The following is a 70,192-nucleotide window of genomic DNA, read 5'->3' on the forward strand; positions in this document are numbered from 1 at the left end:
AAGCAAAATCGGAAATCGGAATGGCATTGTAACATCTTACTCAATTCAAAATGCTAAATTCATAGTGATTGTACCAAACAGAATAGCGAGCAAAGAGGAACATATGCTATTTTAACTCTATGAATACGAATTTGGACAACTTCTTTATTTTGTTACAGAGATAGTACACATAACTAGTAAAATAAAATAAAATAAGTAATCGACTCTAATGCTGATTAGAAGCAGCTCCACTAACATTAGAGGGACGTATGCCCCTGACATGTGGGATCCACCCTCGTGGATTTACATGTCATATGTACACGTCCGTCTAATATTTGAGGAGCGTCGTCGTTAGTTATTAGTACTCTCTCCGTCCCATAATATAAGGGATTTTGAGTTTTTGTTTGCACTATTTGACCACTCATCTTATTCAAAAAAATTTAAAATTATTATTTATATTTTGTGACTTACTTTATTATCCAAAGTACTTTAAGCACAACTTTTTATTTTTTATATTTGCACAAATTTTTTGAATAAGACGAGTGGTCAAATAGTGCAAGCAAAAATTCAAAATATCTTATATTATAAGATATTATGGGACAGAAGGAGTAGTAATCTGCAAGGTGAATAGAAGCACTATGCACTACTACAGAATATAACGTCAATGCCGGTTAGAAAGTCTAATCAGTATTCCGACCAACGGTACGATTGGGGCACTGATGAGGGGTGGTCATCAGCAGGGTTTACGATTCTGACGAAATCCGACTGGATTTCGTGAAATTTCGACGAGGCTTAAAAGTAGAAACTGTCTGAGATTTCGAGAAGTTTCATCCAAATTCAAATTTGAATTGATAAAAAAGAAAAAAAATAAAGTCTTATAAATACTATGATATTCAAAGAACCTATTGGGATATAAATTTTCGAAAAATATGATGTATTGTGAGTATTTACTGAAACTTACGTTAGAAAAGAAAAGAATAAAGAATTTAAAAAACAAAAACACTTACATGGGCCAAAACCAACCGGAATTAAAAAAGGAAAACACTTACTGATCGAAATTTCGTTGATTTCGATCGGAATTTCGCCAAATCGACCGGTTTTCGAGAACTTGTTGGCAAACTCAGAGAATTTGTATTCAAATTTTGGTTTATGAAATTTATTCGGAATTTACCGGATTTCGCGAAATTCCGAATTCCGCCAATGTCCGAAACAGAAGTGCCTGTCGAAATCGTAAACCCTGGTCATCAGTGCCGGTTCCGCAACCAACACAGAGAGAGAGAAGAGGCTTGTTCGACAATTCTATCGATGAGCCGATGTCTCGAGGGGAAAATATGTAGTGCAAACCACATATGTAGTGGAAACTTGGAAACTACCGTTGGATCGAAAAATGGATGTCCGAGATTCGTCCACGTCACCACGAGTTAAAATTTAACTCGCAGATTCACTCATGAGTTAAAAATTTACTGGGAGTTAAATTTTAACTCGTGGTGACGTGGACGAATCTCGGACGTCCATTTCTCGATTCAACGGTAGTTTTCAAGTTTCCACTACATATGTGGTTTTCACTACGTATTTTCCCAGCTTAGGAGCTACCATCAGCTAACCGACGTTGATGGGGTGGCACTGACGACATGTTTTGTAGTAGTGCGGTTCGTTCCTAGACTGGGTAATAATCTGAGCCATTAGTTTACAGCATCAGACCTGTCAAACTGTGGTTTGACGATAGGGTTAATGTTGAGTTGGTAGAGTAAAAAAGAAAAATAAAACAGAAGTGAAAGTGCATGCTGGGTGTTCTGTCAAACAATAATGGTTGTTCCATCTAATCGTACAAAACGTACGGCGACAACGATATCTAGCTATTTGGCTGCATTTAGAGCGTGGAAAAATTGGGAAGTTGTGTGAAAGTTGGTACTTCCTCCGTTTCACAATGTAAGTCATTCTAACATTTCCCATATTTATATTAATATTAATTATATATATATATATATATGTCTAGATTCATTAACATTAATATGAATATGAGAAATGCTAGAATGACTTACATTGTGAAACGGAGAAAGTAGTTTGGAAAAAAGTTAGTAGTTTATGTATGTAGAAAAGTTTTCGATGTGATGTGATGGAAAGTTGGGAATTTAGGAGGAACTAAACACGGCCAAAGGAAGGAGGAGGAACTAGCTAGCTAATTATAGAGTCCAAACAATCAAGTGACAGTAGAGTTTCAATCCTTACAAAATAGACCATAATACAGTTTCACTATAGTGTTACTCTTATACCCCTTCAAAAAATTAAGAGGTGACCAAGCACAATGCCTATGCAACCATGCATCCAAACAACATTCCACCACATCCGAATCAGTTTGTCCAACCAACCAAACGAAATCTTCCGGATCAAGCTAGAGTTGCCGGTGTGTTCGCAAGTGCAGGATGAGAACCCATCCCTCCTGCATATAAAACGGAGCGGTATTTTAACACATGATTAATTAAGTATTAGCTATTTTTTTCAAAAATGGATTAATTTGATTTTTTAAGCAACTTTCGTATAGAAATTTTTTGCAAAAAATACACTGTTTAGTAGTTTGAAAAACGTGCGCGCGAAAAAGAGGGAGAGGGGGTTGGAAACATGGGGTTGCAAAGGATCTAGCGATGGGGAAGACAACCACTTAATTTAATTTAGTTCAACTAAATGAATTACTCCATCCTTTCATATTATAAAAAAAACATGGTATTACTTTCAACATTAACCCTATAGTTTGACGAGTTTATATAAAAAAAATGGTATTATTTTTAACACAAGACTAATATAGTATAATATAGTATATTTAATATTAGATTTAATAAAACTAATTTGATGTTATGAGAGTTGCTACGTTTTTCTGTAGGCTTTATTAAATTTATGAAAGTTTGACTTATTTAAAAGTCAAAACATCTTATAATACCATATTCATCTCAAAATGTATGACACCATTAACTTTTCATGTAACGTTTGAAAAAAAAAAGTTAAGGCTATAGTTTGCTTATGATAAAACAAATTAAAAAAATAATATTTATATAATCTTTTTAAAATAATATGAATGACCAAATATCGTATAAAAAAATAACGACATCATATATTTATATATTTCTTTAACAAGTGAGAACAAAACAGATGGAGTAGCTCACTTTTTTTGGGTTAAAAGTGACATAATTTTATTTAGTTAGACTAGAGTGAATTAATAAGGATTACCACAGGTCGGGTCGCACACTCGCACCCATCCCACAACAACAATTTCATCCAAGTGCCTACAGCCGCACGGCCAGAAACACACACCGAATAATACACAGCAGGAAAATGTCACCGGAGATTGCAGCCAACTGATAAATCCAAACTGCATCAGATTTCGAGTTCTTTAGCATCATACACAGCAGGAGCTACATGTCATATTGCAAAAACCAAACAGCCAATAGTGTAAGGGCACAACTAGTATCATTCATACAGAAGTACTCCCTCCGTCCCAAAATAAGTGCAGTTTTGCACTATTCACGTTCAACGTTTGACCGTCCGTCTTATTTGAAATTTTTTTATGATTAGTATTTTTATTGCTATTAGATGATAAAACATGAATAGTATTTTATGTGTGACTAAATGTTTTTAATTTTTTCATAAATTTTTCAAATAAGACGGACAGTCAAACGTTGAACGTGAATAGTGCAAAACTGCACTTATTTTGGGACGGAGGTAGTACCGATATGAATGAGACGCTACCAATCAGAAGACAGCAACAGCACTGTCTTTTCTGAATAATCAGTAGAGACTGCAGACGTCAACAGACAACATCCCAAATGTTCACACCGGCCCTGTGCTTTGATCCAAACGGCCAACCTAAACACAAACCTGCATGAGAGAAGTGGCAAATTTCAATGATGTGATAATAGATTGTAATGTAGCAGTAGTCCTTGTTACCACTCACCAAAGTTTTATCCTAACTAGCCTACTAACGGTGACTTATGACCGGTATTCACAACTGAGACAATCTCTGACAATGATACCTGCTACCTCATACATACGCCTTTGATACAGAAATCAATTCATTTGTCTAGTGCAATACTCTTATTTCTTAGGAGAATAGGTTGATTTGAAGGGATAAATAATTTGGGGCTTATAGTGCAAAAATGGGGACGACATATGGTGTAACAATGCCCATGCCCACACTACTTTGGTAAAGGTAGGAATGATGAGGATAGTAGTACAAGGGATGTTCATGTACTTCCCTTTTCCTTTTCCATGCTGAATAGGAGCTGCTACCTTTTATTAAAACAGTCAACTACAGCATTTCTAAATGTCAATTAAAGAATTGCCCCTGCGTTATGCATGTATGGAAATTGTGCAAACACATGCAGAAAGACTGGGCACAAAACATTACGACAGCTGATGAGGTCATTGCTAAATATTTTTCAAAAAAAGAAAAGGAAAGCTGCATCCCAGAATTTTTAGCTAAAATTGCAACTGAACAAAGATGTTATCTAAAAGACAAATAGCCCAAAGTGCAAGTAACACACGAAACAAGTTCTAAAATGTATTATTTGTTCCTTTTGATTGCATTAATCATGTCCATAAGATCCCAACAGATAGAAAACAACTGTCGCACCCAGTCATCCACAAAAATGATACATACTACCTCCGTTTCACAATGTAAGTTATTCTAGCATTTTTCATATTTATATTGATGTTAATGAATCTACATAGATATATTAACATCAATATGAATGTGAGAAATGCTAGAATGACTTACATTGTGAAACGGAGGGAGTAACTTGTAAGAACTAAAAAGACAGCATGATCTAACCTCTAGTTGTAGCTGAAACCAGTACAGACAAAATTAAAACCTGCAGACAAGAAAATCAATTAAGATGGGTTAGGCAAAGGATAATATATACCTATACGTACGCAGTATGAGCAGAGAGCATATGCAATAATATCAATAAAATATCCCGACATATACAACCCAAACTGGTCAACGTATAAATTCATCATGCATACATTGCAATTCAACCCAATGATATTATAAAGCTTTTAGAGATGCTTGCTAGTTAGATACATGTATTATATCATCCTTTATTTTTCTCTTTGAATTGTATGGGGAGGTTGTACATTTTTCTCACCCGTGTGCAGATTAAAATGTAGCTATTAATTTCTTTGAATTAGATCAAGATTTTCTTCACGGCTGGGTTTCTTAATTTATACACATAGTCCCGAATTTTCTGTAAAACAAACACAACAAATGTCTGATAGATTAACTCACATCCAGATCCATTGCGTTCACTAGTCTGTTTGATATTAATTTGCTTGAGTGGTATGCCGTAGGTAGTCAGGGTCTTCAAGATTTTCCAAACCCACGTATTGACCTCTTTGCATTCAATTTCAACAATCTTAAGATGGTTGGACACAAATGGCAGTTCTGATGTATTATATTGTCCTTCTGAATCCATTAAACATGTAGGTGCCTGTAGAAAATAAATAACATATAAGCTCAATCAACCATGGATGGTAACTTTAATAACAAGCTCTGATCAATCCGCAGGATGCAATACCTTTTGGAGCTGAATAGTAAGCTTCTCCAAAATTGGTGAATGTTGGAGAAAGCAGATTAGCGCACTGAGGTCACCAACCACACACCATTCATCAAGTAACAAAGTCTTCAACTTGGCAAATGTAGGACACCACTTCAAATCCCTCCTGAAAACATACTATGCAAAGTGCAAAGGATCCAGATAAAATAAGTAACCATCATTCTTTTATAATTAACCAGATATAATCGAAAAAAATATTTAAAAAGATTCATTTTTACAGATACCTAACATGTCCAAAATGTTAGGGTTGTCTATTGGATCACCTAGGTTTAGATCTAGTCGGGTGGTTCTATTTGCGATGGATGATTGAACAACAATAGAGAATAAGGGAAAGGGTTTAGGGATGTGACCGGTTGACGCGTTGGATGAAGAGGAAGTCCCAGCCATCGTCGTTGTCGTCGCTCTGCTTGACGTGGGCGGCGGCGGCGATGGCGGTCGTGACGGCGACGGTGCTGCGCGGCAGTGGTGATCGTAGGGGATCCCGGCGAGGTCGTGGCGCGGCGGTGGAGTCTTCCCGTCACTGGTTGCGCCCCCTCGATCGGTTAGGGTTTATGGGGTGGAGTGGCGGCGGCGGCGACGAACCTCGTTCCTTGTGTCGTTATGCCGTCCCGTCCTCCACCCCTCTTTATATGGCACAGTGTGACGGGGGCCCACCAGCCATTGGGCTGGGCGCCCCCGATCAGGGCGCGGGTCAAGGCCCCCTTGAGCCGTTGGGCTCAAGGGGAGGGAGATCCATCTAACATTCTCCCCCTTGATCTCACTATTTCCTTTAGCTTTTTCTATTCCATCACAGATTTACATATAGAGTATGTTTCATCGTCACGGTTAATTACCGATGGATTCGACAGCCACTATACACATCTCTATTCAGAAACAGATACTTTAACTTTTGGGCCCTATAGTCCAGGATTCATAAGGCTTCCCTTAAAACCCATGCATGCTACATGTTCCTTGAACATGTTGGGAGGTAGGCCTTTCATGAGCGGATCCGCGAGCATCCTTTCTGTTCTTATGTGCTCGAGACTGATTGTTTGATCCTGGACTTTGTCTTTCACAACATAGTACTTTATGTCAATGTGTTTGGCAGCACCACTTGACTAATTGTTGTGAGAGTACATTACTGTGGATTCTTTATCGCAGTATAACTTTAGTGGTTTCTCAATACTATCAACCACCTTTAAAACCGGGTATGAACTTCATTAGCCAGTTCACCTGCCCCGTAGCCTCATGGCATGCTATAAACTCGGCATACATGGTAGACCCTGCAGTGGTAGTATGTTTTGAGCTTTTCCATGAAATAGCTCCTGCTGCCAGGGTAAACATGTATCCCGATGTTAACTTTGTATTATCTTTTGCAAAGTCAGAATCCGAATACCCCACTATCTGGAGCGATTCTGCTTTTCTGTAAGACATCATGAGGCCTTTTGTTCCTTGCAAACACGCAAGACTTTCTTTACCAATTTCCAGTGCACTGGGCCTGGATTACTTTGAAATCTGCCAAATAACCCGGTAACAAATGCCAAGTCAGGTCGTGTGCACACTTGCGCATACTGTAGGCTTCCTACAGCTGACGCATATGGCTTTGTTTTCATTTTATTGAGCTCATACTGATTTCTGGGACATTGCGATGCCCCATACTTTTCGCCTTTGACTATAGGAGCAGGTGTAGCACTGCATCTGTACATATTGAATTTCTTCAACACCTTTTCTATATATATGCCTTTTGAGAAAATCCCAATGCATACTTTGTTCTATTTCGGTGAATCTCTATGCCCAAAACATATGAAGCCTCACCGAGGTCTTTCATGTCAAAGTTTGAGGACAAGAATTTCTTTATTTCCTGCAGTAGATTGACATCACTACTAGCCAGTAGAACGTCATCTACATACAGAATTAGGAAAATGAGTCTCCCATTCTTAACTTTGAATCAATACAGTTGTCCTCTACATTCTCTTGAAAACCCAAATTTCTTTATTGTTCCATCAAACTTCAAGTAGCATTGTCTCGAAGCTTTGCTTTAACCCATAAATGGATCTCTTTATACGGCATCCCATATTTTCGTTTCCTTTCATGACAAAACCTTTCGGTTGCGCCATGTATACTTTTTCCTCCAAATCTCCATTTAGAAATGCCGTTTTTACATCCATCTGATGTAATTCCAAATCATAATGTGCCACTAGTGCCATTATAATCCTGAAGGAATCTTTACAAGAGACTGGAGAAAATGTCTCATTGTAATCAATCCCTTCTCGTTGCGTGAAGCCTTTTGCCACGAGTCGCACTTTAAACTTTTCTATATTCCCTCTAGAGTCATATTTGGTTTTGTAGACCCATTTACAGCCTACTGTTTTGGCTCATTTAGGAATTTCTTCTAAATCCCAGACATCATTTAATTTCATTGATTTCATTTCATCTTTCATGGCTTCTCATGGCCTCTTCATATGAGATGGGATCATCCTCCATATGTAACTCTTTCAGGCCTTCTAGGGGCCTCCTATTCTGGCACATTATCTGTTTGAGGCTGTTTCATCTCCTCCTCTGATGTGGCAATAATTTCTGTTGAATCCTGTAGAACAGGTTCCTCACTTTCATTCATTGTTGCCACAGGAGAGATAACAACAGGTGTTGGTACCGCAACGGCATGCATTGCTGGCACAACATTAGCAGGTAGAGAGAAGAAAGGTTCCTGAGTCGACGGAGCGGGTACAGACACCCGCCTCTCCTCAAGATCAATTTCTCGAATTACCGAGCTCCCCCTAATCATTTCGTCTTCCAAGAAGACGACGTGTCCCGTTTCTACAAACTTTGTATAACTGTTTGGACAGTAGAAACGATGACCCTTTGATCTTTTAGAATAGCCAATAAAATGGCAGCTTACTGTTTTGGGTTAAATACTTTATCCTTTGCAGGACTCCCCCACACACGGAGGATCCATAGCTCATACGGTGTTTTGGGCACCGATGCATTCTATGCATTGTATGCATTGTTCTAAAACTGAGAACTCCAATGGAGGAAGAACTACATTCTTAACCAGTCTCTCAATTCTCCCCCTCGAAATATGGCATAAACAACAGTGCCATAATTTCGATGAGACATCAGAAGTTCGCTTTCTTTTCTTTTGTCAACGAGGACACAACATTCACATTCTCAGAAAGAAATAAAGCTGATCTTGCAACACAAGACCAATACATTCATTATTATACCATAGTTCACATTTGCCATTTCCAAAATGGCAATCATATCTATCAAAATCCAATTTGGATACACTTATTATCAAGTTTCTTTGCAAAGAAGGAACATAAAAACGTCTGGAAGTAAAAGTGTGAAGCCATTCGCGAGTTCTAGGCGAAGATCTCCAGCCTCAACTTTTGCTTCAACTCCATTGGCAACTCTAATGGATCTTTCACTTCTTTGCATAGTCCTCATTGAACGGAATCCCTTTAAACAATTACACACATGAATAGTTGCTCCAGAATCAATCCACCATGTGGATCTAGAATAACCAATCATAATGAGATTCTTTACAAATGTAATAATGTTCTCACCTTTCTTTGCCATGATCACTGTCAGGAAGTCAGGATGATCTTTCTTGGAATGTCTTTTCTTGCAATGTAGACACTGATCTTGTCTCAACTGTAAACTGTTGCTTCTGAGGCAGATGCTGAGGCTGTTTTTCTTTTGAGGAGGGTGACCTGTGGCTCTTTTCCTTGTTATCTTTGACAAGGTTAATGGAGTCACCATTGGTCTCTTTGTGTCTTTCCTCCTCTTGCACACAATTAGAGATGAGCTCTTCAATATTCCAATTCTCTGTACTTATTTTGTAGTTGACAACAAGGTTGTCAAAGTTCTTTGGCAATGAGGACAAAACCAGATGGACCAGAAAGTCATCTGAGATGCCCAAATCTTTTTGCTTCAATTTGGAAGCCATATTGCTCATCCTAAGAATGTGGTCTTTTACACCACCTCCATGGTACCTCTCTGTAACAAGCTGCTTTATCAGCTGTGTCGCATAAAACTTTGAAGAACCACTAAACTGGCTCTTTATACTTTCGAGGTACTTAGAGACAGTGTCATACTCTGGGATTGAGCCCAATATGGTTGGCTCAATCGTGTTCTTTACCGCAGCCAAACAATTCTTGTTGGCTGAAGACCATTTCGCATGCTCAATGTCATACGACATGATGAGGGAAGCATTGTCCCTCTCTCTCTTTTGCCATTCAGCATCTGACTCTTTTTCACCTCTGAAAATTTCAGCAGGTTCTATAGGACATGGGGTAGTCAACACCCAGTCCACCTCTCCCAAGATAAAAGCAAGGTCGAGTTCTCTTTTCCATTCTTCGTAGTTATCTCCTTTCAGGGTCGGAATATCTTTAATGTAACCCATCAAGGAGTAGCCACCTAAGATAATCATGTATTGTGAGAACAAAATTAACATTAAAATTATTATGTATTAAGTCTACATCACCGTTGGGCAGAAAATAGACATAACACATAAAGCCATAACTATAACATTGCAATTATCAACGTTGGTCAGAAAAATTACAACATCATAGCACATAATTAATGTTCCTAAAATTAAAATCTCCCGTTGGTTCGAAATTTAATTTTAGAAACACTAATTTTCATCAATTTCATCTATTTGCAGCGGAAGATCTATATACAATTCATATAAATTGTAACAAAACTCTGTTGTTTACGCTCTGTAAAATTCTCCCGTTGGTTCAAATTTAAACAGAGATAAAACATGTAAAACAATTCAAAATTCTATTGTAATTTGCATGAAAAATACAAAATACATGTTCAGAAGCATTTCTCACATTTATCTATTCTCTAAACAATTTTCACGTTGGTTCAAATTGCTTAGAAATAAACACAATCATTAAACATATTGAAAATGCTTCCTTCGGCCGAGGGACTTTTATTAAACTTCCTTTTTTTTTATTCGGCCCCGAGGGACCTAAAATGAACTTTTTCGGCCTTTGCCAGTCGGCCCACGGCCGCCTTGCGCGCGGGCGGGCGCCCCCTCCCCTTTCCCCAGGCCGCAACCTGGGCCTGGGCCGGGAAAGTGGCTCGCCGTGCGCTCCCACATGGGCCGATTTCGGTCCGGCCGCCGTCGGCCGTCCGATCGCTAGGGTTTCGATCGGACGGTCGCGCGGGCGGATCGGGCAAACAAAACCGCCCCCGGCCGCCGGCGCCGAAACCCTAGCTCCTCTTCTCTTCTTTCTCTTGCGGTTGCACGGAGCGGCGTCGCCGTCGCCGAAACCCTAGCACAGCGCCGGCGGCGGGGGGCGGTTTTGTTTGCCCGATCCGCCCGCGCGACCGTCCGATCGAAACCCTAGCGATCGGACGGCCGACGGAGATGGTGGCGCCGCCGCGGGCCCCCTCGCCGGCGCGCGCGTGCACCCGCGGGTGCGCACGCGGCTGTCGAGTGGCTCCTCGGCGGTGCCTCTTTGCCCCTCTCCCCCTCCGTGGCCGGCGTCAACGACGGCCGGCGACGAGGTAAGATTAGGGTTAGGGTTTCGATCTTTTCGATCCGTTGGATCGTTTGCTTTTCCTTTCTTTTGGATTTCTTTCCCCAACCAATCTAAACTCTAGGGTGGCTCTGATACCATTGTTAGGGTTGTCTATTGGATCACCTAGGTTTAGATCTAGTCGGGTGGTTCTATTTGCGATGGATGATTGAACAACAATAGAGAATAAGGGAAAGGGTTTAGGGATGTGACCGGTTGACGCGTTGGATGAAGAGGAAGTCCCAGCCATCGTCGTTGTCGTCGCTCTGCTTGACGTGGGCGGCGGCGGCGATGGCGGTCGTGACGGCGACGGTGCTGCGCGGCAGTGGTGGTCGTAGGGGATCCCGGCGAGGTCGTGGCGCGGCGGTGGAGTCTTCCCGTCACTGGCTGCGCCCCCTCGATCGGTTAGGGTTTATGGGGTGGAGTGGCGGCGGCGGCGACGAACCTCGTTCCTTGTGTCGTTATGCCGTCCCGTCCTCCACCCCTCTTTATATGGCACAGTGTGACGGGGGCCCACCAGCCATTGGGCTGGGCGCCCCCGATCAGGGCGCGGGTCAAGGCCCCCTTGAGCCGTTGGGCTCAAGGGGAGGGAGATCCATCTAACACAAAACTGTCCAAATATCAGACATACTGAATGACTTATACCAGAACTGAGGAATCATTGACATTATCATTTAAATTTTTCATTAGAAAAGAATGTTGTGGATTCAAGAACCAACAGTACCAAGCATTGTGACCACGACCAAGTTATATGAAAACTGCACAATAATGCTACCGAAGTGTTGGATATGTTTACTGCATAAGAAATAACAGAAATAAAAAAAATATAAGGAAAGATATGAGAGATGTAGTCTCAAGAATACATACCACTGCAGGATCAGCTGATAACTCCAAGTGCGTAGCTTCCGACAAGCCTTGAAGACACATGCCATTGGTGCCGTAACCAGCAACAACCTCATCAGCACAACCAAAACAATAATCATCATCATCATCATCACAACCACCAGAGACACTCTTCTGACATTTGTCCTCACAAGCTTCATCGAATCTAACAATTGCTTGTAGCAAGGATGGCATGCTTTCAAGGAACGGAGCCCTACCAGGGCAGTAACTTAGCTCCAACGAAACTAGACTCGGAAAACACAACCAAATGTGGTATTCTATAGAAAATTGACACTGGGAGAGGCACAATGTTTTCAAGGATGAAGACGACAGTTTATCGACATAGATACAGCAAGTATCCATATTCAGATTCACCAGCGATGGGCAGCCCGACAGATCAAGAAAATTATCATCGCCACTAATACCTTGAAGCTCTAACCTCGTGAGGTGCTGAGAGATGAGAGTCATGTTAGGCAGCTCGACCCAATCGATCAAACTGATTCGTAGCACCCGAGCTTGGCAGCGCAAAGCTCGCTGGATCCAGCGGACGAAGAGCTGCTCTTTTTCAGGCAAGAACTCCGGGAAATTGATGTTGATACTGCAGTAATTCAGAGGCGCGCTGCTGCTGCGGAGCGTAAAAAAGCGGTCCACCAAGCTGATGAACCTGTCGCCCGGTTCATCGTAATCCCACCACTCCACAGAGAGGCCCGGTGCTTCCTTCCAGAGGTGGAGCCAGCGCCGGGCGAGCACGCACGTCGCCACCGCGTCGTGCACCGGGAGCAGCGACAGCACGAGGTGGAGCACCTCGTCCGGCAGGGCGCTGATGCGGTCCGGCGCCACTCGCTCCTTCTTCTTCCTCCCCCTCGCCGCCGCCACCGCCTTCCTCTTCCGGGGAGCCAGGGGAGGCATTCCGTCGAACGGTTGCCGCGCGTGTGGGTGGAAGTGGAAGCGCGGCGTCGCCTCGGCTCCGCCGAATGGCACCGAAATGCAGCCGCGCGCGCGCGTCGAACGCCGGAACGGCAGCGAGATGGAGTCTGGGAGATGAGTTTGGCCTTGTTTGCTCGCCGCCTCGATCTCCGCCGCTTCGGTCGCCTCGCCGCGCGCGTTTACACTCGCACTCGCGGCTGCCTGCCTAGTCGCCTCGCCTGCTAGCGCTTGCATGCGGACGCTTTGAAGCCAGTGCTAGCTGTACTCAGGGTTCACAGTTCCGACGAAAACCGGCCGAATTTCGCGAAATTTCGATGTTTCAACACGGCTCGGAATTAAGTTTCGATTGGAATTTCGAAGGTTGAACAGTAGATTTGGTCGAAATTCAGTCGAAATTTATCAAAAACCGATCAAAATTTATCGAAAACCATGATACCGATGAGACTCGAAATTTAGTGGTCAACCGATAGTGTAAACCCTGGCTGTACTATTGACATTGCTCTTAAGTATAGCCAACTGCTAACTTCAAATCATCTATAGCTAATGTAATAACCAATTCATACAATAGTTGCTTACTATACTATTAATATCTGATCCCACCTGTCATACATACATTATGTCTTGGAGTCCGTGCTGTACCTGACTACATATCAGTAGCCCGCTACCCTTCTCTCTCTTCCTTTATCTCTTTAAAATATGTTTGTAGCTGGCTTAGGGCAGTCCCAACCCATAGTGTCCATAAGTAGTGTCTATGATGCCATGTCAATAAGATATCACAATAGAAACTACACTCTGCAACCCATGGTTTCTTAAAGTGGATCATTAATAAATACATCATCTCTCTTCTCTACCAATCATATTTATTCTTCATCTGTTATGAAGACACTATTCTCTCCTAATGCAAAACTTGTTAGTTTATAGTGCATAGGTTCTCTTGTTGAAGTCGTGTCTTGCATGAGACTCAGTTTCTTCCTCTCTTAATTAATATAGTGTTACGTAAGCTAAAAATCCTACATGGCAATGTAGTTTTTTTTTTCGGGGTACATGGCAATGTAGTTAATGCCATAGACATAGATCAAAACTTTCTTACACACATAAACTTCCTACTTTTCCGTCACATTGTTCCAATTTCAACAAAACTTCCAATTTTGGCGTGAACTAAACACATCCCAAGATTGGTAACCAAAAACTCTTATCTTTCTGTGAAGGTTCTCTTCAGAACATCCAAGAATAGGTGGTGTTTTGCAGACAATTTCACGGATCTTTTCCATGGCAGGGTTTACATTACCGGTTGACCACTAAATTTCGAGTCTCATCGGTATCACGGTTTTTGATAAATTTTGATCGGTTTTCGATAAATTTCGACTGAATTTCGACCAAATCTACTGTTCAACCTTCGAAATTCCAATCGAAACTTAATTCCGAGCCGTGTCGAGACGTCGAAATTTCGCGGAATTCGACCGGTTTTCGTCGGAATTGTGAACCCTGGTCCATGGAGCAACCAAGAGTGCTACTCAGGAACCTCATCCTTCGCAGTGGCCTTATCTTCTCTGACACGACAATTGGTAGTAAGCATTTGCTTGAATAGGCCAGAGGAGCGTCGGCGTCGCACGCCATGCTCATCGGCGCGCTGCGCACGGACGTTTTCATCCGCTTTGGATTCGTCGTGAGCATATCCTGCTGTGATCACCCAGCTTGACAATATCACAAACAGTTAGCCCGCACACTCCCTGGAGCAGCACGATGTTGGGCTTCATCACCTTCTCAAGGTCGGCAGTGAGGCCTAGGGTTTACATTATCGGTTGACCACTAAATTTCGAGTCTCATCGGTATCACGGTTTTCGATAAATTTTTGATCGGTTTTCGATAAATTTCGATTGAATTTCGACCAAATCTATTGTTCAACCTTCGAAATTCCAATTGAAATTTAATTCCGAGCCGTGTCGAAACGTCGAAATTTCGCGGAATTCGACCGGTTTTCGTCGGAATTGTGAACCCTGGTGAGAACGCGGTACAGAGGGAAGGAGGGTGGATGCGGCATAGGTGTGGAGATGAGTGGAGCAGCGGGAGGAGCAGGCGCTGCCGGACATGGAGCATGGCTCCAGCGGCCGGAGTACGGCGACCGGCAGGGAGGAAATGGCGCCGCCGTCTGGTGACGCCCAACCTCCTCTTTCACCTCTGGAGTACTTATTCCGTTTCATTTTAAGTGCGGTTGTGAATTTTCATATCCAATGTTTGACCGTCCATCTTATTTGAAAATTTTAGGAATAAATTAAAAATAAGTCACGTATAAAATATTATTCATGTTTTATTATCTAATAACAAAAAAAAATCCACAACTATACTTAAAATGGGACGGAGAGAGTACCCGTTAGTTTCAAACCAAAGTTTGATCGAACCCTTTAAACTCCATTACTCGAACATATACACAGGTGATGGAGAATTTCTAACAGATCCATAAAAGAATTTTCTGTTCGAATTCCTTGGCACAGCTCTCCAGATATATTCTTGCTGGGCTTAGAGCTTTTACATTAAATTACAGTAGTTTGAAATTTTATATTTTCTATAAAATATAAATAAATGATTTATCTAAATACTATTAATATAATCACAAATCTATATCCATGGATTTCTAAGGTATGAATACGCACCTTCAACAAATCTTAGATTTGAAACTGTGTAAAACAGAGCCTTATTATCAAGGATATCAGTTTGGCAAATTTGGCAAACCCTGTATTTGGGGATATTAGTTTGGCAAAAACCTAGGCCTTGAGGTTTCCTTCACTGAACCTCAGGTTTTCAAGCAACCCTGCACCGAGCCATCACAAAAAAAAATTGAAATCACAATTTTCATTTCAGTTGAATCAAGCTCCATAAACTTGCGGGCTACGGCCATGTCAAAACCACGTTTTCAAGATTAAAGACCACACGCAGTTGTCATAAATTCTTTGTGCCTACCTGAATTTGTGAGTATGAGAGGCTTGAAGCACATGCCAAGAAACACGCTGGTGATCACCATGCTCAACTGCAGTTACCTTTTAAACAAAAGACACTACTGTTTGAACTATGAATAGCAATACATCACAACTAATAAGTGGCATATACTACCACCAAAAAGCTAATTAAGCAGTCGAGACAGTCTTATAAAAGGATAATTCAAGAAAAATAACCAGCTCCAACAGCTAGACGGTCTAAACAACTCATTATATCCCAGTTCTTCCTACTAGTGGAACTTAATATGAATCTCATTGACAAAAGGCAGAGTTCTTGTCACTGCAAGTTTAAGCCTTGCATTCCTGAATATTCAACAGGTACTTCATCTAGAGGATCCTTCATCATGACTTGAACTCGAATTTCCTTCCTCGAAACTGAAGACTGCAACAACACGTAGAGTACAATAAATGTTACGAGGGGCGGATGGGTGATTCAACCTACAAGGTATGCAATACCCAATGACCTTTCAAAGGTAAGGAGCAGTTATTAATTTTCAAAGACGAAGGTAAATAATTAGCCATACAATGTCAGATAGCATGTACAATAAAGAGCTATTTCACAAGTCAACAAATTGTGTTGTTGTGCAGAACTACTCATTCAAACCTGTGCCAATAACACGAAGTGAAAACTATTGAAGTAAATACTTTTTTTTTTTTTGACATATATAGCTCAAATTTAGAATTCAGCATATTATGATTCTATTTATATTACTCAGTTCAACATGAAAAAACTATGTATACTTCCATGGATCATACATGACAACAAAATATATTGGATCATGCTTTTCTCTTTATCACATCAAAATGTACCTTTCTCTGTCTTTTCCCTTTTTTGCAATTTTAGTCATTCTTTATTTCATTCACAAAGAGAAAAAAATAGAAATTTCAGAGATATTGAAATAATGAAGAGGGCCAACAGTTATCTTACGATTTGTCGACCGATCCATCCTTCTGATAAGAACCACTACATCCAATGTACTCAAGAACTTCACAGTTTCACAGACCCCTTCATCAACTTCTTTACAGTGGACTTTCACTACCTTAAGATGTTTGGATATTGCAGCTGGTTTCACCAATGCACTGTAATTTTCTACTGCCCCTATCATAGGTTTTGTTTCCTGTAGCAGGGAGATGAATTTCAGCTTCAACAAATCATGCACAATAACATTAATAGTGAAGTGGCTGTAAAAACTTCTACCTTGGAAATTTGAAGAGTGAGTTTCAGTAGAACCGGTGAGTGTTCGAGAATACAAGCTAGTGCCCAGAAATTATTAGCAACACACCACTCATTGAGTAACAAAGACTTCAACTTGCTAAACAAAGGGCACCATCTTAAATCACTTCTGAAAATACGCTGCACAAAGTACAGGCGAGAAGATCATTCAATCTTTATAGTGAATGTATGATTTAAGAACCAAGACAGTAGCAATCATGCAAAAGAATGTTAAAATGCCAGATGACGAATATAGGGAAGGAAACAGAAATAATGGACAGCAAATAACACAAAGGGGATAAGATCTTAGTGTAAGTGTACCATTTCAGGTCCAGCTATCAATTCCAACTTCTTAGCTTCTGATAAACCTCCAAGGAGCACGCATTTGGCACTGTCATTGCCAGCATTATCTACCATACCATAACAACCATGACAGTATTCATCTTCACAGTTACCAGAGTAAGTATTACTACACAAGTCATCACTATCTCGGTGGGGTCTGACAAATGCTGCAATTAATGACGGCATGCTTTCCAGAAATGGAACTCTGCCCCAACAATCATCAAGACGGAGCGTAATGAGGTTTGGTGCATAAATGTGAGTGCGGTGATGTTCACTGAATTCAGGGAAGTCGAATGTAAGATATTTTACTGACTGGGACAAGATCTTCTCGACAGAATTAAAACAGCAACTCGCAGAGAAATATATATATTCCAATGCAGGACAGCTGGAGAAGTTGAGGACAAATTTTCTGAAATCCAGACCAGAAAGATTGAGCTCTGTCAAGTGCCTCGAGAAGAGTGAGAAGCCATCGTCCATTTCAATGTATGCATGCATATTTTTTATTGTAAGCACCTGGACTTGGCACATTAGAGCATACATGACCCACATGATGGCACAATGGAATGGATTACTGTCGCCGGACATTATCATCCAGTGTGCACATGAATTGATTTTGATCTCAAACTTGTGTAGAGGCGAGCTGCCACGGAAGAGCACTAGATGGTTGACAAGCTTGATGAAGTCCTTGGGGCTCCTCCATCTCTCTGTATTGGTGATGCACAGGATGGGCGTCAATTTCCAGAGATGGCGCCAGCGCCGGGACAGGACACAGGTCTTCACGGCATCCTCGGCCGGCAGGAAGGACAGAATGTGCTGGAGGAGAGCATCCGGGAGGACGTCGATCCCGTCCTCTTCGCTGGCCTCAGCCATTCTCTTGCTCCTCAAGCTCTTTTGCTTAGGAGACATTCCGTCGAACAGGTGGCGGGCGACGCGGGCACTACCGCGCAAGAAGCGAAGAGCCGACTCACCAGGTGCAATGCGAGGTCCTCGCTTAATCAATCAGACGCGCGGCGCCCATGGCGGGGAGGAGGCCCAGCCAGCCGGGTGGCTGGCCGTGTCGGCGGTGCCTTCGACTTTGCCGTGGTCGGGGCCGGGGCGACGCTAGGACGATGCACCTTGCAGGGACGAGGCGAGGCGACGCTCGTGCCGCACGTGGGGAGGGGGACGCGGCTGCAGTAGCGCGGATCTGAGGAAGATTCGCCGGCGAGCTCGCCGGAGACGGCGGGGTCGTGGCGGTGGATGTAGCCAAAGACACGCTTTCAGGGCTCACTGCTCTTCTTCCACTCTTTTTGGTTGCCTTAGGGCCTGCGCTAGCTACTCCCGAAATCAGAAGCTTCTCAAATAATTCAGCTTTTGTCCAGATTATGATAACATGTAACGTAGAATCTAGAAAATGAAATAGAAACGAGCTGAAAAATCGGATACCAACTAGCTATTTCAAGCTCCCCAAAGGCCCAAACAGGCCCTTAAATCCTTAATATTCCTTCTATCCCATAATATAGAGAGAATTCTGTGTATAGTATAAAACAAGTTGCTCTTTCCTCTTTAGCACCTAAACTTTAAAAGTTTCCTATATAGATACTTCTAAAATTTTCCTTCTCTATGTAGCACTTTCGTTAGTTTTTATATTTGACGGTGTTAACTAGCAGGAGAAAAGACGATTATGTCCTTCTTAAGTTTTCAGACTTGCATTAGCCTCCTGCCTGTGATGTATATGTGAGCACTATGTTGACCGATCTGTTTCTTGTGTGTGTCGTGTGTATGTAGAAAATTCCAAAATATATAATCCCTCCATCACAAAATATTTGACGCCGTTGACTTTTTTAAAAATGTTTGACCGTTCGTCGTATTTAAGTAATTATTATTTTTTTTCCTATCATTTGATTTATTGTTAAATATACTTTTATGTATACATATAGTTTTACACATTTCACGAAAGTTTTTGAATAAGACGAACGATTAAACATATTTAAAAAAGTCAACGGCGTCAAACATTTAGAGAAGGAGGGAGTATTGATCAGCTGATGCAGTGCAATGGCTTTAATTGAATTGTTTCCTAATGCGTGTAGTAGCTTGAACCTGTCTCAGATTAGCTTTCCTATTTCTCTCGGAAACCATGCACGACAAGTATTAGCACGATCGATCAGATCGGCCGCTGCCATAGATCGTCGACTGCTGCTGCTGCTGCTGCTGCTGATCGATGTAGGCGCGCGACAAACAGGTCCCAAACTGTGTTGGTTCGTGACAGCACAGGACAAAAAAATAAAGAATAAAAAAAACAGCGGCAAAAGCAGCCAGTGGCAAATGTAGACTACGTGTACAGAGAAAGGGAAAAAAAAGTACGCCTAAAATACCAATGATCATGTACATGCAAGTCTGAAAACTAAAGAAGGATAAAACCGTCTTTTCTTTTCCTAGTAACACCGTCAAGTGTAAAAACTAACGGAAGTGCTACACGGGAAAGAAAATTGTAGAAGTGCCTAGATAGGGAACTTTTAATGGATGCTAGAGAGGGAAGAACAACTTTTTTGATGCGACATAGGGAATTTTCTCCATAATATAAGGCGCGGTCAAAGCTGACACGGTCTTTAAAACTAATCTAATGATATAATTTTTAATAAATAAAATTCATTTTATATTATACTAAGTATTGGTAAAATGTTTTAAAGGTTGAATCTTAAAATACGTGTGCCTTATATTATGGGATGGAGGGAGTAGTCTTCTCAAATCTCAACTGCTTTCTCGGTAAAAGGAAAAAAGAAAAAAAAATCCTTCCTAGCTGGTATATTTTCTGAAACTTTAGTACTTCCTCCTATCCAATCCCAAAATATAATAGATGTGATTCAACCAATTCTGGATAGAGGTTGCTATATTTTAGAATAGAAAAAATAAAAATAAAAATTTTAAAAATGAATCATATCTCAAAGTCAAATGAGTCGCGTTTCCAAATTCTAACGGTAACCGTTTTATTATCCGGTTCACATTTATAAACTGCTCGGCAAAACTGCCAAGTTTTAAAAATATCATATTTGTAAAATTAGGTGGTGTTTAGATCCAGGGACTTAACTTTAGTCCCTGTCTTTAGACACTAATTTAGAGTATTAAATATAGACTACTTACAAAACTAATTACATAAATAAAAGCTAATTCACGAGACAAATTTTTTAAGCCTAATTAATCTATAATTAGAGAATGTTTACTGTAGCATCACATAGGCTAATCATGAATTAATTAGGCTTATTAGATTCGTCTCGCAAATTAGTCCAAGATTATGGATGGGTTTTATTAATAGTCTACGTTTAATATTTATAATTAATTTTCAAACATCCGATGTGATAGGGACTTAAAAGTTTTAGTCCCATCTAAACAGGGCCTTAGTCTGAATTTTAGTGGCACAATCAAGTGGTAACCATGGTTATCGACTGGTCACTGATTGTGCCATGGTTATTCAGTGACCAGTCAGCATTCGTGAACCCTGAACTGACCACTGAGCCATCCCAAAAAATATGACATCACAATTTTCATTTCAGTTGAATCAAGCTCAAAAAACGTACAGCCAAGTCAGAACCACGTTTTCATCAAGACTAAGCGTACGCAAAGTTGACATACTTTATTTATATGCCTACCTGAATTTGTGAGGTTTGACTGCAGTTACTTCTTGAACAAAAGGACACTATTTTATGAATAATACATAGAAGTATATCTCAAGTAGTAAGTGGTATATACTACGCATTACGATCTTAGCACATTAGCCAAATGCACATGTAGAAATTAAGCTAAGCAGTCGAGACAGTCTTAAAAGGCTAAGATAAATAACCAGCTCCAGCAGCTAGACAGTCTTAAACAACTCATCCTATCCAAGCTGTTTCTCCTAGTGGAACTAACATAGGAATCTCATAAACAAAAGATAGAGTTCTTGTCACTGCGAACTTAGGCCTTGCATTCCTGAATAATCAAGAGGTACTTCATTTAGAAGATCCTTCGTAGTGACTTAACCCAAATTAAATTCCTTCCTCGAAGCTGAAGACTGCAAAAATATGTTGAGTATAATAAGCTCTATAAGGCACAGATCATCTAATAGATCATCTATACAATTAGTTTGTACAGCCAGATCAACAGATCATGTATACAGTGAGATATTCATATCATCTAATGGATTACCTGGATGTATTTCTTGTTGCTGCTCAGAGGCATCAGGGTTGAGATCAAAAGGATGCACAGCATGGTTGGCACCTCCCTGGACACCAATTCCAACATGTTCATCATCCTGGACACCATGGTTTTGATCTTCTTCCTGAACCGCAGGGCTAAGTTGCTCATTGAGGTCAGCTAACACCTCTGTATCTCCCTCATCTGGTGGTGAGTTTAGATCTATGGCCTTAACTGATCAATGGATGATGAAGTGGAAGGCCATAGAGGGGTAGCAAAAGGAGCTCTTTTTTTTTTCCTCCAAAATTTGGCACTACAGTATTTTTGTAACATTTTTAGCGCAATGGATGAAATAATCCAGATGTTTTTAGCATCCACCTCACCTGCACCTTCCCTTCTCAAATCAAATCAATCAAGCTCGAGCACACGCGCGAGCCAGCAGAATCGACTCGATTTCTCTACGAATTGTTGAGTTCGGAAGCTGTACTCCAATCCACGCACCATGGGCACAAGCTCGCAGGGGCGAAGCTAGGATTTGAAATTAGGGGGTGTGGGATGAAGATAAACCATGAGACCGAATAACTAATATTGATAACAAAGGAGATCAAATAGTCACCGTAAATAACAAGCAATGCGTAAACTAGTCCTTTAAGAAAAACTTGAATTTTAGCTCTTTAATAACATCATTGGAAGTTTGAAACTAGTCTTTATTGCTAAATTCTTTTAATGTAAACTATTGAATAATCTCACAAATAAGTATTATCTATTTTACTTTGAAAAAGATGAGAAATCACAAACTAATTTTATAGATCATGTTTTATGTTTCTTACTAATATTTTTAGACTTGCTAACTAACTAAACCGATAATACTTTCAAGCTACACAAAATAAACTAGATAAATATTTATCTTAGCTAACCTTAATATAGAGTAAAACATGGGGTGTAGTAGTGGTAGTGTTTGGATAGGGGGTATTGGCACCCTTTGGCACCCCCTACCTGCGCCACTGCAAGCTCGCCTAGCCGCCCTCCGACTCCACCACCTTCTCCCCCTATTCACGACAGGTACCCCTATTAAAATCATGGTTGTTCGACATGTGCTAAACTTACGATTTCATCTAACTGATTTATATTTTTGCAATTTTTCATTAAAATCGTATTATTTCAAAAAAAAAAACAGGAATTGGAGCGGATGGAAGCACCACCGGCCGAAGGAGATAGAGAGGAGGGAAGGTGATGTGGAGGAAGTGGGGGCCACTATTTTTTTAATCTTTTTGTTTGGCTGACGTGTGGGCTCACATATTTTGTTTTAATTTTTATTTTTTTAAATTTTGCTTCCAGTGCCACGTCAACGCCACGTGGGACGAGGACAATGTCAAACTAGTTTTGTAGGCACCACGTTAGCCGAAACCGTCATCCAAACCGCCTTGGATTTTATTTATACTGATTTTAGGAGTTGAGGGACGCATCATATCTCGTATCGTGGTTCAGGGACGAATTTTCATACTCGGCGATCAATTAAGGGACCTAAAGTGAACTTCTTATCTTTTGGAGCATCACGGCAAGAAGATGGGCAAAATGAACCTGGCCTGAGCTGAGCTTAGCCCAAAACATTATTTATTTATTTATTTTATCCAGTGCTTCACTCCAGGAGGTACGTTCTGATCCACAACCAAAGAAGCATCTCTCGCTGCGACATGAGCTCCACTGACTGACAAACATGCCCAAATACTTCTACCAGACGGGGCAATGTTGGTATAGCTGGATATTCGTCATCCCAGAGAGAATGAATCAGAATTAACCAGGAATCCAAAAGACATAATATAGCATGGCATATGATTGGTATATTAGGTACAACTAGATTACCAGCTAAGTTAACTTTTTAAGGGTCCTGCAGTTACAAGTTCTGAGTAAGTCATTTTGTCAGTTATAATCCGTTCCTGTGGCAATGACTAGAACTGGCACATACCTATATACAGAATACCGCACCCTTGTCACAGCAAATTAAGCACCAACGCTGAATGGTATCAGAGTAGTATATCCATGGACAGAGAAAATACAGGGTAAGTTCAAAAATCTAAGCATCATCTGCAGCAAATAAAATGTTCAGTTACTTGACAAGAAATTTAAAATACCGGAACAGACTACAAAATGAGTTAGTTCCAACAAAACCCATTTTCAGTAATGCGTTTCATATAATCCTATGTTTCAAGGCAAAATGTTTTATAGAACATCATATTTATGCCAAAAAAAATAGCATGCCATTATGATATATAATATTTAAATTATATACTGACATTAGTAGGCGTGAGAAACACATTAATAGACTCTACTATCCCCTTCCTCACTGACATGAGGGTGGTATTCAGTGACCAGTCAGCATTTGTAAACCCTGCATTCAGCGGCAAAAAAAATATGAAATCACAATTTTCATTTCAGCCGAATCAAGCTCTACTACTATAAACTTACAGCCATATCAGAACACATTATATATGGAGATTATAGCTACAAACACATTCCAAGTAGTAAGTGGCATATACTACGCATTATAATGTTCTTAGAACATTAGCGAAATGCACAGACACGTGCAGAAAGCTAAGAAGTCAAGACTGTCTTAAAAGGATAAAATGAATAACCAGCTGCAGGCTCCAACAGCTAGACGGTCAATTCTGTCTGAATTGTTCCTGCTAGTGGAACTAACATAGGATCTCATAGAAAAAAGACGAGAGTTCCTGTCACTGCAAAATTAAAGCCTTGCTGTCCTGAATAATTAAGAGAGGTACTTCACGTAGAAGATTCTTCCTCAAGATCTGAACCCATATCTTCTTCCTCGAAACTGAAGACTGCAACAATATGTACTAGAGTACAATAATAAGTTTTATAATGCACAGATGGGTGGATCAATCAACAAGGTAACCAATACCAAATGAATTTCCAAACTCCAAAGATAATTACGGAGGAATCATCAATTTTCAAAAATGAAGGGGAATAAGTAGCCATAAATGTCACTTAACATGTACAATTTATTAGTAAGTATAAGTGTCTAGGGGTAGTATTGTAACTTCACATCTATTGTACACAATTTATATTGCCCTTTGGGCCTAATCTAATTCAACTGTTCTGTCCCCAATTTCTCCCAATTGTGACACAATTAAGAGCTAATTCACAAGTCAACATATTGTGTTAGTGTCCAGAATTACTCATTCAAACCTGTGTTAATAATAGGGAATGAAAACTAATTCAAGAAGTAAACAGCTCAAATTTTAGAAGTCAATATATTATGTCTCTATTTATATTACTTAGTTCAACAGGGAAAAAACTCTGTATACTTCCATGGATCATACTTGACAGAATAAAATACATTGGATCATGCTTTCTCTGTATCCTGTCCAAATGCTGTTTGGCCCCCTTTTTTCGATAAATTTGTAGTGGCAATTTTAGTTTTTTCTTTCTCTCATTCACAAATAAAAAAAATACGGAGTAGCAAATTTCAGAAATATTGAAAGAACAAAAGTGTCAATAGTTAGCTTACGTTTTGTAGATCGATCCATCCTTTTCATAATAACTTCTATGTTCAATGTAGTCAAGAACTTCACAATTTTGTAAACGCCCTCATCAACTTCTGTACAGTGGACTTTCACTACCTTTAGATGTTTTGATGTTACAACCGGTTTCACTAATACGTTGTAATTTTCTTCTGTCTCTATCATAGATTTAGTGTCCTGTAATAGGGGAATGAATTTCAGCTTTAAAATTTCATGCACAATAACATTAAGAGTGAAGCGACTGTAAAAACATATACCTTGGAAATTTGAAGAGTGAAATTCTCTAGAACTGGTGACTTCTTGAGAATACAAGCTAGTGCCCAGAAATTATTAGCAACACACCACTCATTCAGTAACAAAGACTTCAAATTGCCAAACAAAGGGCACCATCTTAAATCACTTCTGAAAATATGCTGCAAAAAGTGCAGGTGACAAGGCCAGCCAATCTTTGTTGTGAATACAGTATCAATGAATAAAAATGATTGCTAAAATGTCAGATGATGAATATAGGGAGGGAAACAGAATAAGGGACAACAAACAACATAAAGGAGATAAGTTTTTATAGTAAGTGTACCATTTCAGGCTCAGCTATCAACTCCAAATTCTTAGCTTCCAATAGACCTCCCAGGAGCATGCATTTGGCACTATCATTGCCAGTCTCATCTATCATACAAAGACAACCATTACAGTTTTCACAGTTGCCAGAGTAAGTATTACTACAGTAGTCATCACAATCCTGCTGCGCTCTGACAAATCCCGTAAGTAATGACGGAATGCTTTTCAGAAATGGAACTCTGCCCCATAAAATGTCAAGATGGAGCGTAATGAGGTTTGGTGCATAAATGTGAGTGTGCTGATGATCACAGAATTGGGCCAAGTAGAAGCTAAGATATTTAACTGACTGGGACAAGATCTTCTTGACATTATAAAAGGATCAATTCTCAGAGAAACACATGTGTTCCAGTACAGGACAGCTTGAGAAGTCGAGGAAACAATCACCGAACACTATACCAGAAAGCTCTATTTTCATCAAGTGCTGTGAGACGAGAGGCATGCTGCCATCCATTTCAATTTGTGTCAACATGAAGTTATGGATTTTGAGCACCCGGACTTGGCATATTAGAGCATACATGATCCACATCACGACATGTCGGAATATAGTACTGCCCAGATCAAATTCATACCCGCCCAGTGAACTGAATTCCATCTCAAACATGCTTAGAGGCGCGCTTCCACGGTAGAGTAGTAGGATGTTGACAAACCTGTTGAAATCCTCGAAGCTCTCCCAGTCCCATCTGTCCTCCGTTTTGACAATACGCAGGGTGGGCGTGGATTTCCAGAGGTGGCGTGGCGCCAGCGGCGGGATAGGACGCGCTGGTCTTCACGGCCTCATCAGCCGACAAGAAGGACAGGATGTGCTGGAGGAGAGCGTCCGGGAGGACGTCGATTCCACCCTCCTCCCTGGCCTCAGCCATTTTCTTGCTTGTCAACCCCTTCCGCTTAGGAGGCATTCCGTCGAACAGGTGGCGGGCGAAGGGGACACTGTGCGCGCGAGAAGCGAAGAGCCGACTGACCACTGACCAGGTGCTGGTACAATCAAGTAGCCGCGCAGACGCTCGCGCCGCCGCACGTGGGGAGAGGGATGCGGGTGCAGTGCAGTAGCTCGGCCGCGGATCTGGCCGGCGGCGTCGCTGCTTCGCCGGCGGCGTCGGGGTGGGCGGCGCCTCAGTCCTCACAGCCCTCACTGCTGCTCCTGATTTTGTTTCTCTTAATTTTTTTTTCTCTATACAAATTTTGCTACTGAAAATCATGGCTATACGTGGTTTGGGGATAATAAAATAAAACGCGTCACTTTGGAAACGTGGTAATTTACCGTTGAGCTCTACCCCTATTTATTTACGTAATATTTTTCATAGATAGCAAGAGAAAAAACAATTCGCACGTAGAAAACATAGGAATTAGGAATGCTTGAATGCTTTGTACTTTCGAAATCTACATAGAATTATCCTTTTGATGGATAAATACAGTCCAATTTGGTATGCTAGGGGTTTTTTAAATTTTTGAAGTAAACAATCTTTCCTATGGGCACCAAAATTTCATATTTTCAAAAATTCTAGGCATCAATAGTTTTAATTAAAATCATCAAAATGCAAGAAAAAATCGTTAAGATCAAATAAATTCAACCAAATATGACTGAGATTTTGATCCATCGAGGGGTACTTAAAATTTTGAAATTTCAGTCTGAATTTTGAACACCGAGCTTGTCCGCCTAGTATCTCTAAAGCAACTAAGCCCTGTTTCTTTCAGCTTGGGATTATTATAATCTAGATTATCGAGTCAGATTACTATAAGCTAGATTGTTATAATCTGTAGTAGAATGAGCGGTTAGTTGTTTCTTTCCTAGATTAGTATAGCCTAGATTATTGGGTTTGCAAGTCTAAAGAGGGAGTGGGGTGGCATGGTGGGTAATTTTTCACCTAATAATCTAGAAAAAGCTCACCTAAATGAGCTTATCCGCTTTTTCATTTTATGATATATATCACCTGTCCCATTCATTAAATATACATGCAATCTTCTACCATATTTAGCTATAATGCATGCATACTCTAATCAGTCTTAAAGAGATGTAAATAAGAAAACATGAGATCGGTCACATGCACCATGCGGTAAGCAATTGCCACATATTACTACATTAGAGCTTAAAATTTACTGAAACAAACTATGCTAACATTGAATACGAAGTATTTAAGAAGTAGTATTACATTGAAACTACATAGGAGACCTTTTCAGATATGTCTGCAAATAGTCTGGGTGTCGGGGGCATCTCTACATCTTGTAGACCCTCGAGAATGTGAACCACTTCACCCATTGTCGGCCTATCAAACTCATTTTCTTGGATGCACCAACATGCAACTTTGCAAATCCTTTCAGCCTCTTCTAAATTAAAATCACCATTTAATTTGGGATCAAGCAAATCCTACACACTTCCCCCATGAAGTTTGCTCATGGCTTGCATAGGAAAATAGTCAAAATGATAATGCTTGCTTGTGTATGCTTCGGATAAATTCCTCCTCCCTGATATGATTTCTAGCAATACCATACCAAAACTGTAAACATCAACTTTTGGAGTGATAGCAACTCCACTAAGCCACTCCGGAGCAAGATACCCTTTAGTTCCCCTAAATGAAGTTAGAACCCGGCTAAAATCCCTTCCTACAAATGCCGCCATCCCAAAGTCTGCAATTTTTGGAGCAAATGATGCTTCAAGAAGTATATTTTCTGGCTTAATATCACAGTGTATGATACATTTGTGGCAACTCTCATGCAGGTAGAACAATCCTCTAGCAACTCCTATGGCTATTTGATGCCTAGTGCTCCAGTCTAGGATGGTACCATTGCTATGAAAAAGATGGGCATCCAGAGAACCATTTATCATGCGTTCATACACAAGTAGCCTCTTATCACCTTCATAGCAGAAACCGATCAATTTGACTAGGTTTATATGATGAATCAATCCAAGAGAGCTCACCTCAGCTCTGAATTGCTTCTCTCCCTGATGCAAACCATCAAGCCTTTTCACCGCAATAGTAGTTGAGTCACTTAATACTCCCTTGAACACAGAACCAAAACCACCCGACCCTAGCTTTTCTGAGAAATTTTTGGTAGCATGACTTAAATCAGTGTATTTGAAGGCTATTATTCCACTGTTGCCTTGGTTGTGGTGTAATGGCACACCACAACAATTGAATTTGATTCGCCAAATCAAGAAGAACATCACGAGCATTAGTAACCCAAAACCAACAATGCTTGCAGTGGTAACAACTGCAATAACTGGTTTTCGTTTGTTTTTGGTTGAAGCTGGCATATCTTTGGCAGCTAGGCGAAGGTAAAGAGTATCTTCAGAAAGACTTTCAATATTATCACGTAACTTTACATTAAGGAGTTCACTATGCCAAACAGAGCATACACTATCTTTGTAGGCATAAGCATTGCAGGAGCAGTTACTGAGACAAACTTCTGCACATTTGCTTTGAGTAGTAGCATCTTCTAATTTTTCAGGGTTAGCGGGCAATGTGACCCGAGCTATTGTTTGGAACATGTCTGTTGAGCTCCTATTACTGGGGCAATCTAATGGTGTATTCCTTATGCAACCTGCACTTCGATCCTTGAGCTTCCAATCTTGAGGTGATTTTTGAGAGAAGCTCTCCATACAATCACAAAATTGTTCTGAATTGCCATTGCAGATGCCAAAAGGTCCGCAGGTAGCAAACGGAGTGCAAGGATCAGGAGGTTGGGCATATAGTTGTGCCCAAGGTTCTGCATGTACTTCAGCCCAAGATTGATTGGCTTGCGACCAAATATTCAACTTGACCTGGCCAGACATGTCTATCGAGACGAACGAGGAGGATGATTCGTCTGATGAATGGTACATGAGGTACTCCTCTTCATCATTGTTAACATATGTTGGGGTAAGGAAACCTCTAGCCTCCGAATTCATTGTTAGAAGTGAATTGAGTAACGGCATAAGAGTATATGTCATTTGTATGGATGACCAACCAATATTCTATGTAAGGATCTCGATGCCAAAGGATAATACCTCTAGAGTTTAGTTGGACGGAATATGAGCCGAGACCCGGATCAATAAGGTTTTTCTTTGAGGTGCACGTACGGCACAACCCAGTTACTTTATTCCACCCAATCTTTGCACCAGGAAGCACAAGTTCGGTTGGGTAGTCGAAGCTCTGCCATAAGTATACATCAGGTAGGCTTTCTATGACAAGGTTTCCACTATCCAAGAGAATTGCACTAGTGTTTACACCGGTTTTGGCCTGTGCTGTCCCATTGGTGATTTGTGTAGACCATACTATGGATTTAATGGCATGGTTTATGATGACAAGGCTGCTACCATCTTCTGAGATTTTCATCTGTACTAGTTTGAGCTCTGGCTCAGTGATTGGCCTCTCCCTATTAGCAACCCACACAGTAGTACAAACTGGGATATTGTTGAACCATATGGCAAGGTACCAGCCAGGAGAGGTGACGTTACCATACGTATTTGCGGTGCCTTCAGGGAGTGCAGGCTTGAAGAAGCCGAGCGCGAACTTGCCGTTTCTCGAGATGAGCTTTTCGCCGACGGCGAGCACCTGCCCCGCCACGATAGTATCATTCGTGGCGGAGCATGATGGAGTGTGCAGGGAGATGACGAGGAGGAGACCAAGATACCTGTAGAGGGGAGGCATGAAAATATTGAAGTAGACACTAGAGAATGAAGCTACCATAGGTGTATGAGTACAAGGTGTTGGCACAAGTGAGGATATATATACAAGAATGTCGATGCAGCTTGGGACATGCCACATGACTGACTGCCCAGTTGATCTCCTAATATGGAAGCCAAAGTCAACGAATTACTGTATCTTCGCCTATACTATAAGTCATTTTGATTTTTCTTGTAAATCAATTTTTTTTAAGATTTGACCAAGTTTATAAAAGAATTTAGCAATATTTTCAATAGAAAACAAAGAAAACTATAAAAATTGTTCAACGTTACTATATTTTTTTACAAACTTGATTAAACTTTCAAGAAAATTGAATTAAAAAATCGAAACGATTTATAATATAAAGTGGAGGGAGCAGTAAAGAAGCCATCCGCGTTTACTTTGGTCAACCACAAGACCAAGCAGGCTAGCAAGTGAATTAGGCAAGCTGCACGCTAACTGACAGAACAAACAACGCTTTTGACCGTGCAACTAAGGGTGTGTTTAGTTCCAAAATTTTTTTCCAAACTTTCAACTTTCCATCACATCAAACCTTTCATACACACACAACTTTTCAGTCACATCGTCTCCAATTTCAACCAAATTCCAAACTTTGGACCAATCTAAACACAACCTAATTAGGAAGGCACACACGGCAACTTGAGATAATGGTTGATTATGATGACACAGCACTAGCCATGGCCACTTGTACCATCCTATTCCTCTGAGTATAGGTAGAAGAGAAAACACATATATAATCTCAAGTAGGACCATACTACGCGTTATGTTCTTAGCACATTAGTGAAATGCAGAAAAACTTCAGGAAAACCAGCTACTGATAAACTGCTAGACGATCTCATAAACAACTCGTTCCAAAACCCAGTTGTTCTTCCTAGTGGAGCTTGTCACTGCGCGAATTAAGCCTTGCATTACTAAATAATTAAAAGGTACTTTATCTAGAAGATCAATTTGTCAAGTCGTCAACAGTCAACCCTTCTTTGACCAGGCGTCAACCAATATTTCCTTCCTTGAAATGAAGGACTGCAACAGTATGCAATAATGTACAGTAAGTTTTACTCTCTTCGTTCCATAATATAAGTCGCATATTTTATAATATAAGGTGTGCATGTATATATGCAACTAACTAATACATCTTCACTACAAAAGATTGATTAGTGGTGGCAACTTTTTGTGACAAGTCGACGAGCACGATCGCAACACCTAAACGCCTTGTGGTGATATGGAGTCGCCAACCACCTCGATCTAGCCAAGCGACCAAATCAAGATGGGTTTTGTAGAAAAACAACTAAACCGGCTAGCGGAGCCGATTTAGAGATCAAAATCAGCCTCTACGCCGATTTAGATCGATATGATGATAACTACCCGTATCGTGGGCAAAACGGAAGGTTTCCAGGACAAACCTACAAAGAAGTGTCGCACTCTCGCAGCGGCGGCGGACGGTTTACGGCGCAAACCGACAAAGATATACTAAACTAGGGTAAAATAGAAAACATAGTAAAAGAACGATTCAAGTAGATTGTATTCGGGGGTTTTACAATGAACCGGCCTTGTCCCTTATATAGGGGTTGGTCTTGCTCTCTACAGGCCCTCCTCCACTTCCAACTCGGGATAGAAACCAATGGAAACATGAAACATGCCTTCCCGAGCAAGGAAACCCGAGACCCAACGAAAACAGACTCGGACTCGGACCCTGACGGTCTGACCGCCCACATACCTGCGGTCAGACCGGCCCTACTAGCCGGTCAGACCGCCCACATACCTGTGGTCTGACCGGCCCTGTGAAGGAAACCCGGCACTTTCCAAACATTGGAAATTTTTCCCTATTTCGTCCATAGGTGCCAAATTTGGGTGTAAACACATGCTCCCCTGCCTTTTTGGTGAACATACGTGAACCTAAAAGCATAGAACATGTTATCTCAGGGCGATAATTCAATTATCGGCCATAGGACTTCCTAAGCATCTTACCAAATGCTCGGGAAGTATTTCTTCAAGCTATCTCCCATTAATTGCTCTCTGAAAACACCGTCTTGAAGTGTCTTCATCTCCTTCAAAGTCTTCAAACGCTTGTCGATGACGTCTTCAAAATTGCTCCCCATCAAGGTCTTGTAATCTTCAATCGACAAGTCATCTTGCTTGAAATACCGAAGAGAGCCAAGATTTACCAACTGGCAAAACAACAATTTCAATAATGTTTTATTACTCGGCTTATCCATTAGCCTGAGCGTAGTAAAGAAAACTCAACAACTTAATATCATAAGATTTGGCAAAACTTCTCATTTCCTTGGACGTAAAGAAGCTCCTTTAACGTTTGAGGAATACCAAATCTATGAACAATATGCTTCAAAATAAAGTCAATTACCTCCGTACAAGTAATATTCTCGAGCGGCATGGCTTCGGTCCACTTAGTGAAGTAATCCATTGCAACTAGCACGAACCAATGCCCTTTTGATGACGAAGGATAAATTTGACCAATGAAATCCAAAGCCCAACCTTGGAACGGCTATGGTTTGATGATAGGATTCAATATAATGGCATGCGCTAATTGAACATTGCCGATCAGTTAACAAGCTTCACTCCCTCTATAACATTTGAAACAATCATCAATTAGTTTCGGCCAATGAAACCCCACTCTCCTAAGCAACCAATTTATCGTACGGGCCGATTGATGAATTTTACAAATCCCTTCATGTACTACTCTCCTAGCAACTTTAGATTGATCATTATCTAAGTAATACTCCATCTATTTTTCGGCGATATAATATTTGAGCGCTTGGCGCCGAATCTTCCGATCAACCTTAAGTGTAGGATCTTTCAAATATCTAATCAAAGGAATTCTCCAAGCTACTTCTAACTCATGGGCACAAATGTCCGAATTCACAATTAATTCGGCCTTTTAATCAATTGTAACGTGCCCCCCAGCCTCCTGTCTGGGATCGGTCAGACCGGCCATGCAATGCCAGTCAGACCACCCTGTCTGTCCGGTCAGACCGGCCATGCAGAGCCGGTCAGACCGCAGGTCACCACCGGTCAGACCGGCCATGCAATGCCGGTCAAACTGCCCCTGATATGTGATTTTGTCAATTTCATCCAAAGACTTAAAAATCAAGCACCGGCTTTTCTAGTATCAAAAATACTCATTTCTTCATATTATAACCAGATGCTTGGTGTATCAAAATATTAGACCAAAATCCCTCCTCTCTATACATATGAAAAATTATAATATCCAACTAATATGTATAGATGAATACCAATTCAAATGGCTTTTGAAACAATAATCATCATGGCATCAAAACACTTAGCCAATTGAAGTATGATCAATAATGAATCACCAAAGTCATATGTGTCACATGTATAGATTCCAATAAACTACAAATATAAGTAATCGGCTTGAGCATGTATGCAAAATATTAACAATGCCAATGTTCCTAAAGAAAACAACTCTAAAGCAAATCATCACATTGACCATTGACATTAGCCGAATTACTAATAAACAAAACTTTTATGGTGCAATAATTATGAAATCTATATATTATATGGTGATCCATAAAAACATATACGATTTGGCTTTAAATAAATATCAACGACTCATAAGCCAAATCACACTTCAAACAAATTATATGCCAACCTACCAATTCCACTACTTAGAACTGGCATTTGCAACATGTATGTATAATATCAATTCGATAAGCAAGAACACACATGTGCTAGATAGTAAGCAATGTTCTAACATGGCATAGGCATATAATATGATGATGAGCACAATAAACCCATACCTTGCCTTAGCATCCAACAAACGGCGGCTCAAAGATGTGATGTTGTATCCATTGCCGTTCATCTTCTCTTGGTTCCCTTATAAGCATAATAATGTCTTGCCCCCCAAGCAAAATCGGTTTTCTTGACTGCATGATTTAGAAGGCAAGACGAACACCGCACCAACATCCACAGCATCATGTGAAGGAGACTTATTTCTAATGACCGATGATTCTTCTATCATCAAATTGGATTTATCTCTACTATGGGAAATCACCGGTCTCTTAACTTTTACCTCTTTGGGTCTCCACACTTGCCTAGGTGCTGTTCGAGGCTCTAAATTATTACATGTTTTGTTCTTTACATCTTCGGCCTCATTTTCTTTTTGACCTATGGCTCAAAGACGCTGTAACCTCCTCTTTTGAGAGCGAGATAAGCCAGAAGGTGTCCACTTCGGCTGTGGTAGTTTTCCAGGAGCTAAACAATGATTCTTAATATTTTTGATCGAAGTAGAAGCTCCCATGTTGCTCTCAATTTTCCCGCTCACCTTAATGCCCCTCGGTCTGATCGGCCTCTGGGCCTGGTCAGACCGGCTGCAAGCCGTCGGTCAGATCGTCCAGGAGGGTCGGTCAGACCGGCTGTTGTCTGACGGTTAGACCGGCCAGCTGTTTTGGTCAGGCCGCCGATGTTGACAGTAATGGCGTCAGCTTCAGTCTTCTCCGCTTGTATAGTTTTCGCCGCATCTCCAGTAGGTACTTGAACATCTTGAGACTCCTTAATAGTAACGACCTTCGGAGCTTTGGCTTCTTTCCTCTCCCACACCTTCTTCACCTTTTTCACTTTTGATCCACCAGACCGATTCTTTTGTGGGAAACGGTCTTGTCTTGAGTTAAAATGACTTGGTATTGTCCTAGGTAATTGCTTCCATTCTTGATGATACGGCATAGGTGGTTGAGGCATCGACGGCATGTAATACATAAAAGGATAACCATATAGTGACATTGGATATGGATACTATGGCATCACAACCAGGGGTTTATATGGAGTTAGTATAGTTGATGGCTCCGATTGCTTTGGTGTTTGACCAAATCTCTTCCTACGAGATGATCTTGGTCTTTTTGAATCACTAGTTTGATTATCAAATCGTTGACCGGCTAATCCTTTCTTGTACTTAGCCATAAGCATCTCAAAAGTGAGCTTCGGCTTTTTGGCCCTTTGGAAACTAGATGACTCATCCTTTGCAACTTTATAATCTTCGGCCTTCACATTTTTGATCCTATTCTTGGGCCGAGGATCTCCAATAATAACACTTTTCCCTTTCTTTTTATCGACATCAATAGAACTAGTAGGGAGAGAATTACTAACAATTCCGGTCTTAGGCATAGGTGTAACCGAAATAGTTTCATAAGTGACCGATGAAGTATCAATCGGTCTTTGCTCCATCAAGCTTGCATCTTTGAAATAATCATGAAACTCATGCTCCATTCGTGACCATGTAGAAATTGAACTAGGAGCAAGTAAACTATACATGTAGATGCAAAGTTTGACAAGGAAAGGGGAAACAACTTCAACTTAAGCAAATCATCACTACCGGCTTTACCACATTGTTCAATAAATTGGCCGATATGTTCCATTGTTGTTATAGCATCCTCACCTGTGAATTTCGTGAAGTTGGGCACTTCAAATCCTTGCGGGTATGGAACCGAATCTACATGTTCAGGATACGGCCTTTAATATATATGCATGGCTACTTTGGATTCTATTTCACTACTATCCCGCAAGACATTGTCATCATCTTTTCCAACATCCACATGACCGATTTGTGACTCGGTCTTAGGTGACAATGCTATTTCACTTTCGCTTGTGATACAATCCGAACTGTCATTTAGTTCGGCTATATCTTCAATGGCATTATTCTCTAAGCTAGTAACACAATCCGAACCATTACTTGGTTCGACTATTCCATCATTGTCTAAACTAGTAACACAATCCGAACCAACACTTGGTTCGGCTATATTGGTTATTGCGTTATCATCCAAACTAGTAAGACAATCCAAATCAACATTTGGTTCGGCTATACTCGTTACGACATCATTGCACAAATTATTACCACAATCCGAACCATCGTTTGGTTCGGCTATACATGATATTGCACTATCATCTAAGGTGGCATTTAAACTATTGTCATCCACTCGGCTTTCCTGAGCCAGAGCTTCATGCAACACATGATCAACATCAAGAAATATCTGGCCATTCAATCTCTCTTTAATAGAATCAAGCAATCCATCATATGCAATGTTGGCCAAATCTTTGTCAGTTATTTTCAAGCTATAACATCGGTTTCTAACATCTCTAAATCTCTTGATATAATCAATGACAGGTTCATTGTATTTTTGCCTAACCGATGTCAAATTACTAAGATCATTTTTTCTAAAACTTTCCCTAATAATATCTCCAATCCAATCCTCCATAGTTTCAGGCCTTTGTTGATTTGGTGGTGTATTTGAAGGGGTGGTTGTTGCAGCGCAATATAATTATATTGGCCATACCTAGTGTCATGAGAATATCCTCTATTAGGATCATTGTAAGCATTAGAGATATGTGGAGTAGCATGACTAACAGTATTAACAGGTGATGAATAATAATTAAAATCAGTACTGCTAGTCGTGGTATGAAAACCTGAAGAAACTCCCAGAGAACCGGTCTGACCGGCCCATGGCCCGGTCTGACCGGTGGTCAGTGGTGCGGTCAGACCGGCCACAGGAGGCGCGATCTGGCCAAGATAGGGCACAGTCTGACCGGCTATGGTAGGCATGATCTGACCGGCATAGGGTGCGGTTAGACCGGTGTCACGACCGGTCATACCGTTAGCTAGGTTTTGCATATAGCCGATTCCCGTGTAATCAGCCGTATAAACACCCGTTGACCCTCCCATAGTATTATAAGCATATTGTATAGGAGCAAAACTAGAAGTAGCATATGCATCTACACAATGATTATTAACATTTTGAATAGCAAAGGACGGGTTGGGCAAATCGAAGGTTACCTTTGGTGAAATTACAACTTGAGGTAGCGGGACGTTTCCTCTCATGACGCCTTGATCGGTCCTAATGTATTGTGTAGCAATATTGTTGAACCCGTTCCCGCTCGTCATAGTTGATGAAGAAATTCCTTGATTAAATACGGCCATATAGCTCATAGCCGAAATATTTGACCGAATAGATTAATATACGGTCTTGATTTCTGTCGGTATGTTACTGTGTGTATGTAGCAAATTTACAAAAACTGAAACTTCCTGGTGATAGCCGATGCAAATTGAATCGGCTTTGATTTTTTCTTTATGCGAACAGTAATAGATCGGCTTGATAGCCTGATCTTTTTTTTAACACGTGCACAGTAATAAAAAGAAGCAAAGCTCCTGCTGCTTGTCTCCCGGTAGATCGGCTCTAATAGCCTGATCTTTTCTCTGTCGCCGTGTGAAACAAAAGGAAACGAGGTTACCGAACCGGCTGTTGCCTCCTGATGATGATCCTCGGTACACACGGCGTACTGGATGGCGAGTACTCAGATGGATTCAGGGACGTCCAAATAACTTCACCGCCGAATAGATTAATCTGGTAATAAAACCAATGCAGCGGCAATAGCAATTAAAGTGCAGACTAATTTCAGCCGTTTGGCCGAAACTGATTCGACGAAACGACTGGAGTAAACCAAATTCGGCCGTAATATAGCCGAATAGATAAAATCCCCAGCGGAGTCACCAAAAATCGTGTTGGCAACTTTTCGTGACAAGTCGACAAACACGATCGTAACACCTAAACGCCTTGTGGTGATATGGAGTCGCCAACCACCTCGATCTAGCCAAGCGACCAAATCAAGATGGGTTTTGTAGAAAAACAACTAAACCGGCTAGCGGAGCCGATTTAGAGATCAAAATCAGCATCTACGCCGATTTAGATCGATATGATGATAACTACCCGTATCGTGGGCAAAACGGAAGGTTTCCAGGACAAACCTACAAAGAAGTGTCGCACTCTCGCAGCGGCGGCGAACGGTTTACGGCGCAAACCGACAAAGATGGACTAAACTAGGGTAAAATAGAAAACATAGTAAAAGAACGATTCAAGTAGATTGTATTCGGTGGTTTTACAATGAACCGGCCTTGTCCCTTATATAGGGGTTGGTCTTGCCCTCTACAGGCCCTCCTCCACGTCCAATTCGGGATAGAAACCAATGGAAACACGAAACATGCCTTCCCGAGCAAGGAAACCCGAGACCCGACGAAAACAGATTCGGACTCGAACCCTGACGGTCTGACCGCCTACATACCTGCGGTCAGACCGGCCCTACTAGCCGGTCAGACCGCCCACATACCTGTGGTCTGACCGGCCCTGTGAAGGAAACCCGGCACTTTCCAAACTTTGGCAATTTTTCGCTATTTCGTCCATAGGTGCCAAATTTGGGTGTAAACAATTACATTGAATAAAAAGTATTTATGAAACATTACAATATTGAAACTATATATGAGACCTTTAAGTTATGGCTGCAAGTAGTCTTGGCATGGGGGGCATGTCAATCTCCTGCAGACCCTCAAGAAAGCGAACCACTTCAGCCATTGTTGGCCTATCAATTTCATTTTCTTGGATGCACCAACAAGCAACTTTACAAACCCTTTCAGCCTCTTCCAAATTGAAATCACCATGTAATTCTGGATCAAGCAAATTCTGCACACTTCCCTCATGAAGTTTGCTGATGGCTTGCACAGGAAAATAATCAAAATGATAATGGTTGCTTGTGTATGCGTCGGATAAATTCCTCCTTCCTGATATGATTTCTAGCAGTACCATACCAAAGCTGTAAACATCAACTTTTGGAGTAATAGCGACTCCGCTAAGCCACTCTGGGGCAAGATACCCTTTAGTTCCCCTGAAAGTAGTTAGAACCCGACTAAAATCCCTTCTCACAAATGCCGCCATCCCACAGTCTGCAATTTTGGGAGCAAATGATGCTTCAACAAGTATATTTTCTGGCTTAATATCACAGTGTATTATGCATTCATGGCAACTCTCATGCAAGTAGGACAATCCTCTAGCAACTCCTATGGCTATTTGATGCCTAGTGCTCCAATCTAGGACGGCACCATTGCTATGAAAAAGGTGGGCATCAAGAGAACCATTTATCATGTGCTCATACACAAGAAGCCTCTTATCACCTTCATAGCAGAGACCAATCAATTTGACAAGGTTTATATGTTGAATCAATCCAAGTGATCTCACCTCAGCCCTGAATTACTTTTCACCCTGATGCAAACCATCGAGCCGTTTCACTGCAATTGTAGTCGAGTCACTTAATACTCCCTTGAACACAGAACCAAAACCACCTGACCCTAGCTTTTCTGAGAAGATTTTAGTGGCATGACTTAAATCAGTATATCTAAAGGCTACTATTCCGCTGTTGCCTTGAGTGTGATGTAATGGCATACCACAACACTTGAGTTTGTTTTGCCAAATCAAGAACAACAACAAGAGCATTAATAACCCAAAACCAGTAATGCTTGCTATTAATGTAACAGCCGCAGGAACTGGTTTTCGTTTGTTTTTGGTTGAAGCTGGCATATCTTTTGCAGCAAGGCGAAGATAAAGAGTATCTTCAGAAAGACTTTCAATGCTATCTTGTAGCCTTAAATTAAGCAGTTCCCCACGCCAGGCATAGCATGTGCTATCTTCATAGGCATAAGCAATGCAAGAGCAGTTTCTAAGACAAGCTTCTTCGCATTTGCTCTGAGTGGTAGCATCTTCTACTCTTTTATGATTTGTGGGCAATACGCCACGACCTATTGCGAGGAACATGTCTATCGAGCTCCTATTACTAGAGCAATCTAATGGTGTATTTCTGAAGCAACCCGCAGTTCGATCCATGAGCTCCCAATCTTGTGGTGACTTCGGAGAGAAGCCCTCCATACAATCACAAAATGGTTTTCTACTGCCATCGCAGACGCCAAAAGGTCCGCAAGTAGCAATGCAGAAACTGAATGGTCCGCAGGCAGCAAATAAAGCGCAGGGATCAGTGGGATGGGCATATACTTCTTGCCAATATTGATTAACTTGCGACCAAATGCTCAACTTGAGCTGGCCAGACATGTCTATTGAGACAAATGAGGAAGCTAATTCGTCTGATGAGTGGTACATGAAGTATTCCTCTTCATCATTATTAACATAAGATGGCATAAGGAAACCTTTGGTCTGTGAATTCATCTCTAGTTGCGAATTATGTAACGGTATGAGCATGTTCGTCAATTGTACCGATGACCAGGTCAAATACTCTATGTAAGGATCTCGACGCCACAGGATAAAACCCCTCTCGTTCAGTTGGACGAAATATGAGCCGAGACCTGGATCAATAAGGTTTTTCTTTGATATACCGGTACGATGCAACCCGGTGACCTTATTCCACCCAAACTTTGCACCAGGAAGCACAAGATCTGTCGCGTCATCAAAGCTCTGCCACAGATAAACATCAGATAGGCTTTCTATGACAAGGTTTCCACTATCCAAGAGAATTGCACTAGTATTCATGCTGGTTTTGGCTTGTGCTGTCCTATTGGCAATTTGTCTGGACCATACTGTGGATTCAGTGGCACGGTTTATGATGATGGCAAGGCTACTGCCATCTTGTGAGAATTTCAGCTGTGCTAGATTAAGCTCGTGATCAGTTATTGGCCTCTCCCTGTTTGCAACCCACACGGTGGTACAAACTGGAATCTCGTTGAACCATATGGCGAGGTACCAGCCAGGAGATGCAATGTTTTTATACTTACTTCCAGCGTCTTCAGGGAGTGTAGGCTTGAAGAAGCCGAGCGCGAACTTGCCATTTCTCGAGATGAGCTTTTCGCCAACGGCGAGCAACTGGCCCGCCGCAAGAGTGTCATTTGTGGCATAGCATGATGGAGTGTGCATTGAGAGGAGGAGGAGGAGGAGCCCGAGATAGGCGTGGAGGGGAGGCATGGAAATATTGGAGAAGCATATAGTAGCAGAGAATATATTGGGAGTACGTATGTATAGCAGAAAGTCGATTCAAGTTTGACTGTTGATTGTTGAGCGGCGACGCTAGCTGCCGGGAAACTGAACTGTCAGATTAAGTGTTGATTTGGACATGAGTGGCAAGCATGTACGAACCATGGAATTAATTAGGCAGGAGGTAGACTAATTAGTCTCCGTTGACGCCATCGGCGTTTAATTACTTTGGTCAATCACCAAGACCAAGCCTCTCCAGACTGGCAGATTTGGATGCATATATGCAGCTGCAGCTCCAGTTGCTGTACGCCTGTATATTGGTGGAGAATAAAATGAACAGGAAGCTACTGTTAATCTGCACATATGTGTGTTGCTTTGATACCTGTTTTAATTGATGGGGAAACAGAACAAATATTTGATTGTGCAAGTCTGTGACTTTGGCAGGCACACGGCAACTTGAGATTATTGTCTATTACGACGATACAGGAGTACGGGACCATATATAGCCACTTTGTACCGGCCTACTGAGTAGGAAGAAGAGATGATATAAATAACCTCTAGTAAGTGACAATACTACGCGTTATGTTCTTAGCACATCACTAAAACTAGGGTTGAAAGTGATTAGGATAGTTTCTACCACCGGACATTTTTTCGGATTCGGATAGTTTCAGTTGGATATATCCAAAAATTTTTGAATTCGGATATTTTTTTTTCGGAAATGTAAACGAATATGATATAGGTGATCTGTCGGAATCGGATAACGGTAAGATACTATCCGGTATTTTTCATCGGATATCCAGTACTCTTATGCAAAAACATGTTTTTTTCTCTACTTAGGTAGAACAAAACAAACCATATAAAAAAACAAGGAATAGCAATTAACATACAAACAAATGGAAAAATTCAATTCTGAAAAATAACCACTCAAATTTTCAAAAACATTCAATTCAATTCTGAAAATTTTAAAAACTTTTAATTCAAAAATTGAAAAGTTTCAGTTCGAATTCAAAACTCTCAACTCAGATTTAAAAAATTCTACTCAAATTCTAGAACGTTTAATTCAATTTCGAAATTCTCAACTCCAATTGAAATGTTCAACCCAAAATTTAAAATATTCAACCAATTTTCAAATATTTCAATGTGCCTACGAAAATTTCAGTGATACACATTAATTTATTTGTTTCATGATAACATAAATTTGTATGGAAAGTAAACACAACATTTTCTATCTCCCCATTTTTAAAATATTGATGTTTTGTTTCTGAAAACTAATGGCTATATCTCTTCCTCGATTTAAGAAGCTTACTTTGAGGGGCCTTGATATTTCGATAATTATTCGTCACCATATTCGTTTCGATTCGTATTCGCTCCGTATCTGTATTCAATATATATTCGATTCCGTTTTCGTATCTGGGTTTCCGATTTCGATTCCGAGAAAAAAATATGAAAACGAATATGATAGAGCTAGTTTCCGACCATATTCGATCCGTTTTCATCCCTAACTGCAACTAGTAAGCGTGCACGTGGATTCCACGTGACTAAAAATTTAATAAATAGATCAGGGGTTGAGGTTAGAAGATATCGATATTTTGGGATAGAAAAGTTAAGGTTTGCTTCGAGGTTTCAATCCTAGTTCGTGAGTTGAGAGAGAAGTGCTTTAGATGCACTTTGTACACACATATTGATCAAACAAAATTGATCTACTTTCAAGAGTTTCGTCAATACATGTTTTTTTTTGGGATCCCAACGGTTTGATTGGAGTACATTGTGTGGTCTAACCGGTGGGTGGTCACATTGGTGGAAGGGAGATGGTTCAACCGGCAGTCAGACCGGTGGTGTGCAGGCGGTCAGACCAGCAGCAATCCAGCAATGTAACCGGTGCAACTTCGTCAAGTTGAGGGTAACAACTTTTATTTTCACTAAAAGCTTTTGGTTTTTTGGTGTTCATGACATTCATCCCCGTCTGATAGGCTTGGTTCTGGTATTCAATCCTATAGAGCTCAGCGATGCCAGATCTGGCATGGGGGAACACGGCAATGGCGGGTATGGCAGTGGGGAGCTCAACGACGACGAGTGTGGAGCTAGGAGCTCAGCAACTGTGACTGTGGCGCTGGGAGCTCAATGACAGTAGGTGCAGCGGCCGGGAGTGGTGATGGCAAATCCGGTGTTGGGAAGCTCGTGATGCCGAATCTAACACTCGAGAGCTCGATGTCGGCGGTCCGGCGGTGCCAACCTTGAGAGGTGCAGATCCACCGTCGCTGGCCTCAGGAGCTGTAAGGCCTCGGCGGCGACGGACAGTAGTGATGAGGACGATGGCAGCGGCAATTGATGTGGGCTAGTTAGGGTCTCGAATTTTGGAATTTTTATTCTTTTTCACAAGCAGACGGCTTAACTTTACGGTTTACAAAAATCACTTCTCACGCACGGGTGTACTGTCTGCTTGAAAAAATGCTGATTTTTACATACACCTAGGAGGAGGCAAGTGTTATAGCACATAAAAGGAAAACCTAAAAAATTGAAAATTTCCCACCAGATTTCAACAGCATGCCACTCAGCCATTTGCAAAAATGGGTTTTAGCCGTTTGCAAAGATTATCTTTCTTAGTGTTAACCGTCATAAATTTTGGATTATGTTCCTGCTATTTGAAGAATATGCTTATGCTTCTTGACCAAATCTGCATATAAATTAATGTCCTTTGGATGGATGAATTATCTGTATACTTAATATATGGGAAAACCTCAAAGACATATCACATATGAATACACACCGGCCTACGTATAGTATATCTATGCCTATACGAGAAGGATTCTTCTGAACAGGAATAGAGAGTTCCGAACAGATAAGCAATAAGACAGCAGCTTTGGCAAGATCTTGAAGACCACTTGGATTCAACCAGCATTTCGTCAAAAGACTTCCAACTTTCCAAGATTATGTCTAGAAGTCCCTGACGAATACTAGTCAGGGCTAGGACAGGGTCAGAGTATTGAATCAACCAACTGGCCATCAACCCATTGAGCCAAGCTGCCAAGAAGATCCAGAAGATCAATCTCGACAAGATCATTAGCTCACTAATTAGTCTAAAATAGATCCGTATACATCCTTGTAAACATAAATTTTCCCTCGTTTGTCAATGCCAACAGGACATAAGTTTATTAATCTGAGAACAGCCTAAACCTATATAAAAATCTTCTTGCATCTTACTGGGATATATACCACAGAGGAGACCCGAGTATACATTTTACTGACAATACTATTCTATGACAAATATATACTCACATTTTGCATGGTTTAGTGCTTTTAATTTTCGAAGTAGAAAATACCACAGCCAAAATTTTCAAAAAAAAAAGAAAGAAGCTGCGGTCTGAAAAATCCATTAAATTTTAACTAAAACCATCAAAATGTGAGAATTTGTCGAAACCAAATGAATTCAACCAAATATGATCAAGATTTCAATCATCTGGGGTACTGAAACTTTTGAAATTTTGGTCTGAATTTTCTTTTTAACCCTGAGCATGTTCAGCTTGCACTTGCCGTCTATCTCCAAAACAACTAGTTGGATAAACTTTGGATACTCGTGGCATGCTTTTCAAACTATTAAACAGTACGTTTCGTGTGAAAACTTTATATATGAAAGTTGTTCTAAAATATAAGATTAATTTATTTTTCAAGTTTCTAATAATTAAAACTCAATTAGTCACACATTATTGCCATCTCGTTTTACGTGAAACACTTAATCTTTATCTTCATCTTCAGGATGTTCAAACACCACCTAAGTAATGGTACCAGCTTCTTCAATTTTAGGGTATATGTCATCCGTCCGATCAATGAATAGCAAAACATACACAATGGCAGGTAATTTTAGTTCTATCATATTTGGATATAATGCGTGCATAGTATAATCAGTCATTAGGAAAAGTAATAAGAAATGAGATTACTCACCAGCACCACACAGTAAAACTAAGCAATTGCCAGATTATTACATTGGAACTTTCAATTTGCTCAAACAAAAGACTGATTACATTGAATACAAAGTATTTATGAAATATTACAACACTGAAACTATATATGAGACCTTTCGGTTATGGCTGCAAGTAGTCTTGGCATGGGGGGCATGTCAACCTCCTGTAGACCCTCAAGAAAGCGAACCACTTCACCCATTGTTGGCCTATCAATTTCATCTTCTTGAATGCACCAACATGCAACTTTACAAACTCTTTCAGCCTCTTCCAAATTGAAATCACCATGTAATTCTGGATCAAGCAAATTCTGCACACTTCCCTCATGAAGTTTGCTGATGGCTTGCACGGGAAAATAATCAAAATGATAATGGTTGCTTGTGTATGCTTCAGATAAATTCCTTCTTCCTGATATGATTTCTAGCAGTACCATACCAAAACTGTAAACATCAACTTTTGGAGTAATAGCGACTCCGCTAAGCCACTCTGGGGCAAGATACCCTTTAGTTCCCCTGAAAGTAGTTAGAACCCGACTAAAATCCCTTCCCACAAATGCCGCCATCCCAAAGTCTGCAATTTTAGGAGCAAATGATGCTTCAAGAAGTATATTTTCTGGCTTAATATCGCAGTGTATGATGCATTCACGGCAACTCTCATGCAAGTAGGACAATCCTCTAGCAACTCCTATGGCTATTTGATGCCTAGTGTTCCAGTCTAGGACAGCACCATTGCTATGAAAAAGGTGGGCATCAAGAGAACCATTTACCATGTGTTCATACACAAGTAACCTCTTATCACCTTCACAGCAGAAACCAATCAATTTGACAAGATTTATATGTTGAATCAATCCAAGTGAACTCACCTCAGCCCTGAATTGCTTTTCTCCCTGATGTGAACCATCGAGCCTTTTCACCGCAATAGTAGTTGAGTCTCTTAATACTCCCTTGAACACAGAACCAAAACCACCTGACCCCAACTTTTCTGAGAAATTTTTGGTAGCATGACTTAAATCAGTGTATCTGAAGGCTATTATTCCACTGTTGCCTTGGTTGTGGTGTAATGTTACACCACAACACTTGAATTTGTTCCGCCAAATCAAGAAGAATAGCATGAGCATTAGTAACCCAAAACCGGCAATGCTTGCAGCGGTAACAGCCACAACAACTGGTTTTTGTTTGTTTTTGGTCGTAGCTGGCATATCTTTGGCAGCTAGGCGAAGGTAAAGAGTATCTTCAGAAAGACTTTCAATGCTGTCATGTAGCTTTACATTAAGGAGTTCACTATGCCAGACAAAGCATGTGCTATCTTTGTAGGCATAAGCATTGCAGGAGCAGTTACTGAGACAAGATTCGGCACATTTGCTTTGAGTGGTAGCATCTTCTATTTTTTCGGGGTTAGCTGGCAATGCGACCCGAGTTATTGTGTGGAACATGTCTGTCGAGCTCTTGTTACTAGGGCAATCTAATGGCGTATTTCTGAAGCAACCTGCGGTTCGATCCTTGAGCTCCCAATCTTGAGGTGACTTCTGAGAGAAGCTCTCCATACAATCACAAAATAAATCTGAATTGCCATTGCATACGCTAAAAGGTCCGCAGGTTGCAAATGGAGTGCATGGATCAGGAGGCTGTGCATATACTTCTTGCCAAGACTGATTAGCTTGTGACCAAATGCTCAACTTGAGCTGGCCAGACATGTCTATTGAGACAAATGAGGAAGAGGATTCATCTGATGAATGGTACATGAAGTATTCCTCTTCGTTGTTGTTAGTATAATTTGGGGTAAGGAAACCTTTGGTCTGTGCATTCATTTCTAGTAGCGAATTGAGTAATGGTATGAGCATATTTGTCAATTGGACAGATGACCAGGTCCAATACTCCATGTAAGGATCTCGACGCCACAGGATAATGCCCCTCTCGTTCAGTTGAACGGAATATGGGCCGAGACCCGGATCAATAAGGTTTTTCTTTGATATACCAGTACGATGCAACCTGGTGACCTTATTCCACCCAAACTTTGCGCCAGGAAGCGCAAGATCCGTCGGTTCATCAAAGCTCTGCCACAGATAAACATCAGGGATGCTTTCTATGACAAGATTTCCACTGTCCAAGAGAATTGCACTAGTGTTCATGCTGGTTTTAGCTTGTGCTGTCCTATTGGCAATTTGTCTGGACCATACTGTGTATTCAGTAGCACGGTTTATGATGATGGCAAGGCTACTGCCATTTTGTGAGAATTTCAGCTGTGTTAGCTTGATCTCTAGATCAGTGATTGGCCTCTCCCTATTAGCAACCCACACGGTGGTACAAACCGGGATCTTGTTGAACCATATGGCAAGGTACCATCCAGGAGAGGTGATGTTGCCATACTTACTTGCAATGCCTTCAGGGAGTGCCGGCTTGTAGAAGCCGAGCGCGAACTTGCCGTTCCTCGAGACGAGCTTCTCCCCGACGGCGAGCACCTGCCCCACCGCGAGGGTATCATTCGCCGCGGCGGAGCATGATGGATTGTGCAAGGAGAAGAGGAGGAGGAGGAGGAAGAACCCGAGATGGGTGTGGAGTGGAGACATGGAAATGTTGGAGAAAGTAGCAGAGGATGGATTGGAGAGGCAGAAGCATGGATGTGTGAGAAGTAGGTGTTGTTGGGACTTGGGAGTGTGTGGTGATATATACAGGAAAATTGATGCAAGTTTGACTGTTGATATTGAGCAGCGACACTAGATGCCGGGAAACTGAACTGTCAGATTAAGTGTTGATATGGACATGACTGGAGCAGTTGTAGACTAGTCTCTATTGGAGTTTACTTTGGTCAATGACCAAAGACCAAGTAAAGCTGTAGCTACATGCCTCTCCAGGCTGGAAGATTTGGATGCTTGCAGCTGCAGCTCCCAGTTGCTGTACTCCTGTGAGCTGGTGGAGAAGAAAATGAACAGGAAGCTTAGTGTGAACCTGCACAAATGTGTGTTGCTTTGTTAGCTGTTTTAATTGACGGGGAAGAAGAGAATGGATTTGTAGAAACAGAACACAAATTGTTTGACTGTTCAACTTCAGCAGGCACATGGCAACTTGAGATTATTGTCGATTACGACGACACAGGACTGCACATGGCCCCACTTGTACCGGCCTAACGAACAAATATATAATCTCAAGTAGCAAGTGACAGCACTACGCGTTATGTTCTTATATTAGCACATTAGCGAAAAGAACAGGACTGCAGAAAAACCAGCTACAGATTAACCGCTAAACAACTCATTCCAAAACACAGTTGTTCTTCCTAGTGAAACTAACCTAGCAATCTCATTGACAAGACAGAGAGTTCTTGTTACTGCGAACTTTAAGCCTTGCATTACTAAATAACTAAGAGGTGCTTCATCTAGCTGATCTATTGTTACTTCTTTCTCATTTTTTCTTTTTTTAAAAAATAACTGAACCGGCAGAAGAACTGCCAATTGTATTATAATAAGTCGGAGAAAAAACATAGCCAGGTTACAAGAAAAGGAAAAGGTAACACCTCGGCGAGAAAATCCTCGCCAAGCACCTCAGGGAAAAAAAAAGCGCCACTACTAGGATTCACTGCGTCTTCTTTCTTTTTTTTGACCAGGCATCAACAAATATTTCCTTCCTCCAGACAGAAGACTGCATCAGTATCCAAAATACAATAAGTTTGAGGCAGAGATGTGCGATTCAATCAACAATACGTGCAATACTGAATGCCCTTTCAAAGATAAGGAACAATAATTTCAAAGATGAAGGTAAATAAGAAGCCAGATAATGTATCAATGTCAGATAACAGGTACTAAGATCTATTCCACTAGTCAACAAATTGTGTTCCTGTCCAGAATTACTCATGCGGAAACTGTGTTAACAAGACTAACATGAAATGAAAGATATTCAACAAGTAAACAGTTCAAATTGTAGAAGTCAAGTTATTCTGTTTCTATTTATATTTTCATGGATCGTACTTGACAACAAAACACAATGGATCATGTTTTCCTTTTATCCCTTCTAAATACAGTTTTCTTTTTTCAGTTTTCCTTTCCTTGTTTTCTAAATCTCTATTTCCAGTTCTAGTTATTTATTTCTATCATTTGCAATAAAAAAAAAATCAGAAATACTGGAAGAATGAAAAAATGTCAACAGTAAGCTTACGTTTTGGTTGTTGTTTCCTCTGCTTGATAATAACTTTTTTGTCCAATGTACTCAACCACTTCCCAATTTTGTAAACCCCCTCATCAACTTCTTTACAGTGGACTTTCACTACCTTAAGGTGTTCTGATATTGCAGCTGGTTTCCACAATGGATTGTCATTCTCTTCTGTTTCCAATTCCACCATAGATTTATATTCCTGTAGCAGGGAAATAAATTTCACCTTCAATTAATCATGCACAACAACTTTAACAATGCAGCAGTTGTAAAAACATATACCTTGGAAATTTTAAGAGTGAGCTTCCGTAGAACTGGTGAGTGTTCAAGAATACAAGCTAGTGCCGAGAAATTAGAAGCAAGACACCACTCATTGAGTAACAAACACTTCATCTTGCTAAACAAAGGGCACCATCTTAAATCACTTCTGAAAATAAACTGGATAAAGTGCAAGCGAGAAAGTCAACCGAATTTTGTTGTGAATACAATAATTTAAGAGCCAAGACATAGTAATGCATGAAACATATTCTTAAGAAGTTAAAATGGTGAATCAGATACAGGAAATAACATAAATTAAGGAGATATCTGATAAGATGTTAACGTAAGCTTACTATGTTAGGTCCAGCTATCAACTTCAAATTCTCAGCTTCTGTTAGACCTCCTAGGAGCACGCTTTCAGAATCGTCGCTAACCTCATATCTACAATGACAGCCATCACAGTATTCATCTTCACAATTACCAGAGTAACTATTACTGCACGAGTCATCGCAATCCTGGTGGGGTCTGACAGATGCTTCAACTAATGAGGGCATTCTTCCGAGAAAAGGAGTTCTGCCACAAAAACCTTCAAGTAAGAGCGTAACGAGGCTCGGTGCATAAATGTCCGTGCGGTGATACTCACCGAATTGACAATGGAAGATATGAAGACATTGTATCGACCGGGACAAAATCTCGTAAACGGAATCAAAGCCGCAATTCTTGGTGAAATATAGCTCCTTCAGCGCAGGACAGCTCGAGAAGTTAAGGAAGCAATTCTTCAACTCTATACCAGAGAGTTCTATCTTGGTCAAGTGTGGCGAGACAAGAGGCATGCCCTTGTACACTTCAATGTCTATCTGATCGAGGTTATGGATCTTGAGCACCTGAACTCGGCACATTACGGCATACATGACCCACAGCATGACGCATTGGTATGGATCACTGCCGCCATCATGCACCACGTCCTCGTATCGGCGTGCATTGAACCTCAAATCAAGCTCGCGCAAAGGCGAGATGCCACGGAGGAGCACCAGATGGTTGACGAACTTCTTGAACTCGTCGGAGCTCTTCCATCTATCAGTACTGTAAGCGACGCGCAGGATGTCCGTGGATTTCCAGAGGTGGCGCCATCGCCGGGACAGGACGCAGGTCTTCACGGCCTCGTCGGCGGACAGCAGGGACAGGATCTGCTGGAGGAGCTCGTCGGGGAGGTCGTCGATCCCGCACTCTTCGCTGGGAGACATTCCGTCGAACAGGTGGCGGGCGTAGCCGGGGCACTGTGCTACGCAAAGACACGAAGAGATCGGATGATCCCCCGGCTTCACCAGGCGCTGTGTCGCCGCTTCGACTTCGCGGCGGTCCTCTGCGCGGCGCGGGGCGGCGCTAGAACGAAGCGCCTCGACGGGGCTCTTCTGAGGAGGCGTCGCCGGCGGTGGAGTCGGAAGCCGGGGCGCCGCGTCCTCTAGAAGTCCAGCCCTTATAGGATAGACTGGTAATATATTATAAAAAGGTAATAGAAACTCCATGCATTACGGTTTTTATTTATTAATCTGGAGAATAAACTCCAGATATATTATCATCCAAATCACTTAAAAGGAAACATCTCACCATGAGCTCTATAGGATATGAAACATGTCCAAATACTTTGCCAGATGTGTTATATGCAGAGCAATGTTGACATCCAAATATCCAATTCAGAGCACTCTCAGGATATGCCACTCAATTCGTAGCACTTTTATATTATGCCACTAGGAGTGTGAATTCCTTTTTTCCCATGCCACTTTTTGTCGTTCAATGTCAACTCTCCACCCTCGACACGCCGGCGAGTTTCTCCGTCCACCACATGCCAACGCCTGTGGGATGGACAACGAGTTCGTCCGTCCTCCACACCGCTATTGAGGGGGTCTTCTTCTTATCTTCCTGGCCATCAAAGAGGCGAGGATTGCCTCCACATCTTGTTGGCCATCCTTTTTAACGGATGCTCCGACGAGGAATGGGTTGGCAAAAGTCGAGAAAGTCATTCTTGAAGGCGGAAACAGGAAGCAGGGGTCAGCTCGACCTTGATGGCGCAACCCTCCTTGTTATCTCGGGCTACTCCGGGCATAGGATGGGTGGGCGAGCAGAAGTTGAGAAGGCCATCCTTGGCAACGAAGACAAGAAGTGGTGGATAATATAGTGACGTTGATGACGTTTGCAGTGTACAAATAAACAAGGTAGATACATACACATAATGTTTTTTTTTTTGAAGGAAACCCATACATATATAATAAGCTAGAGCGATTTACTGAGCCAGATTCTATGTCGCAGATATCCATTCGGTGTATGCCACCTTGATCTTCTTCAGTCTGACGACCACATCACTCATTGTCATCCTTTCATTTGGCAAATCACTAGAGCAGATCAAACCCAGCTCAAATATTGGCACAAGAAAGCTCTCATCCAAGTTGCAGCTGGAAGACGAGGAGCCTTGCAGTAGATGCCTATCCACCACATGGACAAGTTTTGTAGGAAATACCTGATGAACCCACTCTCTAAGGCTTATTAGGTCTCCAAGAAACATAGCATCCATTGGTCTCCTTCCAGTGAAAACTTCAAGAAGCATGATCCCATAGCTGAACACATCACTCTTACGTGATGCTTTTCCCATAGAGCCATATTCTACACAGGAAAAACATTAAAGAAGTTATACTTAGGACGACGTGATATCTATCTTCTATCTATCTATCTATCTATCTATCTATTATATACTAAAAGTCCATTAAACTTCCTACAAAAACTTTCAAGCCGCTATGTGGGATTCCTATAAATGCTCCTAAACTGCTACGTGGCTCTCTAATAAATCGGTAGGCCCACAATTTTCATCTATTAGATTTATTTTTAGAAAAAAAAAACACCACAATCCATCTCCCTCCCCTCTCCCCACCAGCCCACCCTCCTCCCCTACGTGAGTACGTATCCTCCCCCCTCCTATCAAATCTTCTCGTCTCTTTATTTCTTTTCAAGTTTATTATAATTAAAAATATTTTTTAAATAATTTTCGTATAGAGAAATAATCATAACCTTTAAATTGCACATAAATCTTTTTTATCGTTCTTCATTGTCGTATTCATAGTGCTTAATCAATCATTCAAATACCAATAAAAGCTACTATATTATTTACCAATAAAAGCTACTATATTATTTAACTCATAAGGAATATTTAATTTTCATCATATCCTAACCTTAGGATGCAATTGAAACTGCTAAAAAAAATAGAAAAAACAACAATGTATATTATATGATCAAGTATCACTTTATAAAATATTCATAAAAAAATTAAATATGATAGATATGACAAAAATAAAAACACTTAAATCGTTAGTAACATTCAAAAATAATTCCTCTATTATTTTAAATCATATCAGTACCTTTCGCATGCCATCCCAATAATAAAAAAAATTATGTAGAAATAGATAATGTAGATCATATCATCATATATCACTTCACAATCATGTATAATTAGATTAGATCTATAATATCATAAAATAAAATACTATAATTAGTTCTGCTTAGCACTCAAAAAAAATACCACTGTTCTAATATTGATATGTTAAAATAATATTATTTTTCACAAAACGAAGTAATGTTACTTAAATATTTCATGAAAAATTGACGTCATCATAACTTTCATATTTAAAGCAATCTACAATATCCCAAACTAAAATACTCTAATTGTGATTAGCATTAAAAATATTATCTCCACTTTAAAATATGAATTATCACAATAATGTAAATCTAGATATGTCTAGATAAATATTTTGATATAATTATATCTTTAGTATTTAAAGGACTATAAAAAATAGTTAAATGAACTAGACCAATGTGTCTTAATTAAGAGTAATAGGAGGTGTATATGTTTATCCGTTCATCTTCAATCTTTCGAGTTTAAACTTAAGTTAATCTGAGTATATAGTATATAAGGTCCAATGTACTCGTCTCACACATATCTTGCCTTATGTGTCAATTCTATGTTACACTTAGCCCTTGTATCAATTCTATGTATGTACTGCTATCCACCAATCATTGAGGCAGAATATTATTATATACTCTTTCCATATTTTAATGTATGACACTGTTGACTTTTTAAGATACATTTGACCATTTGTCTTATTCAAAAATTTATGTAATTATTATTTATTTTATTGTGATTTGATTTATGATCAAATGTTCTTAAAACATGACATAAATACCTTTTTGCACAAAAAATTTGAATAAGACGAATAGTCAAACGTTGGTCCAAAAGTCAACGTTGTCATATATTAAAATATGGAGGGAGTACTAAAAGGCCATTGAACATCATACATACGCTACTAGGCCACCACGTGATCCATCTATCTATCTATCTATCTATCTATCTATCTATCTATCTATCTATCTATTATATACTAAAAGTCCATTAAACTTTCTAGAAACGCTCCTAAACCGTTGTGTGGTGTTCCTATAAACGCTCTTAGATTGCCACGTGGCATTTTATAATCTCACCGTCAATTTTCATTTAAATTGATGGACCCATTATTTTAGACCATTGGATTAGATCACAATGGAAAAAAAAGAGGAAAATCTCACGTCACTTACGTACGCGGAAAAGAAAAGGAAAATTTCACGTACGTATGCATCATGGGAAAAAAAGAAATCTCACGTGTGTACCCACAAATGAAAAAAAACTTTAGATACTGTTCATTAAAAATATATATGTACGTCGGTAAAAAAATAGATTTTTTAAAAATAGTATTTTCTATAGTAGAAAAACAAAATTTATTACTCTACAAATATGGTAAACAAACATACAATAAAAACATATGATTTAAAAATATATGTTTTCAGCTGCTCAGGCATTCTTCTTATTAGTGAGGCTTTAAAAAGTCGATCTAACAATAATAATATATAGTCACTTTCTATTTTATTTATGCATGCCCAGTGAGGTAGTACAAGATGAAATAATATATAAAATAATATATAGTCACTTTATTTTTATAACTTTTTATACATGTTTGAATGACATTCAAGGAATAGTAAATAGAATTTAGAAGAATATACATTTCACAAGTGAAATAGACAACATATGTCAAATTCTAATTGTGGTTTTTATCATAAATAACATAATGGTCCAAATAGATAAAAAATAAACGTATGATTTAAAAGTTTAAAATTATGATGATATAAAATATATCGTTACAAATAAATATATAATTTAGAAGGATGTAGTAATTTAAAAATTATTGTTGCAAATATTTTCATAAAGAGAAAAAGGGAGAAAAAGTAATCAAGAGGATAAACTTCCTACAAACCCTTTTAATTTACCACAAGTACCATATAAACGCTCATATACCATCATGTGACGCTCTAATAAATCATAGAAATTATAAGAAAAAAGAAAAATATTCGACCATCGATTTTCATTTAATCTGGTGGACCTATTATTTTCAACCATTAAATCTATCTTAAAAATTACTAATTAAATTTATCAATAAAAAGGCCCACGTCATAATGCCACTATCGTCCAATATACATGCACATAGGTACGTAGATATTCCTCCTTAAAAAAAGTATGTACCTACATACAGTACATACACATGTATTTCTCCGTAAGAAAAAAAAATATGTACTTATGTACGGTATGTACACACGTCGGGTCCCACATCCTTATTTTTTCTTTTTTTTCTCATTTAGACTTGATGGAAAACCAAACTAATAATTAAACCCATATTAACTATGCTTTAAGTTGTAAAACAATATATGCTATTTCGAGTTGTATTCCAATTAGGCGCATGTCATCGAAACATAAAAAAACATAAATAAATTAAAAGTATAGATTATATGGTTGTTAAATTAGACTTACATTTTCCAAAATAAAAACAACTTCAACTGTGGGTAGAATTTCAAAAATTATTCACTCCCTATTGTAAAAAATACTTATATGGAAAAAGGATTTTACTAAATTTATCACAAATATATTTTCATGTATTATGTGTTTACTCTATTCATATATTACTAGAAAATTGAATATCAAATATATTCATTTGACACCATATTAATATCCTTTTTCTCCTACTTAGAGCCTTCGTTCGATCTGGCTCATTGATTTAGCTTATATAGGGCACGCGAAAAGACACAAGTCATTAGCACATGATTAATCGAGTATTAAATATTACAAACTTGAAAATGGATTTTATTTTTTTAGAAAACTTCTATAATAAAAATTATTTTGTAAAATACACACCATTTAGCAATTCGGTAAACGTGGTCACGATAAATAATGGAGTACTCCAATCCGATAAGTACTTTAGAACTTAACCATAAATTTATTACTTATGTACTAAAACTAAATATGTAGTATATAATATACTTTGTGAATCAAGAATGGTATAATATATCAATCGTATGTCCCCGCTAAATCCCATGTAATAAGTTCTATATATAAACCAGTGTCACCAATCGTCAAGTTATATTGCTTATGATACATCCATGCACAATGCACCTAATAATTAGTTGACATCCAGTAAACATGTATGTCATCAAGCACCAAAGATAAAAGGATGGTACTAAGTGGGAAACCATTAACAATAAATCATAGGTAAATAGAGGATGCCACAAAATCCCAATAAACAATAGTTGACTATAAGTAGATTGTGACCATAAGTAATAGTGTTCCTATATATACTCCTACAAACACTTGTAAGATGCCATGAGATGCTCTAATAAATAGGAGAAAATTTAAGAAAAAATATAGGGGAAAACAAAACATATAGTCATCGATTTGCATTTAAACCGGTGAATCCAATATTTTCAACCATTAAATTAGATTGATTTAGGTAAGCCCTCGCTCCTAAGAACCAGCTAATCCCTCTCTATGCACGTACATACACAAGAGATGTCAAAAACAAAAAAGAAGAGCGCATATATGGTCCACCCCGTCTGGTAGTTTTCTGTTTTTTTTCTTGTATCCCTAAGGTTTTCCACAAATTATGCATATATGTAGCGACCACTCTTTGCGAGGTTGATGAAGAAGCCACGTTGCCATGGCGCTGCTTCACGCCACCCTCGCCAATTTCCTTCAAAATATTTTTTTAACTAACAATGTAAAAGGCAATCATAGACGATCATATAAACATGTACACACCCACCCTATGAATGCACATACACATACCCTATCTCCTATGAGAGAAAAATATTTGTCAACAAAACATGAAAAAGTATGTAGATATGAGAGACTACCATTCGCAAGAAAAAAACTTACATACATACGTACAATCCAAAATGTCATATGGAACTATATTTTATCTTTTTTAATTATGTTGTTCTCATATAAATTGTGCTAAAAATTAGTACAAATAATTTTGACAATATAGATTATTCCTTTGTATATTACCCATGATCATGTATAGGTAAATTAGATGTATAATATAAGAAAAAAAATCAACACTCATATTATGTTTACAAAGGATGATAATAGGTAAGTTTACATATAACTGAAATAAAGCGATTTTTGTTTGAATATGATAGACATTATCATTTAGTATATCAAAATCTATGGTCTATTTTACGGTATAAATATTTTCTTCTTTTACGGTAAGGTTATGAGGTAATCTATGGTTTTTTATGATGATATATGACTTTTTTAGTAGTTTTTTTTAAAAGAATAATAAATTGCCCGCGCATCTGTGCGGGCTTCCTTCTTGGTTATTTTTAAACATTAGATTAGATGTATGAAAGTAATCCCTCCATATTAATCTCCCGTGTACATACCACAGAAAAATAAGTACTATTCATCCATAATAAGATCCTTTAACATTTTTCTAATAAAAAGAATAAATAAATTGCGCAGATGCGCGGGCTTCCTCCCTAGTCTATCTATCTATCTATCTATTATCTATCTATCTATCTATTATATACTAAAAGTCCATTAAACTTCCTACAAACGCTCCCAAGCCGCCACGTGGCGCTCAAATAAATTAGAGAAATCCAAAAAATTCTAAGAAAAAAAGCAAAACATCCGACCGTTAATTTTTACTTAAGATGGTGGACCATTATTCTTCACCATTAGATCTTATCTTAAAAAAAATATCCTAAAACCCAATCCATAATCTCCTCCCACCCCTAACCCACCACCTCTCAGGTGGCCCTCAAGTACGTACGAGACCTCCTCTCCCCTGACGTACGTACGTACATACGTCTCTTCCTCTCCTGTACTTCCTTTTCCTTTTGTCTTGCCATTTTCCATTCAATCTACCAATTTTCTACCTAGCAAAATTCAATATGTAAATAAAAGTAAATTCTCTAAATGATTATAATTTTTACATTATATTTTATTTATCTACATTGGCCATGTTTGGATATACAAGAATATATCTTTTGGAAAAAAAATCCTATCTTTTACATGAAAAATAAAAAGTAATTAAATATTAAATTAATAACATATATATGATCTTCGCTCCTCTCTCCTTGCTCACTTTCTCCTCCCTATTTTGTAGCTAGCAACTCATTATATAAATAAAAAGAGTAAATTTCATAATACTATATCTATCTATCTATCTATCATATACTCTTTCCGTCACAGAATATAGGATGGGTCTCATCCTATCCTAGGTTGTTACATTCTAGGACAGAGGCAGTACTAAAAGTCTATTAAACTTCCTACAAATGCTCCTAAGACACAACATGGCGCTCTAATAAATTAGAAAAATCCAAGAAATTCTGAGAGAAAAGCAAAACATCCGAGATGAACCACCACACCTAAGACAGCTAAGGTGATTTACCAAGGTCATCACGAGTGTCGCAGCAATACTGATTTGCCAAGGTGAAGATGAATCAAATCATCAGTGTATAATGTTTGTTTTGTTAATAACACTTCAATTTTAATTTGAATTTAATTTATTAAACATGATTTCTTAACAAAATAAGTCTACTTTCTTTCTCGATAACTGGATGGATAATTACTCATAGGGATGAATTAAATATTTTGTTGTATAAAACTAACAAATAGCTTATAAAAATTATCAAAGAATATCGTTGAAAAACAATCGTAGAGAAATACTTTTTTGAAATTTGAAGCGTAGCATATACTGTCTGGTTAATATTCCAATCTTATAAATTTCTTGAACACAACTTACGATACATGCCCGCGTATACGCGCGGGCTACCTTCCTACTTCCTAGTTATATATAACAAAGTGCATATGCTATATATAGTGATGTACCTGGTGCCATGTAACCAACCGTTCCAGACATGCTAGCAACAATCATCGAGTTGTCATCGCCTAATAGCAACTTCGCAATGCCAAAATCCGCCACATGTGCTGTCATGTCATTGTCAAATAGCACATTACTAGGCTTCAAATCACAGTGCAAAACCACCTCGTAGTGCTCATGGTGCAGATAATGAACTGCCATGGACACATCGAGCATGATATTCAGCCTCTCGAGGAATCCCAGGTGCATTGTGCCCTCGGAGCAGTGTAGCAGTTTCTCTAAGCTGCCATTTGGCATGAACTCAAGAACCAATGCTTTGAAGTCCATGTTCGAACAGGTATTTAGTATCTTTATCAGGTTGCGGTGTCGCACCATGCGTAGTATATGACACTCAGCATCAAAGATTCTGATCGAATGCTCCAGCTTCATGTCTAGAACTTTTATAGCAACAACCAAACCACTGCCAAGTTGGCCTTTAAATACTTTTCCAAATCCTCCAGATCCCAACAGGTTATCATCACTGAAATTCTCAGTGGCAAGGACGAGATCATGATAGGTGAGTAACTGAGGGCCTATGACATCTGCCATATCACCATAAGCTTTGGCCTTCTTGTGTTTCTTTTCAAACATTAAGTATAAGAAAACAGCAAGGATGCCAGAAGCTACCAAGATGGCTGGGAGTAGAAGTTTTAGAAGAGGTCTGCTATAAGGGTGAGACTTTTTAAGACAGGGTGAAAATCCAAGACGTGGAGAACCACATAACCCAGCATTCCCAATCAAAGATTGTCTCGTAAGGTTATTAGAGAAAATTCCTCCCTCTGGTATTGGGCCTTCGAGCCTATTGAAGGAGAGGTTCAGCATAGTCAAGTCGGTAAGATTTTCAAGGAACATGGGAATGGAACCAGAGAGGTTGTTTGAGGAAAGGTCTAACCATGTTAAGCTAGTTAGACTTTGGAGAGTGCTAGGAATTGAACCTTCCAAGGAGTTGTGTGAGAGAATCAGATAGGTTAGCATATTGAGCTGTCCCAATGATTCTGGGATGCTTCCATTCAAGAAGTTACTAGAAACATCAATTTGGTCGATTTGTCTTAGGCCAGCAATGTCGGCTGGCAGAGCACCGACAATGGAATTACAGGAAAGATTTATTTGGATAAGGTTATGAAGTTGGAATAAGCTTGCTGGTATCTTTCCACTTAACTGGTTGTTGGACAAGTCAATGTAATCTAACCTGCTAAGATTGCCAATGCTATCTGGTATGGAGCCAGAGATTTTGTTCCTTTCAAGAAATAGTCGTTGTATACTCAAAAGCGTGCCAATCTGTGTTGGCAAAGGGCCTAAAATGTGATTGTTAGAGACATCAAGCAACCCGAGATTTCCCATCGTAGCGATTGATTCTGGAATTGCCCCAGTGAGTTGGTTGTAACCAAGATCTATCAGTTCAAGGCTGCTTAAGTTGGACATTTTTTCTGGAAGACTACCTGCCAACTTATTATGATCTGCAATGAAACTAATTAACCGTGCCGAGAGATTACCCAAATGGTCTGGAAGGGCACCTACGAAAGAATTATGGTCCAAGATAAGGTCTTCCAGCTGCCTACATTCTGAAAGAGATGACAAGAAGCCCATATTCCCCTCTAGGTTGTTGTGGGGTAGAACGAGCTTCTGTAAAGCAGCAATGTTCCCCAGTGTCCGCGGTACCGAGCCAGACAACTGATTAGCTGAAAGAAGCAAGTACACAAGTTTCTGAAGTAATCCTATCTCTGGTGGAATATTTCCTGTAAGGTTGCCAAAAGAGAGCTCTAGTACTGTGAGGCGGGTGAGGTTGCTAAGAACAGCTGGGATTGTACCAACAAGCTTATTTCCACCCAGTGAAACTACTTCAAGTCGTGACAATTTAGCTAACCATGTTGGGAGAACATCCACGAAAGAATTGCTATATAAATAGATTTCCCTTAAGTACTGGCATGATGCAAGCCCCGCAGGAAACCGACCGGCGATTCTGTTCCGGGCGAGGGAAATAAATCGTAGCATAGGGAGCCTGAATGTCTGATTATTGTTTGGTATTGGTCCGGTCAGGTTCCCGTTGCCTGCCAGCGCCATGACTCGAAGCCAGGACATGTTGTACAGGGCTTGTGGCACTAGGCTGGAGAGCTGATTGTACTGCATGTCTAGAATCTCGAGTTGAGACAGGGAGGCAACACCATCCGGTATAGGACCTGATAGGCTGTTGTTTCCGAAAGATAGGTACCTCAAGGAAGGCGTGTTGTTGAATAGAAAAGACGGGATCTGCCCACTCAAGGAGTTCCCTTCTAGAGAAATCACCTGAAGATTGTGCAGATGCAGCAACAACTCTGGAGGTATCTGACCGGAGAGTTGGTTGCTGCCTAATTCAAGAACCTCGAGCCTTGCTAGGTTTCCCAGGTCAGGAGGAATCCTACCAGAGAGGCTGTTTTCACCTAGACAGAGATGTCTAAGACGGCGTAGCTTGCCAAGATCAGCTGGGATGGAGGCCGTGAGGTTGGTGTCGGTGAGCCTGAGGAAGGAGAGAAACGAGAGGTTACCGAGGAGAGGAGTGATGGGTCCATGGAGGGGCGTGTGTGGCAGCGACAGTCCAGTGACACGACGATGTCGGCGGCGGCGGCTGCAGGTGACACCAAGCCAGTGGCAGAAAGAGGTGCTGGTGCTCCAGTTGCTTGTCAGAACGCCGAGGGGGTCGGTAAGCTGGGACTTGAAAGCCAGCAGGGCGGCGAGATCGGTGTCGCTGCTGCCATTGGCGGTGGTCGTCGGACTTGGAGAAGAATAGCATGAGGTGGACGATAGCACTACTACTAGTACAGCAATGGAAACGCATGCTGATGATGTAGTAGCCATTTGAGCTCTGCTCGATCGTGTGGCTGTACATGTTCTCGTGCAAGCAGATACTACACCAGAAAAAATAGTGCTCATCAATTTATATGGGGAACGAGCTAGCGCATGTGGTTGTGCACACAATTTTTTCTGTTTATTTCAACATGTGGACCGTACTTGCCCGGCAGGCTGCAGTAGCCGCATGGCAAGGGATAGCCAATTTTAATGCTAGAGCCTAGAGCTATCAGTTAATCCTAGACCTGAGTGCCACTGAAAAAGAAAATGAGAAAAACAATGCCCACAACTAGGGGTGAAAACGGGAAACGGACGGAAATCATCTTTATCGCTTTCGTTTTCATATATATTTTTTTAATCAGAATCGGAAACCCCAGATACGAAAACGGAATCGAATATTATCGAAATCGAAAACGGAGCGAAAACGAACCGGCGCGAATATGGTAACGAAAATTTATCGGAATAAAAAAACCCCTCAAACTGATAAATCCAATTCTCAAGTCTCAACGGTCAATAATTCAACATAAAACATAATCATATAAGTCAAATTGTTAAGTATTAATAGTACATCACAAAACACAATATATGAAGCAAATTAGTAATGCTGTTGATAAATCCCAATGCAGGTAAAAAAATATTCTTATATAATTTTAGATTTGCATAACAAATATTTTTTAAAAAAATAATAGCCAAATATCATGGTATTCACTATTCAGTGCTTAAAAAAATAATTCAGGATATTTTGTGATTCTGGAAATTCCGAGAAAATTTCTGGAAAGTTTTCGACAGATTCCGAGTTCCGACGAAAACTACCCTTATCATTTTCGATTCTGTTTCCGAGGAAATATTTACGAATCCGTTTCCGTTTCTAAAAAATTCCGATCGACAGATTCGTTTTCGAAAATAGGTCCGGAATCCGGAAAGTTTATGTACCGTTTTCACCCGTGGCCCACAACGAGACCAAAATTGAGGGTGTTGACGCTGATTCAGGTCACATTTTTACTATCAACGGAGGGCATGCATTTACAACACGAATTGATATAAACCATCTACAAGAGATGCCAACTACTCCCTCCGGTTTCATTTTAATTGACACTTTGGACAATGACACGCTCTACAAGATATACCTTTGACCTTATTTTTCTATTATAATATATACAATAAATAAATGCATGTTTACTTTTATTATAGTGTTTTGAAAGACAAATCTATATATGTTTTTCTAGTTTCTTTAAACTAAATATTTTTAAAGTTATTGATGGTCTATATTTAAAGTTATTGATGGTCAAAGCTATAAAAGTTTAACCTCAACTTTGTCCAAAACGTCAATTAATATAGAACCAGAGGGAGTAGACAATTTGATGATATGTGGGTGTGTTTAGATCCAAACTTTGGATCCAAAGTTTGCAAAATTCCATCACATCAACCTGTCATACACACACAACTTTTCAGTCACATCATCTCCAATTTCAACCAAAATCCAAACTTTGGATGGAACTAAACGCAGCCATACTAGGAGGTTCTGATGCTTCTTCATCACCGGCTGCTTCCATGTTAGTTGTTGACTTGTTGTGGACCTATTAACCTTACAGGGTCCCCTCCTTCATATGCATAACCATATGATCACACCAGCGGTGCAAGCTGGAATGTTCATTCTTGCAGGAAGCCAGGAACCCTGGAGGCCAACTCCAGAGTTGATGTAGGAGTACTATTGATTACTGGCATGCTGCCCTATAGCCACCGTCACAGGTAAATGCGCACGGATAAATGGCACAGAACGTACCCAGCTGTACAGGGAAGTAATCAATAATGTTGACAACGAGGTGCTCTCCAATGCCCTGTTGGACCGAACTTCCAAGAAATTCTAAGAACCAACCGTATCAGTCCAACCACTGAGAGTAAGTATAATACTGAGCTATAAACCTACTATAGCTTAGGTGGAGGAGAGAGATAGTAAATAAGAGCTAGCTTATCACAAACTCCAAAACAAATACATTAAATATATAAGTGAGAGATAAAGAGAATAGAAGAAAATTATAACCAACTTTATGGCTAATCTATTATATATGTTGATTTTAGATAAGCTAATAGTAGGAATTGAGCTATACTATTATTCTTGCTCTGGCATGGAAACTTGATTGAGTTCAGTCGCCTCATCCATGGTCCAACCATTCAGGAGGTTCTACGCATGCGACGCCTCTTCTATAAATAGAGCAGAGGTCGCACAGCTGTCTTCGCAGACAAAGCTTGCTAGCTCTACACACTCACAGAAGTTCAGAAATGGCTGCGAAGTTCCCAATTCTTCTTGGTGTCATATTGGCCACTCTCCTTCTCGTCTCCCACGATGTAGCGCATGCAGCAGGTACGGTGGTTTTCAAACTGAGGGTGTGTTTGTTTCTCTGGGTGTAAAATTTTTTGACGTATAAGGGACACACATTTGAAGTATTAAACGTTGACTAATAACAAAGCAAATTACAAATTACAGATTCCGCCTATAAACTGCGAGACGAATCTTTTGAGCCTACTTAATCCGTCATTAGCACATGTGGGTTACTATAGCACTTATGGCTAATCATGGCGTAATTAGGCTCAAAAGATTCGTCTCGCAATTTACAGGCGAACTGTGCAATTGGTTTTTTTCGTTCATATTTAATACTCCATGCATGTGTTTAAACATTCGATGTGACGTTTTTGGAAGAAATTTTTTGGGATCTAATTAAACACACCCTGATATATATACTGCTCCCTCCGTTTCACAATGTAAGACTTTCTAGCATTACCCACATAAATATAGATGTCAGTGGCGGATCCATGATTTATGTGATGGTTATTCGGAATTCTAAAATAACAGATATATCGATACCGATTGACATATATTGACTGTACGATACATCATTTTGATGCATAATCTTTACTACGAATTGTGCGCATATATAATAAAATATATAGAAACATTTATAATTTCCTATAATCAGCATCAAACAATTTTCTATTGATCTAATCATCTAAGTATGAGTGAAGAGTACCAAAGAATTTGGAATTTTTGGAGATTGTATAGCATAGGTCGATAGCTTTATGTAGCAAAGATATTCTGATTTATTGCTAATGAAGGAAAACACTCATAAACCACGAAGAAACTAGTAGCTAGCAAAGGAATATAACTTATTTCGGTAGGACAATTGATATCAATTAGACAACAACATGTAGAGAAAAATAACTGAGTGGGCAATATATATATGTATATACAATTTGCAAAGATAACTATTCCCTCCGTTTCATAATGTAAAACTTTTTAACATTGTCCACATTTATATAGATGTTAACGAATCTAGACACAAAATCTTACATTATGAAACGGAGGAAGTAGGCATTAAAGTAATTGCTTATTAATTGCCACAACCAAAATGTAAATAAGAAAATCAAATTAGCATGAATATATTACAAAAGAAAGGGAGGGACTAGGAAGACTATTGATCTTGTTGGGCTGAGGAGAGCTAGAAAAGGGTGGAATTGAATTGTTAGGGTATAAATATCACAAATCAAGATAGACTATGGGGGTACATATAAATTATGGTCAATATATATTAGATTTGTGTCCAAAAATAAATTATGTGGGATCCGCCCTTGATAGATGTTAATGAATCTAAACACATACATATGTCTAGATTCATTAACATCTAAATGAATGTGGGCAATGCTAGAAAGTTTTACATTGTGAAACGGAGAAAGTAGTAGAATTATTGTCAAGAAGAACTGGTATTTTTAGTTGTTAGTTGTATGCAGGAGATGCTCGCTACGCTAGTAACACCAACTACATTCTTTTGCAGAACAAGCGGGGCCATCGGAGCCACAACTTCCAGAGGGGTATGGTTCAGGCTATATGCAACCTGGGTACCGTGGTGCCTATACCGGAGGTGGTGGCAACGGTCAAAACGGTGGTGGTGGCAGTGGTTATTATCATAATCCTTGATGTGGATCAGTATTGCTATAGGTGGTGGTATGCAATAGACAACGCTATGTGTGTCTATCTAGCTATGAAATAAGGCATCGTTCATCAGCTTGAAAACACTTTCTATCTCTATGTGTTTTTTTTTTTGGCGAACCTATCTATCTATGTGTATCGATCTAGCTACCGAATTTGACATCGTTCGTCAGCTTGAAACGCTTGGATAAAAACTGGATTGTTTTGCTGACAGAATTGAAGATAAAGATCCATAAGTTTTATAGATAATGGAAGGTTTCCCACAATGAAACATGTAGCCAAGATATCAAAAACTCTGATAAGAAAAACAACAAAGTAAAAGAAAAGAAAGAAATAGAAAAACAACAAAGTAAGAGAAAAGAAAGAAATTCAAAATCTTGAAATTGCGGCCGGAGTAATCCTTCTTTTCACAGCTTGTTCTGTAATGTTAACACAAACCAAATCCAACATAGGGGAAGAGAAATAATTTCATCTTGCTTGAAGTTCTGACCACCAAACCAAGACCACTTATAGAAGCATATCCTTAGGGCATTAATAGTGCAAGCTATGGGGCCCATATAGGGCTGTCAACGAGCCGAGCTCGAGCGAGTTTGGCTATGTAGGCTTGAGCTTGACATGAACTCGAGCCGAGCTCGAGCCGAGCCTGGATATTGATCGAGCTTGGGAGTGAGCTCGAGTTCGAGCTCGAGCGAGCTTCGAGCCTACTCGAGCTTGGCTGCTTGACTTGGTGAAACTCCAAAGAACTTACTTTTGTATAAGAGATATTAATGCAAATTATCGGTAGTCAAAATTAATGGGTGCTACTTGTCTTGAATGAAGCCTCTGCAGCTTTTCTCATGAATTCATGGCTTTGAAACATTGCAATTAACAAAAGCTAGCTACTACATCTAATATGAATAGTAGTACTATTACTAGCAGCCAGATAATTGCTTTATTGAGAAGCATTGATGAGGTCTTGAGACTTGAGCATGTCAAGCACGATGACAAATATACATTGACCCATCAAGAATATCTTCCTACATGCAATACATTTTATACTAATCAAGCCCTGCCGAGCTATTCGAGCTCGAGCTTGCTAGGCTTGCGAGCCTCAGCCTAGTCTTGAGCTTGGCTTGTCTAGTATTCGAGCCGAGCTCGAATCAAGCCTATAACGAATCAAGCTCGAGCAGCTTGCGAGCTCCGAGCTTTTTTGACAGCCCTAGGCCCATACCCTTAGCCTCAAAACTTGGCCCAAAGACACCCACCCCACAGTACAAGCACCCACCCATAGTTGTCTAGATTAATTGGATGGAGACACTAAGTCAGGGTACCAAGCCCATAGTGGGGTGTGACCCTAGCGCCCAACCCGGTGGACCCCACGAAAATTTATTTCCTCCGCTTTCCGTTCCAACCCTCGCCTCCTCTCCTCGATGGCATCAATCGAGTACTACTTCTCCTCTCCATCCTCGAGTTGAGTACTACTCCACCACTCCTCCTTCTCCTCCCTTTGCCGCGACGCCGACGGGAAAATCCGACGAGGAGGCGTCCCCAGCGGCGGTGGCTGGCGCGGTGGCGGGAGGCGTCCTCGGCAGCAGTGGCTGGCGCGGCGAGGAGGAAGCGAGCGCAGGAGAAGGATGGAAGCGGGCGGCGTCCTCGGTGGTCGGCGCCGGATCTCCTCCCTCCAGCGCCGGCAGCCGCGGTTGCCGGCCCGCGCGGTGTTGGTGGCTGGCCCGGCGACGGGAGTCGTCCCTGGCGGGAGCGGCTGGCGCGGCGGCTTGATATGATGATAGATTGGCTCCAACTCCGATTATTGATTGTTGTTTTTGTGCATGTGAGATGTGTTGTTCATTGGTTAATATGAGATCTAGGGCCTGGGTTCCTCTTGTGTTCTTGGGACGGATCAAGATTTCTTTGTTTCTTTTGCTTCTTGGTGATTCCTCTTGTGTTCTTGGGACGGATCGAGTTCTTGCTTGGGAAGTTCTTGGGGTGTTTCGGTGGCGGGAAGAAGGAAATAGGTGCGGCGGGAGAGGATTTTGGAGGGCAAATCGAAGATTTCGCCAGGAGGTATGGGCGCGAGGTCACGAGAGAGCGAGGCGACGCTGCCCACAGCGCGCGTGCCCGTGACTTTCGGCGTCGCGCGCTCCCTCACTTGGACCAGGTTCCTCGCGGCTTTGCTTGGGGCCGAGGGGCTCTGCTAGGGCGCGCGACCTTGCTCCACGCAAGCACAAATCCTCGCTGGCGCGGTGTAGCACCGGGTCCACGTCATTGCACCGTGAGAGGCCTTACTTATGTCTGCTATACTTAAGGAATGCGTCAGCTTATGTTGCAGGGTAACGGCTAGCACGGTGATTCCCTCTGTAGTTTGAAATGCTAGCTCCGCTCCCACCGCCTCCCGTCGGCGTCGCCTACGCCCCTCCGCTTTCTCCGCGGGTACCAGGAAGTCTCCGCAGCAGCCTGGCCATCCCCCGTCGCTCGTGGTCGTGGCCCCAGGCCTTCGTCGTGGTCGAAGCTCCCCCTGCCACCGCCGCCAGCTACATCCACATCTACGCGCTTTGCCCCGCAAGGTGCCTCGTTCCTTCGTCGATGTCGTCAGAGGATCTGCACGGATGGATTCGGCCCCAACTCCTCCACAGCTGACTCCACGGAGATTTTTTTTTCATATATACCAAAAAAAACTTGTTTCGCTATAATACCATCCTTAAAATAGGATTCGACCAAATGCCACTCTTAAGTCACATGCATTCGCTATAATGCAACTTTCGGCCTTTCTTCCATTTCCAAAATATTTTTCCACAATTTTAGCATTTCCCGGACGCTTTTGCCCCAGAGTCAACTGGTTGAATCGGAGCAGTGGATTCAACTAGGAGCAACGCTTGAGACGGCCGAGCTCCTCGTCGTCGGCACCCCGTCCGGGTTGCCAGAGGGGAATCCCCATTTGGACATGCTGGAGCTCACCGGCGAGCCGACCAGGAGCGAGGCGGCGGCGCCGAGGTCTCGAGAGCTCATGCTTCGCAGCGTCTGCTGCTGCATCTTCTCCTGCTGCGCCAGAGCGGCGAGGAGGCGGGAGTTCATCGGGGAGACTGGCTCCGGGGTCAACGCGGCCGCCCGCGGCGAGAGCAAGCTCTGCTGCTGCTGCTGGAACTGGTTGAGCACGGCGGCCTTGCGGGTCGGGGAGAACGCCGCGCCGCCTTGGTCGGCGTAACGTGGCGAGCGCGACGCCGCGGCGGCGAGCTCAGGCTCAGCCGAGAAGAGCTCGTCGAGATTTGACGGCACGAGCGCCTTCCCCCTCGCGGACCGGATGGAGGCGGGCGAGCCGACGAGGCCATCGTAGTCCGCCTCCGCCGCCGCCGCCGCGGCGAGCAGCTCGTCGACGGCCATGTCGCGGGCGCTCAGCAACGTGCGCAGCCGACTCAGATGCAGGTTCCCGGCGCTCCCGGGCAGGCAGAGCGCCGGCATGCTCGGCTGATGCGACCAAGCGCCGCCGCCCATCCCGCTCCCCCCGCCGCCGGCCGACGGCGACAGCGGCGGCGTGAACGACGACCCCGGCGACGACAGCCCCATCCCCATCGCCGCCACCGCCATCTCCAACGCCCTGCGCGGCGACGGCACGGCCGACCCCGTGGACATGTACAGCGGGCAGAGCTCCGATTCAATTGACTCAGGGGCAAAAGCGTCTGGGAAAAGCTAAAATTGTGGAAAAATATTTTAAAAATGGAAGAAAGGTCGAAAGTGGCATTATAGCGAATGCATGTGGCTTAAGAGTGGCATTTGGTCAAATCCCATTTTAAAAGTAGCATTATAGCGAAGCCAGTCTTTTTGGGTGGCATATATGCAAAAATATCAGCTCGACGCCCCCAATTGAAATCCACATTTACTCTCCCTATCCGAAGCAGCTACCATCCGGCCAACAATGCCAATGGCTAGCGGCGAAGTACCTCCTACGACTCTATTCTACCCCGGCGTCACGACGCTGGTCTAGACCAGGGAGACAGCACGGCCAACAAGGAGACAGCCGGGGAAACCGCTTGGATCCCGATCAAAAGGCGGCATTGGTGGCGGGTCCAGCTCAACAGCGACAACCGACAACGAGTTGGGTTGGCCCGATGGTGGCAGCGTTGAGGAGTGAGCGAGAGGCACTGACGGAAGAGCAGCTGGATAGACAGGAGTGACGTGGAAGGAAACAATTCGCATTCCTAGTAGCAAATTACAGAAAGTGGTGCCGGATTGGGTGGCAAATTCTAAAAGTGTTACCAATTGGATGGTATATAATGAAAATTCTCAAAAATCGACATGCTAATCGAATTGAGGAAGCAGAATTCATCATCCCACATAGAATAAATCCGAATTAACCAAAAATTTCAAAAGAAATAGCAAATCACAGTATACTAGGTCCGTCCAACTAGATTACAAGCACTTCTAAACTCTCCCTAGGCCATAGTAAGGCAGTTACAAATACAGACAAGGTTATTTTGTCAGTTTTAAACAGTTACTATGACTAGAACATCAATATGATACCAACAGACATAATACCGCAACCTTCTCAATTGTCACAGCAAATTAAGCACCAAGCCACCAATGCTCTGAACAGTAACATAGTAGTAGATCCA

General features: G+C 40.8%; 9 protein-coding genes and 2 pseudogenes across 17 annotated transcripts in view; all 11 read right to left on the reverse strand.

The window, feature by feature from the left end:
- Nucleotides 1–3,700: 3,700 nt before the first annotated feature.
- On the reverse strand, nt 3,701–13,120 carry LOC107278419 (F-box/LRR-repeat protein At2g29910). 2 transcript variants are annotated; one of them, XM_026021080.2, is made up of 5 exons: nt 11,963–13,120; nt 5,547–5,702; nt 5,258–5,459; nt 4,802–4,841; nt 3,701–3,849 (listed from the first exon to the last, which is right to left on the reverse strand). In XM_026021080.2, the coding sequence occupies exons 1-4, from the start codon at nt 12,884–12,886 to the stop codon at nt 4,804–4,806; spliced, it is 1,320 nt and encodes a 439-aa protein (XP_025876865.2). In that variant the 5' UTR covers nt 12,887–13,120; the 3' UTR covers nt 3,701–3,849; nt 4,802–4,803. The 2 variants fall into 2 exon arrangements, with proteins under 2 accessions (XP_025876865.2, XP_066161207.1); XM_066305110.1 differs by lacking the exons at nt 3,701–3,849; nt 4,802–4,841; nt 5,258–5,459; nt 5,547–5,702 and adding exons at nt 8,740–9,023; nt 9,131–9,983; nt 11,727–11,745 and having other exon boundaries at nt 11,963–12,222; nt 12,403–13,120.
- A 2,775-nt stretch (nt 13,121–15,895) lies between these two features.
- LOC4350039 (F-box protein At4g22280) lies at nt 15,896–18,764 on the reverse strand. Of its 2 annotated transcripts, none has more exons than XM_015760353.3 (4): nt 17,432–18,764; nt 17,096–17,251; nt 16,826–17,015; nt 15,896–16,279 (listed from the first exon to the last, which is right to left on the reverse strand). In XM_015760353.3, exons 1-4 carry the CDS (start codon nt 18,356–18,358, stop codon nt 16,221–16,223), a joined length of 1,332 nt encoding a protein of 443 aa, XP_015615839.1. In that variant the 5' UTR covers nt 18,359–18,764; the 3' UTR covers nt 15,896–16,220. The 2 variants fall into 2 exon arrangements, with proteins under 2 accessions (XP_015615839.1, XP_015615840.1); XM_015760354.3 differs by having other exon boundaries at nt 15,896–16,335.
- Nucleotides 18,765–24,012: 5,248 nt separating this feature from the next.
- On the reverse strand, nt 24,013–26,945 carry LOC4350040 (F-box/LRR-repeat protein At4g14096-like; annotated as a pseudogene).
- An 867-nt stretch (nt 26,946–27,812) lies between these two features.
- Nucleotides 27,813–30,428, reverse strand: LOC107279276 (G-type lectin S-receptor-like serine/threonine-protein kinase At2g19130; annotated as a pseudogene).
- An 8,146-nt stretch (nt 30,429–38,574) lies between these two features.
- Nucleotides 38,575–41,173, reverse strand: LOC4350041 (G-type lectin S-receptor-like serine/threonine-protein kinase At2g19130). Its single transcript, XM_066305611.1, has one exon. It carries the CDS (start codon nt 41,171–41,173, stop codon nt 39,458–39,460), a length of 1,716 nt encoding a protein of 571 aa, XP_066161708.1. The 3' UTR covers nt 38,575–39,457.
- Nucleotides 38,702–39,352, reverse strand: LOC136353977 (G-type lectin S-receptor-like serine/threonine-protein kinase At2g19130). The gene has a single exon (XM_066305436.1). It carries the CDS (start codon nt 39,350–39,352, stop codon nt 38,702–38,704), a length of 651 nt encoding a protein of 216 aa, XP_066161533.1.
- Nucleotides 41,174–45,098: 3,925 nt separating the features above from the next.
- LOC9268730 (G-type lectin S-receptor-like serine/threonine-protein kinase At2g19130) lies at nt 45,099–47,818 on the reverse strand. Of its 2 annotated transcripts, XM_066305349.1 has the most exons (2): nt 46,001–47,818; nt 45,099–45,708 (listed from the first exon to the last, which is right to left on the reverse strand). In XM_066305349.1, the coding sequence occupies exons 1-2, from the start codon at nt 47,702–47,704 to the stop codon at nt 45,661–45,663; spliced, it is 1,752 nt and encodes a 583-aa protein (XP_066161446.1). In that variant the 5' UTR covers nt 47,705–47,818; the 3' UTR covers nt 45,099–45,660. The 2 variants fall into 2 exon arrangements, with proteins under 2 accessions (XP_066161446.1, XP_015617069.1); XM_015761583.3 differs by having other exon boundaries at nt 45,099–47,816.
- A 116-nt stretch (nt 47,819–47,934) lies between these two features.
- Nucleotides 47,935–51,061, reverse strand: LOC107279516 (F-box protein At4g22280-like). Of its 4 annotated transcripts, XR_001541406.3 has the most exons (5): nt 49,889–51,061; nt 49,560–49,715; nt 49,284–49,479; nt 48,646–48,770; nt 47,961–48,083 (listed from the first exon to the last, which is right to left on the reverse strand). XR_001541406.3 is itself a non-coding variant. In XM_015761586.3 (4 exons), the coding sequence occupies exons 1-4, from the start codon at nt 51,059–51,061 to the stop codon at nt 48,073–48,075; spliced, it is 1,536 nt and encodes a 511-aa protein (XP_015617072.1). In that variant the 3' UTR covers nt 47,935–48,072. The 4 variants fall into 4 exon arrangements, 3 of the variants coding, with proteins under 3 accessions (XP_015617072.1, XP_015617071.1, XP_066161447.1); XM_015761586.3 differs by lacking the exon at nt 48,646–48,770 and having other exon boundaries at nt 47,935–48,083; XM_015761585.3 differs by lacking the exon at nt 47,961–48,083 and having other exon boundaries at nt 48,457–48,770.
- LOC4350043 (receptor kinase-like protein Xa21) lies at nt 51,047–61,687 on the reverse strand. Of its 2 annotated transcripts, none has more exons than XM_015761582.2 (2): nt 58,771–61,687; nt 51,047–52,193 (listed from the first exon to the last, which is right to left on the reverse strand). In XM_015761582.2, exons 1-2 carry the CDS (start codon nt 61,631–61,633, stop codon nt 51,832–51,834), a joined length of 3,225 nt encoding a protein of 1,074 aa, XP_015617068.1. In that variant the 5' UTR covers nt 61,634–61,687; the 3' UTR covers nt 51,047–51,831. The 2 variants fall into 2 exon arrangements, with proteins under 2 accessions (XP_015617068.1, XP_025877012.1); XM_026021227.2 differs by lacking the exon at nt 51,047–52,193 and adding an exon at nt 53,963–56,626.
- A 6,754-nt stretch (nt 61,688–68,441) lies between these two features.
- Nucleotides 68,442–69,167, reverse strand: LOC136353978 (zinc finger CCCH domain-containing protein 67-like). The gene has a single exon (XM_066305437.1). The coding sequence runs from the start codon at nt 69,165–69,167 to the stop codon at nt 68,442–68,444; it is 726 nt and encodes a 241-aa protein (XP_066161534.1).
- A 693-nt stretch (nt 69,168–69,860) lies between these two features.
- The window catches only part of LOC4350045 (F-box protein At5g03100), a 3,840-nt gene continuing 3,508 nt past the window's right edge, over nt 69,861–70,192 (reverse strand). For both annotated transcript variants that reach the window (XM_066305488.1, XM_066305487.1), the window contains one exon: nt 69,861–70,192. This exon is cut by the window's right edge and continues 40 nt beyond it. The gene's annotated coding sequence lies outside the window, so the exon portion shown is untranslated.

The sequence above is a fragment of the Oryza sativa genome, chromosome 11 (assembly GCF_034140825.1).
Source record: "Oryza sativa Japonica Group chromosome 11, ASM3414082v1".
Classification (NCBI taxonomy): Eukaryota; Viridiplantae; Streptophyta; class Magnoliopsida; order Poales; family Poaceae; genus Oryza; species Oryza sativa.

Excerpts from the sequence above, each read along its gene's own strand:
- LOC107278419 (XM_066305110.1), bottom strand. The coding sequence starts at position 12,886 with ATGCCTCCCCTGGCTCCCCGGAAGAGGAAGGCGGTGGCGGCGGCGAGG. Across the intron at positions 12,223-12,402 it reads CACGAGGTTAGAGCTTCAAG|TTTCGTTGGAGCTAAGTTAC; the intron begins GTATTAGTGGCG and ends TTCCGAGTCTAG.
- LOC4350039 (XM_015760353.3), bottom strand. The coding sequence starts at position 18,358 with ATGTCTCCTAAGCAAAAGAGCTTGAGGAGCAAGAGAATGGCTGAGGCC. Across the intron at positions 17,016-17,095 it reads TCACTCTTCAAATTTCCAAG|GAAACAAAACCTATGATAGG; the intron begins GTAGAAGTTTTT and ends TCCCTGCTACAG. Across the intron at positions 16,280-16,825 it reads GATGGATCGGTCGACAAATC|TCTTCAGTTTCGAGGAAGGA; the intron begins GTAAGATAACTG and ends GTGTTGTTGCAG.
- LOC136353977 (XM_066305436.1), bottom strand. The coding sequence starts at position 39,352 with ATGATAAATGGTTCTCTTGATGCCCACCTTTTTCATAGCAATGGTGCC.
- LOC4350041 (XM_066305611.1), bottom strand. The coding sequence starts at position 41,173 with ATGCCTCCCCTCCACGCCTATCTCGGGCTCCTCCTCCTCCTCCTCTCA.
- LOC9268730 (XM_015761583.3), bottom strand. The coding sequence starts at position 47,704 with ATGTCTCCACTCCACACCCATCTCGGGTTCTTCCTCCTCCTCCTCCTC.
- LOC107279516 (XM_066305350.1), bottom strand. The coding sequence starts at position 51,061 with ATGGAGTTTCTATTACCTTTTTATAATATATTACCAGTCTATCCTATA. Across the intron at positions 49,716-49,888 it reads TGATAGCTGGACCTAACATA|TTTATTTTCAGAAGTGATTT; the intron begins GTAAGCTTACGT and ends CACTTTATCCAG. Across the intron at positions 49,480-49,559 it reads TCACTCTTAAAATTTCCAAG|GAATATAAATCTATGGTGGA; the intron begins GTATATGTTTTT and ends TCCCTGCTACAG.
- LOC4350043 (XM_015761582.2), bottom strand. The coding sequence starts at position 61,633 with ATGGCTACTACATCATCAGCATGCGTTTCCATTGCTGTACTAGTAGTA. Across the intron at positions 52,194-58,770 it reads GGTTGGTTACATGGCACCAG|AATATGGCTCTATGGGAAAA; the intron begins GTACATCACTAT and ends TTTCCTGTGTAG.
- LOC136353978 (XM_066305437.1), bottom strand. The coding sequence starts at position 69,167 with ATGGCGGTGGCGGCGATGGGGATGGGGCTGTCGTCGCCGGGGTCGTCG.